Raw genomic sequence first — 72,089 nt, 5'->3', positions numbered from 1 at the left:
TGCATGCTTTGGTGATAGGTGTCCATGCAGGGCTGTGAGTGATGTCCATGCATTGGTGGTGCATGCATGACTTAGCATTGGGATGGGTGAGATGTGATGGTGGGGTCTGTGGGAGGTGGTGGAGTGATAGGAGTGAGGGTGAGGGTGGGTGGGGGTATGTGATGGCATGCATGTAGTGGGTTGATAGTAGTATAGAGTTGACTTACCGGAGTCCATTCCTCCTGCTACTCCAGCCAGGCCCTCAGGATGCATGATTGCCAAGACCTGCTCCTTGTAGGAGGCTGGCCTGGTTTGTAGTGGGTACCTTGGGTGCTTACAACTTATACCAGGTCAAGTTATTCCTTATTAGTGAAGTAGTAGTGTTCTAGCAGCTTAGGCTTACAGAGGTAGCTATAGCAGAGCAGCTTAGGCTGAACTAGGAGACATGCAAAGCTCATGCAATACCCCTTATAGTTACACAGTACATATACACAAGTAAAGACACTACTCAGTGTTACCAAAATTAAATTATTTATTTGGTTGACACAGTACCAAAAATTTCTTAGATGCAATACTCCTTCTGATAAACCATTTTTATTAGTTTATAGAGAACGGCACAAAATCACTCAACAGGTCACTAGTACAATCGGCACAGTTAAAATAACGTACCATGTAGAACCAATGTGTGACAAACTGATGCACACACTAGAACCACCAGCCCACTCGTTGAACTGCACACCCCTCTCTATGATAAAACTAGGCTCCTTGCCCCATCCCAGCTCCCCCACACCTTTGTATATTTGGCTGGGTGACCCCGTGCGTCATAGACCAATTTCTCCTGCTGAGCACACCAGTCCACCCCACGACGCCACTTTGCAATCGCAGGGGCGGTCTCTGCCTTCCAGTTCGCTGCAATGTCTCTCTTGGCCACCAAGCAGGCCGCCCCCATGAATGTCTGATGTGCTCTGCTGGATCCCAGCCCTAGGAGAAATAGCAGTGGAGCAACCTCAACTTCCACCTGTATAACTCCTGAGATCTCTCTGAGCACCGCCCTCCAGTAAATGGTTATATGAGGACATGTCCACACCATGTTAAAGAAGTCTGCACTGGGGCTTGCACAACAAGGACAATCCGCCCGGGGCCATAGGCCCGCTCTATGTAACTTGTCAGGCGTGAGGTAGGCCGCATGAAGAAAGGATGTCTGCACCACTCGGAGCCGGGAGGTCATGGTTAGAGACCGCGGGGCCATCAACGCCTCCCTCCAGTCTCCATCGCCTATCAGACCCACCCACCGCTCCCATTGCTCTCGGAGCTTATCAAGCATTTGGGTTGTGTTAGTAACTAATGAGCGGTAGATGTGTGACACCCCTCTTTTACCCAGAGTGTCCATCATAATTTTGGCCTCTACGGGGCTGAACTCTGGGAGTTCCGTCCCCACCCGAATATGCATCTGTAATGTGTGCCTGAGCTGCAGATATTTTTGAAATTGGGACTTATTAAGCTCAAATTGCTCCAGGAGCTCCTGAAATGATCTCATGTGGGAGCCAGTCCAAATATCACCCAGCTGGGAGCTACCTATGAGGGCTCATTTGTGGAACCCCCAAAGTGCTGAGACCTCACCCAGCCACACTCCCTGCCACAGCGGTGTCTGCTGGGTGAGATGGTGCCACCACCCTGTCATCCGCTTCACGGCCCTCCACCCCGCCAACACCACCGAGTCACTTCCGGAACGTTATGCGGCAGGGGGTCAACGTACAGCATACCCAGCAAACCAGAAAAGCCCATCGTCAAGAGTTCTAACGGATACGCAGGATCCGACCAGCCCCCTCCCAACCAGTCGTGGATGACCAATAAATGCATTGCTAAGTAGGAAAGGTAGGGTTGGACATCCCCAATCCCCCTTCGTAAACATCTTCCTGACAGGTACGGAGTGCTAGCCGGGGGCGCAAACCATTTCCTAGGAATATGGTGCGGAAAGTTTTGAAGCATATAGAGGAGCCGAGGATGCACCATCATTTTATATAGCGCAATTCGACCCAGAATATTGAGGGGTAGTGATCGCCAACGCTGGAGGTCCTCCTTGACTCTCCGAGTTAAGGGTGCCACATTGAGGGAACAAGCCAACTCAGGCAAGAGCGCTACATGTATCCCAAGGTACAGGAAACTATTACGGCGGAGGGCGATATAATGCTGCCAATCATAGCTATCCCTGGCCGGGTTCAGTGGACCAGGAGAGACTTACCGGATTTACTACCATACCTGATGCCTCTGCGAACAGGCCTAGGAGCTGCAACACCCGAGGCCCGCTCCTAGCTGGATTTGCCAAGAACACCAGTACGTCATCTGCGTATAGCGCAATGCGGTCTTCTTGCTCAATGGGCCAGGCCCACCCATCAATCAAAGGATCCTCCCTTATCAGCCTTGCCAGCAACTCCATCGCCAGCGCAAACAAAAGCGGGGAGAGAGGGCAGCCCTGACGAGTCCCCCTCCGGATGGGGAATGGATCTGACACCACCCCATTCACCTGCACTCGGGCCGTGGGGTTAGAGTAGAGGAGCTTCACCAACACTCAAAATCGCGGACCAAACCCGGCCCTCTCCAGCACCCATCCAGAGATAGGACCAATCCACTGTATCGAACGCCTTCTCAAAATCCACGAGAAGGAGTGCCAGCGGAGGGGTCAAGAGGGCCCGGTTAGCCAGAGCCACATGCAGCCGTCTGAGACAATGCCTAGTACTGCTATTCGGCATAAAACCACACTGGTCCAAGTGTATTAGTGAGGTCAATACTTTTCTCAGTCTGGCAGGCAGAACTGTGGAAAAAATCTTAATCTCTGTGTTAAGGAGTGAGATAGGACGATACTCCAAGCAGCTCCGTGATGGAGGCTTCGTCTTGGGAAGTACTACAATAGTTGCCTGGTCGAGTCCCGGCGGGAACCCCCCGGTCTTTTCTGCCTCCTCAAACATGGCTAGTAAGTGAGGGGCAAGCACATCCTGAATCTTGCTGTAGAGCTCAGCCGGGAACCCGTCAGGGCCTGGAGTCTTACCTGCAGCTAACTCAGATATAGGGGCTCCGATTTCCTCAACACCTATAGGCTCGTCCAAATCCTGCCTGTCGGCCACTGAAATCTTTGGAAAGGATACCTCATATAAAAGGTGATCGTCCCTCTCCGCCTGGGGTCTAGGGTGCTCCTCATACAATTTTGCATAATAGGCGGCAAAGCTCTGCACAATCTCGCAAGTTGATTGAGAAACCGCTCCCGACTCGCCAATGACTTCCGGAACGATACTCCCTGCCATCGGGCCAGTCGCTAGCCAGTGTAGAAGCTTGCTGTTTTTGTCTCCTCACCCATAAACCCGGGCCACAGAAGCCCTCCACACGTGCTTCGCCGTCTCAAGGGTAATGTGCCTAATCTCTTGCTGAGTCAGGATGAGCTGCCTCGTGATTGCTTCACTTTCGGCCTCAGCAAGTCGGCCCTCCAGACGCACCGCCTGGGCCTCCAACACTGACACCGTCTGACTACACGACCGCTCCTGCACGCAAAGAAGGTGTTTTGCGTGCCCCTGAAGGGTGGCCTTGCAGGCAGCCCAAAGCGTACCCGGGGACAACACCGAGCCGAGGTTAATAGAGAAATATTCTGACAGGCAGTTTCCTATAGCCTGGGCATAATCGCTATCCTGAAGAAACCAGGCGTTGAGCCGCCACATCGGGCGCATACCCACATCAACGTCATCCAGCTGAAGCAAGAGCGGCGCATGGTCCAAGACCCTGTGTGGGAGCAATTCCACCCCGTGACCTGAGGTAAGTTGAGGGCTGGAACAAGAAAGAGGTCTATCCTGGCGTGAGGGTGGTGTGCTGCCGACGTGTGGGTGTACTGCCGCAAACGGGGATGCCATATCCGCCAGACATCACAGAGACCGAGACCCTCCACCCAATTAAGCAGCCCTGACATTCTGGCAGCCCGAGTTGAAGACAAGGGTCCCATGATGTCCAACTCTGGGTTCAGTACAGAGTTGAAGTCTCCTCCCAAAATAGTCAGCCCCGGGGGAAGCCTCGCCACCACGTCCCTAAGGGTCATAAGAAAACACTGGAGTGCTCCCAGGAGGGGATAAACACTAAGGATATTGATGGGGCGCCCTCCCACCAGCCCGGAGATCACCACATTCCGGCCCTGCAGATCCGCATGAGAGGTAGCCACCACCATGGATAAAGACCGGTGCAGTAAAATGGCCACCCCCCTTGAGCCTCAGGAAAATCCCGCATGATAGACCCTGTCGTACCCACCTTTCAGCAGCATGGGCCATCGAGTGCCAAGTAGATGGGTCTCCTGCAACAGGACCACAGACGGAGCGAAGCGATGGAGGGTGCTAAACACCGCTGACCGTTTGATTTTTTCCAGGAGACCGTTTACGTTCCAGGATAATACCCATTTAGCAGACTCGGACATAAGAAAGAGATCAAGGACCCACCAGACATTTCTATTGTGACCTGTTAAGCCAACCCTGAAAAGTAAAACACTGAGTCAACCGTAGCAAAAAACAGCTAAACAACCCCTGAACTCCCCCCTGCCCCGCTCCCCATACTTCCACCCCAGAAGCATCTATCACCCCAAACAGAAGGTACAGAGGTGGTCATTCCGACTCTGGCGGGCGGCGGCCGGCATTCTGACCTTCCCGCTGGGCCTGCGGGCGCTAACTATGTTAGCGCCCGCCGGCCCAGAGGGAAGGAGGGCTTCAACACAGAAGCCGGCGCCGGCGGTGTTGCGGCCGTGCGACGGGTGCTGTTGCACCCGTCGCGCTTTTCACTGTCTGCTAGGCAGACAGTGAAAAGCCGGCCGGGGCCCTGTTAGGGGGCCCCTGCACTGCCCATGCCAGTGGCATGGGCAGCGCAGGGGCCCCCAGGGGCCCCAAGACACCCGTTCCTGCCAGCCTCTTCCTGGCGGTGACAACCGCCAGAAACAGGCTGGCGGGATGGGGGTCAGAATCCCCTGCTTGCAGCACTGCCATGGCGGATTAGCCCAGACGGGGCAAAATCAGTGGGAAACCGCCGGCCCCGGTTTTCTGACCGCAGTCAGAATGGGCTAGGAAGCACCGCCAGCCTGTTGGCGGTGCTTCCGTCATTCGTGGCCCTGGCGGTCTTAGACCGCCAGGGTCAGAATGACCCCCAGAGTGTCTACGGTAGGTGTGAGTGGTGGACCCCTCCATTTGAGTCGGAGTTCTGCAATGTGGCCGGCCACTGTCCCTCGCCTCACCTCCGGGGGGGGGAGCGCTCGCTCATACTCCCAAGTACACACAGTACATAGAGTCAGAATCAGGGGAGCAAGGGAGATTGGCTCAGGTGCTCCCCCTCTACATCTCGAATCGGCCTCTTCTCCTCAGGGCCATCCGGAGCAGTCTCTCCTCCAGAGGGAGTCAAGTCCGGCCGAACATCCTCTGCCGAGTCCCCACGAGGACGCACTCCCGGGAAGCCAGCCTGGCCCGTCACCGACGGTCCACTCCCCGGTCCGGGGGTCTCCTCTGAGTCACTCGGCGCTCTTCCGTGAGCCACTCCCACGCAGCCTCCGGTGAGTCAAAGAAAAAGGATTTCCCGTCCATCATGACCTTCAGCAGCGCAGGAAAGAGGAGCATGTATGTCAAGTGCATTGCCTGCTACTTCTGCTTGACTCCCTCGTATGAGCGGCGCCTGGCCTGCACCTTACGGGTATAATCTAGGAATATCAGGATCCTATGATTGTCCCAGCAGAGGTCCGGCTGGGCCCTAACCTCTCGAAGGACTACATCCCGGTCCTTGAAGTTGAGGAATCTTGCTTTGTCGGCCGCCGGGGCCCATCCGGCGGCATCCATGGCGTCAGAGCCCTATGAGCACACTCTATGGCAAACCACGGGGAGAGCCGCTGCTCCAGGACTCACGATCGAATCCAATGTTCCAGGAATTCAATCGTGGAGCTTGCCTCCACACCCTCCGGGAAACCTACAAATCGTAGGTTATTACATCTGGAGCGATTTTTGGCATCTCCTGCTCTGTGGTGTAGTTTGCCGGTATGAGTCTGCAGCTGGGCAACCTTGATCTTAAGGTCTGCAATCTCGTCCTCAGCCTGGGAGACTCGTTCCTCGACCTCTTTGATGCGGCCTACCGCCTTTTGCAAGTCCTGTCGCAAGAGGCCCACGTCCTCTTTCAGGTCTGGATAGCTTGAAGAATTGTGTTCACTCCCCCTGCCACTGTGGTATCTGGCTCTGGCTTTGCCACCGCCCGGGAATATCCTGGTTTAGTAAATTGATCTATACGCTGCTGCGATGCCGGAGGCTGCTTGCCCGCCTTGTCTCTCCCCATATCGGGTGTGCAGTCAGGGCTGCACCGACACCGCTGATTGCACTCCATTGGCTCGGTCACGAGGAAGCCTTGAGCGGGGTCCCCAGCTGTGCACTCTGGGCCCCAGAGGGCAACTCCAGGCAGGCGAGCGGATCACAGCCCTTCCAGCTCGCAGAGAGCCAGCCCTGCCCCTGGTCTTCATCACCTCAGCTGCGGTCTAGGGCCCGCTCACACTCGATCACCAACCTGGACTCACCGGTCGTTCACCGCTCCGTGTTCTAGTTGGAGAGTTGCACGCAGCACGTCCCTCACTGGGGCTCCATCCTGTCCCCCTGGTCCGTGAGGCTCCTCCAAGGTCTCTGTTTCCACACCTAGCCCCCCTGGGGGCTGACGACGACTGCGCATGGCCCCGGCCTCCACTAGGGTAGGAGGGGGGAAGAAGACGGGGGGATGAGAAAGAAAGAATGAGGGCGCCAGGGGCCCAAGGTCGCCCCAGAAGGTCCGCAGAGGTTCCCCACTGGGCCTGTCCAAACCAATCAGTCCACCGCTGCCGGCCCCTCAAAACCAGCCATCTCTTCCATGGGGCCCCTGTCCTTTCGCCGCCTAGACTCTGACTGTCTATCTCAGGGGGGGCCCGGGCTCTCCACTGACACCTGGGTATTTTTTAGTCCCTGGGTTCCGTCACCGGCCGCCAGTCAGAGCTTGGCCGGGCCGGGAGACTAACTTCGGGGGTGGGTGGCAACGTCTTGGGCCCGAGCGTGGAGATGCTCCAACTCTTTTCCCCGCTGCTCCGCCCCTCCCCCACCCCTAGCCGCAGCACGGACCACCGGCCGCAGCCCCAGGAGACCAGGACTCCAAGTCCCTCTTCCGCCGCCGGGTGTGGTACAACCACCAGCCGGGCGGTGCTGCCCCAGCACCAGGTGCACCCAAGCTGGTACTGTGGCTGCCCTCAGCAGCCACCAAGACCCAGAGGCGGCCCGCCGCGGCCCGCCTCGTCCACGTAGGCGTGGGTAGGCCTGCTGCGGTAGTCCCAGGCAGCGGAGCCCATCCGCGGCTCTGCTGCAGTTTCTTCGACATGGGACGGGTCCCTGACCGCCCCCTCACTCTCAACGTCTGGGGGCCGTTGGATATGCAGAGGGGCACAGGGACAGAGAGCCTCTCACCAGCGGATGACGGAGGGGTCCAGAGCACTCTTAGAGTGGGAACGCCATTTGACGTCTGTGACCACGCCCCACAATACTCCTTCTGGAGGTAAGTATTATACACAATATATACACTAGACACCAAAATTATACAAGTAATTAGTCATAGGATAGTGCAAACAATAGGAAATGCTATAGATTGCAATGGGGGAAAATAGGTCTAGGGGCAACGCAAACCATATACTAAGAAAGTGGATGCGAATCACAAATTCACCCTAGACAAGTGTAGTGTGTACAGAATCGCTGGGAGAGTAAGAATACAGTAATGGTAAGTAAATTACCCCACCCCAGAGCCCAGAAAAGCAGGAGTAAAGTACTGCAAGTTTCCTTATTGCAGTAACCAACCAAGTCTGCAAACAACAACTGTTGGATTCCTGGACCTGAAGACCTGCAAAAGAAAGGGACCATGTCCAGAAGTCGAAAGAAGTTCCAGGAAGGGCAGGAGCCCCTGCCAACCCAGAAGAGGGTGCAAAAGAAGACTCCCCGGTTAGACGAAGACTGAAGGAATGCACCCTAGGAGGATGCCAGTGGGTTCCTTCGTGATGCAGAAGATGTCGCACGACCTGAAGATGGAAGCAGACGTGATTTCCTGTTGGCAGTCGGCAACAGGCCTTGGTTACGTCAAAAATGTGTTTTGGGTCACAATGGTGCTGGCTGGACCCAGGAGGGACCTGGGGGCCTCAACTCTGTGTGAGGAGGAAGAGGGGGCTCTCAGCGCTTTAGAGAGCCCTCAGGATGCCAGGCAGAACCCACAGGAGTCCCAGGACACGGGGACAAAGGCGGTGCAAAATGCGGTTGGTGCAGCACTACAAAGAAGGGCCTCTGGAGGCCAACTCAGTGCGCTGGGCGTCACAGGATAGAGTGCTGGGGACCTGGGCCAGGCTGTGCAGGAAGGAATTTTGCAAATAGTGCACAGAGGCCTCAGGAGGTGAAGAATACGCAGTACACAGGGGTACTGTCGCTCTCAGGGAAGGCAAGGTCTTAACTCCTCCAATTTGCATCAGCAGGCCCTCAGAACAGTCTATGTCGATGGAGTCCACCCTCTGTGTTTCAAGGAGCACGCTTGTCACTGTGAGAGGAGTCCAGGAGTACTCTGTCACCCCATAGGAGATTTCTTCGGTCTTTCTGGTGCAGGGTAAAGACAGGGATTCCCCAGAGCGTGCACACCATGGAAACTGTTGCAGTTGCTGGCTGGAGCTGAAGTTGCAGAAGAAAAGTATCCATTGTGGATACTTTGTTGCCATTACAGCGGTTCCTGGAGCAGGCTGCGGTTGATCCGAGGTCAGAGGATGAAGTAGTAGTTGCAGAGGATTCCTGAAGGAAACTTGCAAACAGAATCTGAAGAGAACCCACGGGAGAGACCCTAAATAGCCCTGAGAGGAGGATTGGCTATCTTATCAGGTAAGGACCTATCAGGAGGGGTCTCTGACGTCACCTGCCAGCACTGGCCACTCAGAGCCCTCCAGAGTGCTCCCACACCTTGCAAAGAAAGATGGCTGAAGTCTGGGACACACTGGAGGAGCTCTGGGCACCACCCCTAGGGTGGTGATGGACAGGAGAGTGGTCACTCCCCTTTCCTTTGTCTAGTTTCACGCCAGAGGAGGGGACAAGGGGTCACTGAAATGGTGTAGAATGGCTTATCCAAGGAGGGCACCATCTGTGCCCTTCAAAGCATTTGCAGATGCTGGGGGAGGCTACCCCTCCTCAACCTGTCACACCTATTTCCAAAGGGAGAGGGTGTAACACCCTGCTCTCAGAGGAAATGCTTTGTTCTGCCTTCCTGGGACTGGGCTGCTCAGACACCAGGAAGGCAGGGCTCTGTCTCTGAGGTGGCAGCAGCTGTAGCTGCAGTGCAAGCTTCCGAGAGCTGGTTTGGCAGTACTGGGGGTCCATGGTGGAGCCCACAGGATGCATGGAATTGGCTCCCCAATACCGGATTTGGAATGGGAGGATAGTTCCATGATCTTAGACACCTTACATGGCCATATTCGGAGTTACCATTGTGAAGCTACATATAGGTATTGACGTATATGTAGTGCACACGTGTAATGGCGTCCCCGCACTCACAAAGTCCCGGGAAATGGACCTGAACTATGTGGGGGCACCTTTGCTTTGCTCACACTTAGTAACTTTGCACCTAACCTTCAGCAAGTGAAGGTTAGACATATAGGTGACTTATAAGTTACTTAAGTGCAGTGAAAATGGCTGTGAAATAACATGTGCGTTATTTCACGCAGGCTGCAATGGCAGTCTTGTGAAAAGGTTTGTCTGAGCTCCTTATGGGTGGCAAAAGAAATGCTGCAGCCCATAAGGATCACCTGGAACCCCAATGCCCTGGGAACCTAGGTACCATATACTAGGGACTTATAAGGGGAGTCCAGTGTGCCAATTGAAATTGGTAAATGAAGTCACTAGCCTACAGACATATTTAAAAGCAGAGAGATCATAAGCACTGAGGTTCTGGTTAGCAGAGCCTTAGTGACACTGTCAAGAACTACTGACAACACACACATTAGGCCACAAATTATGAGCACTGGGGTTCTGGCTAGTAGGATCCCAGTAAAACAGGCAAAACACACTGACATATAGGTTTTTATCTATGAGCACTGGGGTCCTGGGTAGCAGGATCCCAGTGACACAGTAAAAACATCCTGACACACACTCACAAAGTGGTCAAAAGTGGGGGTAACCATGCTAGAAAGAAGCTACTTTCTCACACTCCTCCTATGTTGTTAGTTGGGGGGGAGGAGGTGGGGTCCACCGCCAGTCCTCTGGATAGCGAGCTGGTGTCTTGCTGCTATGGAAAGCACCTTCCCCCATAGGTCGCTCCACCTCTTCCTGATGTCACCCCTAGTTCTTGGGTGCTGTCCCACAGCGTTGACCCTGTCCATGATCCTCCGCTATAGCTCCATCTTCCTAGCAATGGATATCTGCTGCACCTGTGCTCCAAATAGCTATGGCTCTCCCCTGATGATTTCCTCCACCATGACCCTTAGCTCCGCCTCTGAGAATATGGGGTGTCTTTGTGGTGCCATGGCTGTTGTATGAGTTGTGTAGGTGATGTGTTGGGGTGTGTGATGTGGGGTGCATGGGTGATATATAGGTATAGGTAGTGTGTGGCTCTGGTTTTGTCTGTGGTCGTGGTGTCTGTCTCGTGCCAATGGTTTGTAGTCATAAGGGGTTGTGGGTGATGTGGGTGTGTGTTTTATAGTGGTGTGGGTGTGTGGGTGAGGTGTGTGTAGTTTGAATTGCCCAATGTAGTGCTGTTTTGTTTGAGTGTGTGTATTTTGAGAGCAGCGGTATTTACCACCAATGGTTTACCGCCATTGAATTTCCGCGGTGGTGATTCGTGGGTCATAATGTGGTGGGCGTTATTCTGTTGGCGTAGCGGTGTGGGTTTTGCTACCACCAGTTTATCACTGACCTTTGGTGGGGCGGACTTGTGTGTGTGGCTGAATAGTGACGGATTGGTGTATGTGTGTCATGATATGGTGAACGGATATCCGCAGCGGCAGTGGTATATTGGCGGCAGTCAGCATGGCGGTAAGTGGCATTTACAGTAAATGTCATGAGGGCCATAGTGTTTTGTGTTAGTGAGTCATGTGTGTTGCACCCAATGCTAGAAGTGATGAGCTGTCGAATGATCAGAATTCAAAGTAGGCCGGATGGTGACACTGTGTCACATTTAAGTGGTTCCCCATGCACGTGCAGAGAGTTATTTCTTGTGAGGCTTGTGGCACTCAATGGGCAGCATTGTGTAAACAAGGTAATGACAAGCCACATGTAGGCCCATATGTGACTCAGATGTGCACCGTTGTGGAAATAATCTGGGACACACCCTCATTCTCACAACACAGTGATGCACCATTTTGTAGACAAATTGGTGCATCCCTGTATTGTAATGTACATGTAGGACAGGGTGGGCAATTGTCCCCCAGCATGGTGCCACATATATTGTACTCCACTTACGAGACACTTATATGGAATGTAATAGGTGTGCATGCAGGTCAAGTCCAATCGTGTGCATGAGTATGAGTGTGTGAGGAACGGAATTGTCTGATCAGGTATTGATGGGTGTCTACACCTGGACACATGAATGTAGATGTAGACCTATGGATACTAGCTTCCTAGTTGTCATCACCTAACATATGGTCCACTCCCTGACTCCATGTATGAGTGGGCATGCCTTGGTGGATGACATGGACAGTTGAGATGATGATCTGCAGGGCCATCCCCCCTGAGGCACAGGGGGTGGGAACTACAAATTTGTAGGTAGATGTGATGCTCACAGTGTAGGTGACAGTCATTTTGATCAGGCTTGTATGTGTACCTATCAACACTGACCCCTCATGGTTACCAACTGCATCCCATACTCCCAAAAACAGATGCAAGTTAACGGTGATGTATGTTTGAAAATTTGACACAGATGATGAGGAATAGTGGCCCTGATCTATGTGAAGTTGACGCTGCCTTTGCATTGTTATACACGGTACAAAATCAATGCACATCCAATTTTGTTTGTTTCCTAATCTTGTTGTAGGTGGCTATACTGTCAAGGAAATGGTGCTAAGGCAGCATTGTTGTTTCATTCATCAGGGCCATTGTATTATTTGGAATGTGAGTAGGAATGCATGTACAAATAAATGTAATTAGTTAGCTAATTATCTGCACAAACTCCACACAATGCTGATACTAATGGTTGCCTGTCTCATTTTAACAGCTGTCAACATGAACAACGAGGAAATGTGTGCCTTTTAGAAGAGGGCAGTGCGCTATTGGCACATACTGGCAGTGGAATCTGGGTTCAGGAGGATAGCATGCCGCTATCGCTCGGAGCAATCCACCGGTGAGTGGCGGCCATTCAGCCAAGGGGGACCCACATTGCTCACACAGGGTGGACCAAGCGCCACAGCTGTGCAGGGGGCCATAGCTGCCATCATCACAATTGCACTAGCTTCTGCATCCTCAACATCTGTCCCACAGCCAACCACACCTGCTGCCATGGACATGAGTGCCATCAGAGACGCACTGAGGAATGTGACACAGGTCCGTAAAAAGTTGGACTCAATTGAGAAGGAGGTGGCCAAGAACACTAAGACACTAAAATACATTAAGAGGAAACTCAAGAGGGCCAACCTCTGAATGGCATGATGTCTCTCTTCCAAAGTTCGTTCCCCTCCCTCCTCATTTTTCTATGTTTTTATTTGGTATTTGGGGGTTAGTTGTAGGTCAGATTAGGTTAATGGGCTAGTTAGGATAGGTAGGTTTTGGGGGGTGGGTTTTCTACTTTTTACATTTTACATTTTACTATGTGGTTGAGTGGGTGGGGGTGATGTTGGAGCCTTTATGTGTTTATAAAAATAAAAATAAAATAAAAATAAAATATGCCCAAAAATATATATATGTTTAGTAATAGGTAGTAAATGTGTAGTTTAGTTTATGTTGTCTTGTGATATAAGGGGGGTTGGGGTGTGACTCTTTAGAGTGTGGCGTTAAATGTTATAGGCAAGTGTAGCACAGAGTAGTTAGGGTCTGTTGTGGGTTATGTCAGTTAGGATAGGTTAGGTGAGGTTAGGTTAAGATAGGTTTTCTTAATTCTTTTTAGTTCATGTGTCATATGCTTGGGTCTCATGGTCTTCCCATGGGTGTACAGTGAAAATTGTGTGCTGTCCAAGGGATTCTGTCCTGTCTCCAGACCCCTCTCTTGACATGTACATCACCTTCTTATAACTGAGCTGTCACATTGGCAGCTACAACACATCTACTTGTCTGTGCATTTGCCATCCAGTATACCCACCACTCAAGGTGACTATGTTGTCCATGTATAGGAAAGGTAGGTGTGGTAAATCAGCTGTCGTTGTATGGGTTTTGTGTCGGAATGTTGGGCACTGTGGGACATTTGACAACAGCATACATTTCATTCCTATCCTGCTAAACTGGCCAGTGGCAAATTACAGATGAGGTTGAGTCCCTCTGTTTCACGCCCATATGTTCTATTGGTACTCCCAGCTGACGATATTGCCCGAGAACTGGTTCACAGCCATTCCTGCAGTACGTAGTGGGTGTAACATGTGTTCAACATGTTTTACATACTCAGTGAATTGCTTGTAGGGGATGAGACCATCATTGACGTTCATCATGTAGGTACCATGTGCATAGATATGTGCCCGCATATTCATGCACTCTTGTACTGACACTCTGTGACTTGAGACATGTTACACACATCAAAATTCCTAGGCATAGTAGATATGTCACAACACACAAAAACATGCTGGTTGTGTAGGTGGTGTTACTAACAAGTGTTATAGTGCAATATTTAAAACGTCCAGGTCTGTGACTCCATTCGTGGAATCCATCCAATTGTGACACAAGTCCAGGGTTGAGGGACGTGTCATGGGACATGTTTGGGTCAAGTGTCTTTCAGTGCAGGGGAACATAAATTGCCAATTTCAGTCCATAGCAGAAAGGTCAACAGTGTGTTGAAGAAGAGTGCACATCTGCAACAGTGCTAACACTGGCATGATGTCAAGCACAGGACACAGGAAAACACTGCCCATGTGGCATCGGCTGGTGCTACCGGGAACTCCTACGGGTAAAGATGATCTGTTCTTTATCTTCATCCTTTAATGTGTGTGGTGCCTCCTCTACCCTTGATGGTGATAGTGGGGAGGTAGAGGGGGCCACACATACACTTCAGTGGTTGGAGATGGGGACTCCCAATTCCCAGCAGCTCCTATCTGTGGCACTACATATGGCATCACTGCAGCAAGAAGGAGCTGCTTATTTTTAAGTATAGCTGCAACATCCCTGTGGTAGGTAGCCATGTCTGCCCTGAGGGAGACCATTTCCCGGTGCATGGAGTCCATCTTGTCCTCAAGCACGCTGATGCCAGTTTGTAAGGGCAGTTGTTGTGGCCTCTCCCTCACGGCAGCAGCTATGTCCCTCAGACACTCCTGGACTCCACGCATTGGGGAGTGTGTGCATCGGTTGGCTACAGTATGTTCTGTTGCCGTAACCATGCTCGTCCGCATCCCCTCAAGGCTGGCTGCCATAGTTTGAATCCCCACCCTCACCTCCTTGGCCAGCTCCCACTGGACTCCTACCACTGTCCTCTCAAAGCTGGTGCCTCGATCCTCGGAGTCCTCTGCTGTGTCGGGGCTGGCAGGTAGTACTATTGGGGTGCTCAGTGGGGCCTGTGGGATGTCTGCTACATCAATATTCCTCCTTGCGACTGGAGGTGGTGTCTGGAGGTTTACAAGGACTTCTTGGAGGATCTTTTGGCTGATAGTTGCCAGATGGTCATCCAGGTGATCAGGGTGCTCCAGGACAGGCAGATCCGCATGAGAGCTATCATCCTCTGCAATGAGATGGTGTAAAATTAGTCTAACTGTGTTGTGGCAGTTGACATGTCACGTCACTGACTTGATATTTGAGGCTCATTGTCATATTAGGGCTATATTTATGTAAAAGTGGTGCAGCGCGGTGCTGTGCAAAAATTGGCAGCGCCGTGCTACATCACTTTGGTAACACAAGGATGCGCTGTATGTAAGTGAATACAGGGCACCCCTGTGTTGTTCCCCACACTGGTGCAAAGTTCAGCTGCCAGTGCCAACACAGGCATCGTTGTACCGTTGTGCAAGGATGTATGCGTTGAGGGGTGTGATTGTTTATGTGCGTGAAGGTGTCCATTCCTGCACATCAACAATTACTAATGGCGCTTTGGCACTTCTGGGTGAACTGTAGAATGCAGCACCCACAGGAGAGCCAAAGCGTCATTTACAAATGATTGTTTATGTGCAGGAACAAACACCTTCACGCACATAAACAATCATTTCTGGCATTTTGCTCTTCCTATGCATGCTGCAGAATGCAGCACACTTTGGAAAAGCAAAAAACAAGGAGGTATGAATGTATTCCTCCTCGTTGCACCCTGCTAACGCCACCCCGGGGGATGGCATAAAAGTTTGGGCCCTGCTTCAAGTTGACAAAATTACATTTATCTGAGGCAGCACCAAAATGCAATGGGTGTTGCTGTGGCATGCCCACAGCAGCACCCATTGAACCACCTTTTACGCACAGTGATGGTCAAGAAGGGACTGTATTTACAAGGTAACGTTAAGCCACAAAAAGTGGCTTAAAGCCACCTTGTCAATACGGCCCAGTGCTTAGCACCACAGGAGCGTCACTGAAAGTGATGCTCCTATGGCGCTAGGAGCCTATGATGCACCCCTTAGTTCCAAAGAATTGTTCCTGAATATCATAGCTGCAGTCTACAGCCCTATGCCCCACCTGCATGTCACATGAATGGAAGCCCAACTGGCACAATTGGCTGCGTCATATCTTCTAAGTGTGTTGTCTATTCTTTTTGTGGATTGACTCCATCTTTTCATGTTCTACCCTCCCTTTGCATCCATTTGCATGGTGAAGCCTTGCAATGGGTGTTGCTGTGCTCATGCCACAGCACCGCACATGGCAATTTTCAACTTTCACAGTCTTACATGTTTCACATACACCCATGCTGTGCTGAGCCCTTGCACCACCCCAGGGATGGCATTGCCAGGGCACTATGCCCTTGTTGCCATTGATGGCTCCTCATGTTGTTGCTTGTGTTTGCGTGCTACATTGCATGGCACTCATGGACCTGGAAGAGTTCCGTTTCATCTCCTGTCTTGAGGGACGTGTCATGGGACATGTTTGGGTCAAGTGTCTTTCAGTGCAGGGGAACATAAATTGCCAATTTCAGTCCATAGCAGAAAGGTCAACAGTGTGTTGAAGAAGAGTGCACATCTGCAACAGTGCTAACACTGGCATGATGTCAAGCACAGGACACAGGAAAACACTGCCCATGTGGCATCGGCTGGTGCTACCGGGAACTCCTACGGGTAAAGATGATCTGTTCTTTATCTTCATCCTTTAATGTGTGTGGTGCCTCCTCTACCCTTGATGGTGATAGTGGGGAGGTAGAGGGGGCCACACATACACTTCAGTGGTTGGAGATGGGGACTCCCAATTCCCAGCAGCTCCTATCTGTGGTACTACATATGGCATCACTGCAGCAAGAAGGAGCTGCTTATTTTTAAGTATAGCTGCAACATCCCTGTGGTAGGTAGCCATGTCTGCCCTGAGGGAGACCATTTCCCGGTGCATGGAGTCCATCTTGTCCTCAAGCACGCTGATGCCAGTTTGTAAGGGCAGTTGTTGTGGCCTCTCCCTCACGGCAGCAGCTATGTCCCTCAGACACTCCTGGACTCCACGCATTGGGGAGTGTGTGCATCGGTTGGCTACAGTATGTTCTGTTGCCGTAACCATGCTCGTCCGCATCCCCTCAAGGCTGGCTGCCATAGTTTGAATCCCCACCCTCACCTCCTTGGCCAGCTCCCACTGGACTCCTACCACTGTCCTCTCAAAGCTGGTGCCTCGATCCTCGGAGTCCTCTGCTGTGTCGGGGCTGGCAGGTAGTACTATTGGGGTGCTCAGTGGGGCCTGTGGGATGTCTGCTACATCAATACTCCTCCTTGCGACTGGAGGTGGTGTCTGGAGGTTTACAAGGACTTCTTGGAGGGTCTTTTGGCTGATAGTTGCCAGATGGTCATCCAGGTGATCAGGGTGCTCCAGGACAGGCAGATCCGCATGAGAGCTATCATCCTCTGCAATGAGATGGTGTAAAATTAGTCTAACTGTGTTGTGGCAATTGACATGTCACGTCACTGACTTGATATTTGAGGCTCATTGTCATATTAGGGCTATATTTATGTAAAAGTGGTGCAGCGCGGTGCTGTGCAAAAATTGGCAGCGCCGTGCTACATCACTTTGGTAACACAAGGATGCGCTGTATGTAAGTGAATACAGGGCACCCCTGTGTTGTTCCCCACACTGGTGCAAAGTTCAGCTGCCAGTGCCAACACAGGCATCGTTGTACCGTTGTGCAAGGATGTATGCGTTGAGGGGTGTGATTGTTTATGTGCGTGAAGGTGTCCATTCCTGCACATCAACAATTACTAATGGCGCTTTGGCACTTCTGGGTGAACTGTAGAATGCAGCACCCACAGGAGAGCCAAAGCGTCATTTACAAATGATTGTTTATGTGCAGGAACAAACACCTTCACGCACATAAACAATCATTTCTGGCATTTTGCTCTTCCTATGCATGCTGCAGAATGCAGCACACTTTGGAAAAGCAAAAAACAAGGAGGTATGAATGTATTCCTCCTCGTTGCACCCTGCTAACGCCACCCCGGGGGATGGCATAAAAGTTTGGGCCCTGCTTCAAGTTGACAAAATTACATTTATCTGAGGCAGCACCAAAATGCAATGGGTGTTGCTGTGGCATGCCCACAGCAGCACCCATTGAACCACCTTTTACGCACAGTGATGGTCAAGAAGGGACTGTATTTACAAGGTAACGTTAAGCCACAAAAAGTGGCTTAAAGCCACCTTGTCAATACGGCCCAGTGCTTAGCACCACAGGAGCGTCACTGAAAGTGATGCTCCTATGGCGCTAGGAGCCTATGATGCACCCCTTAGTTCCAAAGAATTGTTCCTGAATATCATAGCTGCAGTCTACAGCCCTATGCCCCACCTGCATGTCACATGAATGGAAGCCCAACTGGCACAATTGGCTGCGTCATATCTTCTAAGTGTGTTGTCTATTCTTTTTGTGGATTGACTCCATCTTTTCATGTTCTACCCTCCCTTTGCATCCATTTGCATGGTGAAGCCTTGCAATGGGTGTTGCTGTGCTCATGCCACAGCACCGCACATGGCAATTTTCAACTTTCACAGTCTTACATGTTTCACATACACCCATGCTGTGCTGAGCCCTTGCACCACCCCAGGGATGGCATTGCCAGGGCACTATGCCCTTGTTGCCATTGATGGCTCCTCATGTTGTTGCTTGTGTTTGCGTGCTACATTGCATGGCACTCATGGACCTGGAAGAGTTCAGTTTCATCTCCTGTCTGTGTAGCTGTGTTTGCCTTACTAAACACCTATGGCCTCCCCGTCAATGCAGCCCTCCTTGCACTATGATACATGAGTGCAGCATGGTGACAGTTCAGCTCATTTGACACAAGCGCAGGATTGAACCCAGGGATGGGCAGTATTGGTATGAAATGTATGCTGTGTACATCATTTTGTATGTGACAGTGTCTAGTGGTAAATGAGCCTATGGACATAGCCATTTAACAAGAGTTGTACTTAGGTCAGGGCCTGAAGCAAGTTCTAATTTCATGTGCATCATTCCAAGGAGCACCTGTCTGCTATTGTGTATGTGCCCCCCCCCCCAACAGCACAGGTGGTAGTGGCAACTGTTGTCAATGTGGAATGCCCCATGGGCCAATGACCTGGACATGGCAGGTTTCCAGCAGCTTACAGACTGGCCACGGCATCTGTCCTGTGACACCAGACCAGTGTTACGTTCAATACTACCCTCCAGGTCTGTTTCCGCATTTCCACCAGCCTTTGCATGGTGGTGTAACCCCATGAAATGCCTGTTGGTGATGTGGTGTGGTGTGGCCCTGGGTGCCCCTGCACAGCCCAGACACTTGGCATGGGCAGTGCAGGGGGTCCCATACCCTGGCCCTTTGCCCTTTCCAGTGCCTGATTTGCAGGGCTTAGTGCAGCGTGTCCTGTTACACCCAATGCAGCCCAAAACTGGCACAGACTATTTAATCCATCAACAATGTTTACTAAGTGCCCCACAGTGCTACTGTGAGCAGACAGATTTCCAGTCGCCATCCCAACATGTGTCTCATACTGCCAAGTGCAAAGAGTACACTGCACTGGCAGTCTTACCATCACTGGGCTTGCCCATGCACCAACCTCCGCCCGTTGATGTGGAATTATCCGCCATTATGTTCACAGTAATACCGCATGTGTTGTATGTGTGTGTTTATTTCCCCATTCCCATGTGTCTGGCATGTTTGTGTCAGAGTAGGTATGGGCTCAGCCTGTGACTTTTACGACCTACTGTTTGCTATCTGTGGTACATATTCTCTGTAGTGGCACATTTCAGTTCAGCATCAAAATGTGCGGTTTAACACCACTTCAGTTTAATTGGTCTGGGTAGTGGCATGTTACCAATGATACAGGTCCAGCCTGCTATTCCCCCAGCGCCTGTTCAGTTCCTTGTTCCATGCACTGAGGGGACAGCCTGACTGCATGATATAGGGATGGGTGCCTCATGTGAATGTGTTGTCTATGTGCAGTGTGGTGGTGCTACCCGCACATGCCTGGGTACTGTTGGGACAGTTACAATGACTTGTGTGCTGTGAGATGCAGCACACATGCGTTTGGGCAGTGAGGCAAGGCAACTGCAAGGTGTTACTGCAAGGGACACCACTATGAAGTAATCCCAGGAATGGTGTTGTCTGACTACCTGGTCTCTGAGGTCTTGGTCGTGTTGGTGGTGTTGATGTGACTACATGCAAGGGATATTGTGATGTCACAACCAGTGGCACAGTGATTATACATGCCATCCAGCCCACATGCTGCATAGGTATATCTAGGTATTTAGGACTGGTGTTCTAAATATGTCCAGGTTGTGTATGTGTCATGGTGCATGGCACTACCAAGGCGTAGGTATGTGTGTAGCTTACGTTGGCATGGTGCAACTTGCTTAATGTGCATTTTGTCCCTCTGCGCTCCTCTGACATGAATTGTGTGAGACGTATGTGCCTCCCACTTCTTGCACTTGACATTTTAGCATATATTTCCACCATGCAATTTACACTGCATTTGTGTTGTTTCCTGGTAGCCTGCGCTGTGCTATCCTTGTATTCCTGCGACCATTTCCTCCGGGATGACTTCTGCAACCATCTCCTCCATATCGTCCAAGTCCTCTTGTGGTGCTGGACTACCACCTCCAGTTTGCAGTGCTGCCTTCCTGTTCAGTGCCATTTTTTCCTTTGTCCTTCGCTTGCAGTCATGGCAGCGTTTCTTGTACTCAGATACAGTTCTCCTGACCTCTGCCACACTGTTGATCTTATCCACAATCTGCTGCCAGATTGCCTCTCTCCTTCCATTTGGCAATTTAGAGGTGATGAAGAGTTAATGTTGATGCTCCGTCACCTCTCTCACCAGCATTCCATGCTCCTCTGTGCTGAAACGACATTTCCTCTTTTTCCTCTCCGTCCCCTGGGTCTTGTCTGTGCCCTCCTGGCTGGTTCCTTGTTGAATGGGGTCTCCCTGGAGTCTCTGTTGGCTTCCTGGCTCCATTTTGGGTCTCCTTTGCAGTGTTCTCTCCGTTAGTGTCTGTTTTTGATGCTATTGCGGGCAAAAATGGTGCATTTCCATTTTGTGACGTGTTTACATGTCGTAAACCGGACTAGAGTCATTTTTCCTCAGTTAATGTCATTTTGCCTTATGGCAAGGCGCAATGGTTAACGTCAGAAAAAATGACTCTAACCAATTTTTAGCACACCCAGCGTCATAGTATAAATATGACACCCGGGTGGGCGTTAAAAAATTAACCAAGTCAGTGCTAACCTTTTTGATGCAAACTGCGTTAGCGCAGTTTTGCATCAAAAAGTATAAATCTGCCCCTTAGAGTGTATGCAGAGGCATAGAGCTTTCCATGACTGCTCAAGGTCAACGCCTGCACTGTGTACTGGAGGGGAACACCAAATGTGCTATCATTGTGGACAAAGGACTGCTGTCCCTGTCGTTAGTGTACCACATAAAATGGTGATGGCAGAGAACCATGTTTAGTGAATACTTAGTATGACCAGACCTTTTTGTCTGTGCCAATGAAAGTGTGGTCTACTGACCTCTTGTGTAAAATTCTGCTGCTATGTGTACCCAGAAGCTAGCACTTTCATACTGTGTGTATGTCAAGTGCATGTGTGTGTATAGTGTGTGTAGTACAACTGTGACTCTATTTGTAAATGAGTCTGAGTACTGAAGCCACTGGGATCCATTTTGGATTCTTCTGGTTTAGCATGGCACAAGCTAGAGGATGAGGGAAGCTTACCACGGCAGAGGAAGCATATTTCAAGCATTGCTCTGGCTGAAGGGTGCTTCACCCAGCATTAAGGTGAAGCGGCTGGAGAGAGGACTACCATTAGAAATCCCACAACCCCGTGGCTGCTGACTAGTTGTACATGAGGATTGACATTTGATTGCAGATAGGGGTGGAACTACAATTCCTATTGTTGATGGTGGTTTTCCATTCCCAAGTTCTTCTTGACCAAGGAAGGGATCCCCCTACAGCATACTGAAAGACCTGCTGTTTTTTTGGGCTTGTGCTATCTGACAGGCAGTCACCATAGGTGAAGGGGCAGCATCTGAGGTCTTTATGATCTGCTGGATGAGCTGTGAGTATGCCTGTTGCCTAGAGGCCTTCCTGCCTCCTGAGATATGGAACGAATGTGTCTGGACATACAGGAAGAGAGACACTCAAGGAGAAGCTGAGCATGTGTGTGACACCCTGGACAAAAAATACATTATCAGAGAGTGCAGCAAGAAGCAATATGTCTCACATGTGTTACTTGGTCTTCCTGCATGGTTACTACCAGAGAACTGCTCCAAAGACTGTACCAACACAAGCGTGGCCGTCAGGCACTGCAGCCCATGAACTATTGCTTCTGCCGCCAGAAGATCAAGAAGGAACTTAATTCCTGCAGTTTTATCGTCCAGAGAGGCTGCAACTGCACTTCACCACTGTGAACCTCATCTGCCTGGGAGGCTACAACTGCACCTTAACACTTTCAGCTTGACCAGTCTAGGAGGCCATAACTGCAGCTTGCTACTTGGAACCCAATCGGCCTGTAAAGCTGCAACTGCATATTGCCTCTGTGAGCCTGATCATCCTGGGGTGCTGCAACAGCTGAAGGATCTGGACAGTTACAATGATAATAAATACACCTGTGCCTAATTGATGCCTCTGGCACCAGATATGAGGGGGCTGTAGTTCCTAGAGTGATGAGAGGATACCGGAGCAACCACAATTTGAATTGTGTCATATGTAGTTCTGTGTGTATGATTAAAGTACTTGCTTTTCCTAAAAGACAATCACTAGATTAGACTCTAATCTGTTGTGTCTGTTGGTTGTCTTTGAGCTCTGAGCTCTTGCCCCTCACATTATCTCCATGAGTGTCCTGTGACTGTTCGCCTTTGCCATCCCGGCAGCCAAGTGCGGAAAGTGTACTTGCCCTGCTTTGCACAGTCATAGTGGATTGGGTCTCTGGACACCTTTGACAAATGGTCTGAACCGCTATGGCTGGGATCCAGCAACCCTGTGCCTTTCCTGTCGCCCCGTGAACATTTCTGACAACCAAACAGCATAATTAAATAATTCATTGTTGTGCTTGGACTTTGAAAGTTTACAATATGAAAATACTTGAATAGCGCATATTAGCAAGAATGTTAAACAAACTGTTTTTTCAATGTGTAGTAAAAACATAGTTCATCAAAACTTTTCCAGCGTATAATTAATAAACGCAAAATAGAACATGTGATATTATGCAAAAAGCAGGGGTGATATGTCCACGTTTGGGGTCAATAAGTCAGAGGTCATGCATGCCTGACACAATAGGAAATAACAATGTGCAAGACATTCCCTCTATCTTATGCCTCTAGGTAAGCATACATGAAATCACGGGTTGCTTCCAGTTTTCACATAACACATTCCATTAAGTGATTACAGCCAGCCAGGGGCTTACAGTTCCATGCAGACCACTCTGATAGTGTCTCATGGCATCAGTGACACTGACAGTGTTAGTGCATTTGACCTTTATAAGTAAACTTACAAGGGGACACTAATAAGTTGATGAACCTTTTGACTCGCAATTAAGACGTTCCCTCCAGAACATACAGATCAAAGATCAATAATCAATCAGTAACATCAATAATCAATGGAGTCAGTAATTGTCACTCACCATGACCTTTCAGTCATGAATAACCACACCTTTTAGTAAAAGTTAGAATGTTTATGTCCCTATGCTAACAATGCTAAGGTCAAGTACGTTAATCTCAAAATCAAGTGACAAACATACAAAAACAACACTGGCTGTCCAAAGCGACGAAAGAAGCACAATCTAATCAAAGCTTGAACTAATACACATTCTAGTGTTACGGTACAAATTAATAACAATAGCAATTGCGCAAATGATATCACATACATTTAGATTCAGCAAAGAAAAACATCAACTGTTATTCCTTATTAGCAAAGAGAGAATCCTTAACTAACACCAGATTAGCATTGGCATGTTGGGCTTCATACAAAACAATTGAGTAAACACAAAATTGGAAACATCTAACTATGGCTCCATCAAAACAGTGCGGTTGGTACCTAGAAAGAAAAAAACAAAGAGGCATAACAAACACATGGGTACAATGTTACCTCTCCTCAATTGGCTCAGCAAGCTAAGATAGTCTTCGTCAGCAGGACATCGGTTCGGTCAGCAAGGCATCAGGATTCAGCATCAAAGTTCAGAAAAAGACAAAGAAGAATAGAGAGAATGGCGTGGCAAATGGCAAAAAGCGCAATGCTCGAATGCTGGTTTCTTCTCAGTGCAGTCCTGTTAAGTTAGATTCCCTAAAACTACTTCCCAAGTCACCATTGGTCAAGGGAGCACATGTTCACACTTTGTCCAATAAAACTAAAACTTCAAATCTATGAATACTACTACTACTCCATTCACATGTCGCTGATTAGCTTATCCTGCAATATTCTCATCATCCGGCTCGTCAGGTAACAATATTGTTGCAGCTTATACTCCAGTCAGTGTCTTCATTGCTCTCCTCCTGAGAAAGTTTGTCTCACACACATTACACTCATAATATTACATTTAGCAAGAATAGCATCTTCTAGCAGTCAGTTCTCATGAAAAAGACTTTTAGTTCTGAGCACATTTACGCAATACAATGGTAAATCACAGTTTAACTCTCTAGGACAGCCATTTAATAAACAATAAGAAATACAGCTTGACATGAGGCCGGGCAACTAGGCCAAGACCTCCGCTAAGTTAAGGCCTACAATTAATAAAGCTGATACATGATGCATAACTTAATAAAATATATTACTACATTAATCTAACATATACTCAACATTTCATTTAATAAACTATTCACACTTCGTGAACATTGGCGGCCATTCATCGTGATCACATTTTCAAATGTGTGCATTATTTTCTATATTATTACATTTGCTACAAATCCATTTCTCATAATACATGAATTCTCATTAATACATTTTATTAAAACACCTGCTCTAGCAACAGTAGTAGTGGACAAGACATCTACATTACCCTTAAGTCCTCGTTGTCCCTGCCATTACTGTATCAAGCATCCCCGGCCCCCAGACAGGAGATCGTCATGCTAGTCCTTTTATTATGTTTACCCCTTCTGTGAGTCACACAAAGTGCCTCAACAGGAAAGCAGGCACCGCCAGTGATAACCCAGCAATGTTTGCCCAAAGGGCCCCTCCAAGCGAAGGAGCAATAGAATCTGACCACTGTGAGCCTGCTTCTGGGACCACTCAACGCAGCGAGAGGTCCCATAATCTCAGGTACCACCTGCGCCCCAACCCGGCAACCTCTTCCAGACTGAGACTTGTATGATTTGTAGCTTGCATAATTTGAATGCATGTTTGCCTGGTGTTTGCAGTTTTTGATTTCTGTCTCTCTTTCTAACTTTTTTTTCTTTTACTTTTATGTTTGTTTTTGGGAATGTTACGTCGTTGTCTGGTTGGACCCACATGTTTTAGACCCGGAGGGGTCTGCTGGGTTTTTCCCCTGCCCCAAAACCCCCATTTGGTTTCTGCCATGACTAAAAAGTGTAGATTCTCGACCCGGCGGGAAAGGGCAGTTTTTTCCTGGCTACAATACCGCCTTGTCAGTGTCAGTTATTATCGCGCTGCTGCTCGCACTCATGCCAGCTGACTAGGCCCCGACACCGACACAGCAGAGCAGTGCCCCTCTCACCTTCAACCTCCTGTTTTCTAAACTGTCTTACCAGAGTCAGGTTGGACCCACATATAATTTTTAGTCAGAGAACATATGTGCAAAATCTGCTGTTAACACGTCCCAATCTCTTTGGTGACGAGTTAAATGAAATTGCGCAAAAATCACCTGAAGTAAAAAAAAGATCTTGAAACCATTTAAATTATTTACTTGGAAGAAGTAGTTTCTTCAGAAAAAACGGCAGCAGACTCAACAAAATAACAAATGTCCCTTTCTTAGCTGGGGCTGTGGTCTTGTGGCATGTTTCAGAATAAGTCCCAACCACAAACCCTCCTCAATCAAGACCAGAGTTAAAAATGACTATGTTGAGCTGAGAGCAAGAATCAAGTATTTCTCTCCTCAATTGCGTCATTATATCACAGACCACAGAGTGTTGTTTATAATTGAAGAGGAATACCGGGTACCTTTAAAAAAATCTCCTCCAAAGAATTGTTTCAGATCTACTCTCCTATTTAATAAATGAAGTATGAAGACAGGCAATAAGCAAGGGAATTCAATAATTGCTAATGACAAAGGTGGTAATTCCACTTCCAGCTCATAAGAAGGAAAACTGTTTTTGTTTAATCCTAGTTCTGAGACCAAAAGTGGACGGTTCTTATCCTGTAGTATTGTATTTCAAGAATGTAAACAATCTCATTCTGGTACAGACCTTCAGAATGATATCCCTTCAAACACTTATTCTTATGATCCACAGAGATGATTTCTTGACAGCTCTGGATCTACAGGACTTCTGCTTCTATGCACTAACTCATACAGAAAACTAACCGTTCTTCAAGTTTGTTGTGGAGGACATGCACTATCACTTGCAAGCCTTGTCATTCATTCTCTCAACATCACAGATCATTCACAAAGGTATGAGCACCAGTAGGTGCTGTTCTTCAATAAAGAGGAGTTCCTATAGCAGTTGGGGTTCAATCTAAGGCCCATAATTATACTCTGTTTGTGCTGAATTAGCTTCATTTTTTTTACCCAAATCCGGTGCAAACTAAACACCATAGTTATATTTTGACGCTAGACCCGTCTAGCATCAAAATATCCGAGTTTGTGTCAATTTATGGATGCGTGAAACCGCCTTGTGTCAATGAAATGCAAGGTAGGTGTTCCCGTAAAAAAAATGAATCAAATACCCGTGTGCCATATTTATCCATCCGGACAAAAATGATGCACGGCTGGGAAGCGGACCTGAAAAATGACGCAAAGCTTTTTTGCGTCAAGTTTTAATGCCTGGATCAGGGCAGGTGTTAAAATGGGGCAAACACACCACTACTTAAGGAAAGCACACAAGCAACATCATTGCTCAAGAAGGACAACATGGAGGTGCTACTGTTGCAGCATGCCAGACGACACAGGGCACAAGACCAACAGCAGCCTCTACCACCACACCAACGTCGACCTCAAGGGCAACGCAGAAGGCAGGAGAGGCTCTTCAGGAACAGGACAACTCTCCAGGGCCTCAGGGAACAGGATATCATCCAGAGGTACAGACTCAACTGGCAAGCCATCCAGCAGCTGCTGCGCCAAATTGAGCCACAGATAACAGGCAGCCTTCAGACACCACACAATATTCCACCAGAGATCAAGCTGCTAGCTGTCCTGCACATGTTGGCAAGTGGCTCATTCCAAACTACAGGTGCCCTGGTTGCTGGGGTATCACAGGACTCATTCTCCGCCTTCTTTCCCAAGGTCATTGATGCCATCATCTCCCTCACACCCACCACATCACCTTCTCCAGCACACAGCAGAAGCAGCAGGAGACTATACAGGGGCTTTACCAAATACATGGCTTCCAGCATGTGCTTGGTGCTATTGACTGCACCTATGTCCGGATTTTACCACCTGCTGCAACCGAGAATCTATACCGCAACAGAAAGCACACCCACTCCATAAATGTGCAGGCCATTGTTGATCACCAGAGATTATTCACCAACATCTTGGCAAAGTATCCTGGGAGTGAACATGATTCCTTCATCTTTCACCACAGCACCATCAATCAGCACTTCCAGGATGGACGATATGACAATGGCCTTCTTGTCAGTAAGTCCATAAACCTAGTAATATGCACATGGCACAGCAACCTTGTAGTACGCACAATACATATACCACTACATTGACACTTGGCCAGGAAGACACTGAGGTGTGACACAGGTAGTTATGTTGGATACCCTGACACAATGGGATACACACCTATGGACAAATGACGGCTGCCAATAACAATAGATGCTACTCTAGAGCTACAAGGTACCAATTTCAAACCACACATTGACATTGACATGCCCTGCACTGGAAGTACAACTTGGAAGATGAACCATTTACTTTTACATAAGTCCACATAGTCAATCCCACACCCTCCCAAGCAATAAGTACTGTGGAAGGGGTGTGCAATGTGTGTTGCTGCAGGTCAAACACCATGAGACACATAGCATGATGATGTTGACTCACATGTAGGTGACATGGAAATACTGAGGCAGTACCAACATCACATATCATTCCTGGGGTGACATTGCCAGCTAGCAATAATAAAGTGGACTGTGCTATGAACACATATTGATGTGACACAAATTCAAACTGCATACTGCTGCACATACTGAAAGAGCCAATTCTCCATCTAAATAACAGATGTACAGGGAGATGGCCCTTCCTGCACAGATACACCCACCTCCACAAGCCAGTTTGCCAGCTTACCTGGAGCAAGTTCAGTAGTGTAGGTGCATGGTTGCACATAACCCACTGGCAGAGGGAACCACAAAGGTCTACATAGAACCAAGTTACACATGGGACAATTGTGCATTGTCAATACTGAAAACCTCCGTGCTGCCAAGGGAGATGTGTTGGGCATTGCAACCAAGCCCAATCAAAGGGCCTCACCTCTGGTTTTCATCTGCAATTACATATGCCCAGGTGGATGGGATATCCAGGCCATGTAGTGCAACCATGTTACCATCACATTGGAATCAAAAGTATCATGTCCCCTCCAGTGAACGCACACTAAAACATGTAGCTCACTATACCACGCATGGGAGATACACACTGAACTTCAATTTGGAAACTAAACCATACATATCAGGTCAATGAGACAAACACAAGTTGTCAAGTCAAACAGCCCAATGCAGAAAGAACCTCACAGAAGCCCAGGATCCCACACAATGCACAAACACATATGAGTCACAGACGACACAAGATATCAACTGCCATGCTACATGACATTCCTGGTGCAAGCAGCAACAAAATACTTACTCCTATTTTGTTTTTCAGCTGATCAGGGTTACGGGATCCAGCCATGGATCATGACCCCATTCCCCAACCCAAGCACAGCAGCAGAGGGTGCTATAATGAGGCACATCGGAGGACACGCATGATTGTTGAACAGACCTTTGGCACCCTGAAGTCCAGATTCAGGTGCCTGGACATCACCGGAGGCAGCCTCCTATACTCCCCAGAAAAGGTCTTCAAGATCATATCGACTTGTGCCATCCTGCACAACATTTGTGTTAGGAGGAACATCCCCCTAAATGAACCTGAACAAAAACTGCCTGAGGAGGAGGAGAAGCCGGATGGTGCCAGGGAAAATGAGGGGGAACATCCAAACACAGCTGCAGGAATGTGTCGCAGACAGCAGATAGTTCAAAACTTTTTTCAACAATAGTCAGTATAAACACATTGTTACGATATGGAATTAAACACCTCACTTTATCACTGAATCCTGCTCTCTGTACTTATTTATGCATCACATGTTCTTTCTGAGTATTACCTCAGGGAGCATGTCACAAAGACAAATCTGACTACTTCTGATGCCACATCACATTTGATGCGTATGATTGTATAGCAAACATGTTAAAAATGGGGTTTTTGGTTGGCAGTCAAGTTGCCCTCTGTCCAAGCAAGAACCCTCATTCTAGTCAGGGTAAGTCACACACAATACAAAATCAGCCTGTGCCCACCCTCTGGTAGCTTGGCACGAGCAGTCAGGCTTAACTTAGAAGGCAATGTGTAAAGAATTTGTGCAATAAATCCTACAATACCATAATATAACACCACAAAAATACACCACACAGTGTTTAGAAAAAGATATAATATTTATCTGGGTATTTGCAGGTCAAAACGATTAAAGATGCAATATGAATTTGTAAAGATATCACTGAAAAGTGATATAAAGTGTTGTAAGTCTTTAAAAAAAGCAAATAAAGTCTCTTTCAAGCACAAAGTACCTGGTTTCTGGTAGAAAATCTCCGCAGAGGGCCGCAGAAGAGGAGATGCGGGGAAAATGGTGTGTGCGTCGGTTACACCCCTTCACACACGGACTTGCGTCGTTATTTTTCACGCGGGGAGACATGCGTCGTTCTACGGGAGGAAAAATGGTGTGTGCGTCGGTTGTGTCCCGTCACACACGGACTTGCGTCGTTATTTTTCACTCGGGGAAGACGTGCGTCGTTTTCCGGCACGCGGACCGTCTCCTTCTATGGGTCGCGGGGATTACCAGATGTCCCGGGTCTGTGCGTGGATTCTCCTGTTTGTTTTCTGGCTGCGCGTCGTTCCGCGGGGCTGTGCGTCGAAATTTTGCTCTCACGGCAGGCGTCGCGTCAATTTCTCCTTGGAAGTCGGGCGGCGTTGTCCTTGCGAGGCCGTGCGTCGAAGTTCCGGTCGTCCCGAAGGCGTTGCGTCGATCAGCGTCGGTGTGCGGCGTTTTTCTCGCCGCGGAACAAGCTGTGCGTCGAAAATTTCTGCGCATGAAGCGTCCAAGTGAAAAAGAGAAGTCTTTTTGGTCCTGAGACTTCAGGGAACAGGTGGCAAGCTCTATCCAAGCCCTTGGAGAGCACTTTTACAGCCAGACAAGAGTTCAGCAAGGCAGCAGGCCAACAGCAAGGCAGCAGTCCTTCTTAGAAAAGCAGACAGGTGAGTCCTTTAAGCAGCCAGGCAGTTCAGCAAGGCAGCAGGCCAACAGCAAGGCAGCAGTCCTTTGTAGAAAAGCAGACAGGTGAGTCCTTTGAGCAGCCAGGCAGTTCTTCTTGGCAGGATGTAGTTTCTGGTTCAGGTTTCTTCTCCAGCAAGTGTCTGATGAGGTAGGGCAGAGGCCCTGTTTTATACTAAGTTGTGCATTTGAAGTGGGGGTGACTTCAAAGAGTGTCTAAGAAATGCACCAAGCCCCCTTTCAGTTCAATCCTGTCTGCCAGAGTCCCAGTAGGGGGTGTGGCAGTCCTTTGTGTGAGGGCAGGCCCTCCACCCGCCCAGCCCAGGAAGACCTATTCAAAATGCAGATGTATGCAAGTGAGGCTGAGTACCCTGTGTTTGGGGTGTGTCTGAATGAATGCACAAGGAGCTGTCAACTAAACCTAGCCAGACGTGGATTGAAGGGCACAGAAAGATTTAAGTGCAAAGAAATGCTCACTTTCTAAAAGTGGCATTTCTAGAATAGTAATATTAAATCCGACTTCACCAGTCAGCAGGATTTTATATTACCATTCTGGCCATACTAAATATGACCTTCCTGCTCCTTTCAGATCAGCAGCTGCCACTTCAACAATGTATGAGGGTAGCCCCAATGTTAGCCTATGAAGGGAGCAGGCCTCACAGTAGTGTAAAAACTAATTTAGGAGTTTTACACTACCAGGACATATAACTACACAGGTACATGTCCTGCCTTTTACCCACACAGCACCCTGCCCTAGGGGTTACCTAGGGCACACATTAGGGGTGACTTATATGTAGAAAAAGGGGAGTTCTAGCCTTGGCAAGTACTTTTAAATGCCAAGTCGAAATGGCAGTGAAACTGCACACACAGGCCTTGCAATGGCAGGCCTGAGACAAGGTTAAGGGGTTACTGAAGTGGGTGGCACAACCAGTGCTGCAGGCCCACTAGTAGCATTTAATCTACAGGCCCTAGGCACATATAGTGCACTCTACTAGGGACTTATAAGTAAATTAAATAGCCAAACATGGATAAACCAATCAATAGTACAATTTACAGAGAGAGCATATGCACTTTAGCACTGGTTAGCAGTGGTAAAGTGCCCAGAGGTCAAAAGCCAACAACAGGTCAGAAAAAATAGGAGGAAGGAGGCAAAAGGTTTGGGGATGACCCTGTCAAAAAGCCAGGTACAACATGACCCCCTACCAGCCTAAAGCCAGGGGAGAACAATCATTATCCTGATGTACTTCCCTGTTTGAGGCGAAAGAACAAGGACCCAGGCCCACAACAGCAGGGGCATGCTCCAGTTCTTCGCCTTCCTGACTCCGATTGGATCCCTCTGTCCATACTCTCAGGGCCCACTAAGCCAACCCATGGGGAACCTTTCTCCTTACCTACGGATCCCATCTGTGGAGCACCTAACCTTACTTTGCTCACAGATTCATCCCAGGAGCCGGGTAGTATCGCCAGGACCAACACAGTGGTGTTGCCCACTCTACCCCCGGGGTGTGACACTTGTCCCCACCCCAGGGATAACTCTGTCCACCCGGACAGCAAGCCACAGTGGTTACTGACAGCTGCCAGGGATGAGAGCCAGGCCCCAGGCCTCTCAAAGCTCTCCCACCACTGTGGCTGTGGAGAGTGGGGGGCGGAAGCCCCAGGTGCTGGGCACCCTTTAACCACTCTCCCTTCCACCAGGTCAGGGATGACAGCCTGAGCCTGGTCCTCCCCTCTGGGGCTCTGTACCCTCCCTCCTGGAGCGGTACCCCTAGAGTCCAACATGGTCAGGGTGCTTATAGAAGTCGCCCTGTACCATTCCTCCACCAGTGCAGGGCTGTTAACCTGCAACTGGCCCTCCAACCTGGGGTCTGTACCTTCAGGTTGGACTAGGGCCCGGGGTGAGGCTTCCCTCCCCCTGCCCTCCCTTCTGGGGTCCAGCACCCTCCAACTAGGAGTGGCCTCCTCAGAAGACAACATGGTAGGGGCACTGTTATCAGTAGCCCCTCCCTCCAGGTCCGGGGGGACACCCTGAACCTGGCCTTCCAGCCCAGGGTCTGTACCCTCAGACTGGATCACTGCCTGGCAAACCAGGACTTTCTGGGGGGCACACCTACCCCTCACCAGGTCAGAGTTTAACCTCTGCACCTGCCCATCCAACCCAGAGTCACCACCCTGAGGTTGAACAATTGCCTGGCACGCCAGGACTTCCTGGGGGGCACACCTACCCCCCACCGGGTCAGAGTTTAACCTCTGAACCGGGTTCTCCAACCCAGGGTCACCACCCTGAGGTTGGGCAATTGCCTGGCACACCAGGACTTTCTGGGAGGCACACCTACCCCCCACCAGGTCAGAGTTTAACCCCTGATCCTGGCTATCCAACCCAGACTCACCACCCTGAGGTTGGACAACTGCCTGGCACGCTAGGACTTTCTGGGAGGCACACCTACCCCCCAGCAGGTCAGAGTTTAACCTCTGGACCCGGTTATCCAACCCAGAGTCACCACCCTGAGGTTGAACCATTGCCTGGCATGCCAGGACTTCCTGGGGGGCACCCTCACCCCCCACAAGGGACACACTGTCCCCAAGGGCCACACAAGAGTCTGGCTGGCATAGGTCTCCTGACCTCTGCCCATCCGGCAGAGTCTGGGTCTCCCCCAAACCAGAAACGGTTCCACCTGGGTCATTCCTGAGAGCTCTGCTCTCAGAGCTGACCCCTGACTCTCCAGGTCCTCCACTGGGGTCCGCAACCCCCTCTCACCCCTATGTCTGGACTTCTGCACCCCCTCACTAGGAGTGGTACTGCCAGACACCAGAACTGTTGGGATGCTGGCTACAGTCACCCCCCCAAGTTCTTCTGACACTGCGGGGTTTCCCTCAACAGGTGGCCCTACGGTACAGGCTAGGCTTTCCTCCTGGTGTTCCCTCATGGAACCCTCTAGGACCTGAGGCCTACCTGGGACACTACAATCCTCTCCCACCTCACTTGGTTGGGAAACACCTAGACCACTCCCTTCAGGAGCACCCCCAAATGCCTCTTCAGACTCTCTGGTACTCACCCAGAAGTCTGCCTCCATTGTAAGCTCCCTTGGGTCAGAGAACTCACAATCCACCTGGTGTTGGCGTAGCTCTGGAAAATAAGGACCAGACATATGCTCTCCAGCAATTACATCACTCTGCCCTTCACATGTATTAACCACAGTACCCTTCACCCAACCATCCAGTAACTCAGCCTTGTAAAAGCACTCTACATCCCCCTCTTGAGACTGGTGAGACAGTATCTGACTGTCCCTGACACTCAACCCATACTCTTCTGGGATGTCTCTACACTCTATATCCAGGACGTCCACCGGGGGGAACCCTTTTCTCTGTCACTCTCTGCTAGAGCCAGTAAAGTGTCCCTCCCCCCAGTAGGAATATGACTCCCTGTGCCAGTTACCCAATCCTTCTCAGGGACCCTGTGCATAACGGGAACTACCTCATACCCTTGAACCACCTGGGGTGTGTCAACTCCCTTCTTCAAGTAGGGCACCACATCTCTTGGCTTGTGCCCTTCTTCAGCAGTACTGGATGCAAGATTTTTGCATTTTTACTGCCACCATCTGAACTGGACCTTCCGGCGTCCAGTTTCAGCTCTTCACAGCTCAGCTCTTGAGCCGCAATCCTTTCTTCTTCCAGGGCTGAGTCTTGCTGCCTCACCCCTTTCAAGAAACTCATCTAGCTCTTCCATCCACCGCTCTCGAGCTAGGAGCCATTCAACTCTCACTGGTTCTCTTCCCTCATCTGAGTAGTCTTCCTCCTCATTTGAGCAGTCCTCCTCCTCATCTGAGGGGTACTTAGTCATTTGGTATTTTGCTGCCTCTCTCTCTGCCCATCTTTCTTCCCCCCAGACTATGTAGGCATGTAGCATTTCCATCTTAGTAGATCTCCTTGATACAGGAAGGCCCCATTTTCTGCAAAGCCTCCTTAGGTCAGCCTTAGTGAGGTGGTCAGTAGGTACAAAGAATGAGTAACTACACAATCCCATTCTGATAAGGTCTTGCCAGCAAAAACCAAAATCCAAAGTCCCAAATATCAATAGTATATCCAGGAGGACATCAGAGAACCAAAAGCAAAAAGATGAAAAGTCAAGTTGACCTTCAACTGTGGGTAGGTAGTGAAATACTTACCTACTGTATGTCACTGCACAAACACAAGTCCTATCCTCACCGCTGATCACCAATGTTAGAAATGGGGTATTTGGTTGGCAGTCAGGCTGCCCTCTGTCCAAGCAAGAACCCTCACTCTAGTCAGGGTATTTCACACACAATACAAAATCAGCCTGTACCCACCCTCTGGTAGCTTGGCACGAGCAGTCAGGCTTAACTTAGAAGGCAATGTGTAAAGCATTTGTGCAATAAATCATACAATACCATAATATAACACCACAAAAATACACCACACAGTGTTTAGAAAAATATATAATATTTATCTGGGTATTTGCAGGTCAAAACGATTAAAGATGCAATATGAATTTGTAAAGATATCACTGAAAAGTGATATAAAGTGTTGTAAGTCTTTAAAAAAAGGAAACAAAGTCTCTTTCAAGCACAAAGTACCTGGTTTCTGGTGGAAAATCTCCGCAGAGGGCCGCAGAAGAGGAGATGCATGGAAAAATGGTGTGTGCGTCGGTTACACCCCTTCACAAACGGACTTGTGTCGTTATTTTTCACACGGGGAGACGTGCGTCGTTCTACGGGAGGAAAAATGGTGTGTGCGTCGGTTGCGCCCCTTCACACACGGACTTGCGTCATTATTTTTCACTCGGGGAAGACGTGCATCGTTTTCTGGCACGCGGACCGTCTCCTTCTATGGGTCGCGGAGATTACCAGATATCCCGGGTCTGTGCGTGGATTCTCCTGCTTGTTTTCCTGCTGCGCGTCGTTCCATGGGGCTGTGCGTCGAAATTTCGCTCTCACGGCAGGCATCGCGTCGATTTCTCCTTGGAAGTCGGGCGGCGTTGTCCTTGCGAGGCCGTGCGTCGAAGTTCCGGTCGTCCCGAAGGCGTCGCGTCTATCAGCGTCGGTGTGCGGCGTTTTTCTCGCCGCGGAACAAGCTGTGCGTCGAAAATTTCGGCGCACGAAGCGTCCAAGTGAAAAAGAGAAGTCTTTTTGGTCCTGAGACTTCAGGGAACAGGAGGCAAGCTCTATCCAAGCCCTTGGAGAGCACTTTTACAGCCAGGCAAGAGTTCAGCAAGGCAGCAGGCCAACAGCAAGGCAGCAGTCCTTCTTAGAAAAGCAGACAGGTGACTTCTTAAGCAGCCAGGCAGTTCAGCAAGGCAGCAGGCCAACAGCAAGGCAGCAGTCCTTTGTAGAAAAGCAGACAGGTGAGTCCTTTGAGCAGCCAGGCAGTTCTTCTTGGCAGGATGTAGTTTCTGGTTCAGGTTTCTTCTCCAGCAAGTGTCTGATGAGGTAGGGCAGAGGCCCTGGTTTACACTAAGTTGTGCCTTTGAAGTGGGGGTGACTTCAAAGAGTGTCTAAGAAATGCACCAAGCCCCCTTTCAGTTCAATCCTGTCTGCCAGAGTCCCAGTAGGGGGTGTGGCAGTCCTTTGTGTGAGGGCAGGCCCTCCACCCTCCCAGCCCAGGAAGACCTATTCAAAATGCAGATGTATGCAAGTGAGGCTGAGTACCCTGTGTTTGGGGTGTGTCTGAGTGAATGCACAAGGAGCTGTCAACTAAACCTAGCCAGACGTGGATTGAAGGGCACAGAAAGATTTAAGTGCAAAGAAGTGCTCACTTTCTAAAAGTGGCATTTCCAGAATAGTAATATTAAATCCGACTTCACCAGTCAGCAGGATTTTATATTACCATTCTGGCCATACTAAATATGACCTTCCTGCTCCTTTCAGATCAGCAGCTGCCACTTCAACAATGCATGAGGGCAGCCCCAATGTTAGCCTATGAAGGGAGCAGGCCTCACAGTAGTGTAAAAACGAATTTAGGAGTTTTACACTACCAGGACATACAGTATAACTACACAGGTACATGTCCTGCCTTTTACCCACACAGCACCCTGCCCTAGGGGTTACCTAGGGCACACATTAGGGGTGACTTATATGTAGAAAAAGGGGAGTTCTAGGCTTGGCAAGTACTTTTAAATGCCAAGTCGAAATGGCAGTGAAACTGCACACACAGGCCTTGCAATGGCAGGCCTGAGACAAGGTTAAGGGGCTACTGAAGTGGGTGGCACAACCAGTGCTGCAGGCCCACTAGTAGCATTTAATCTACAGGCCCTGGGCACATATAGTGCACTCTACTAGGGACATATAAGTAAATTAAATAGCCAAACATGGATAAACCAATCAATAGTACAATTTACAGAGAGAGCATATGCACTTTAGCACTGGTTAGCAGTGGTAAAGTGCCCAGAGGTCAAAAGCCAACAACAACAGGTCATTAAAAATAGGAGGAAGGAGGCAAAAAGTTTGGGGATGACCCTGTCAAAAAGCCAGGTACAACATGACCCCCTACCAGCCTAAAGCCAGGGGAGAACAATCACTATCCTGATGTACTTCCCTGTTTGAGGCGACAGAACAAGGACCCAGGCCCACAACAGCAGGGGCATGCTCCAGTTCTTCGCCTTCCTGACTCCGATTGGATCCCTCTGTCCATACTCTCAGGGCCCACTAAGCCAACCCATGGGGAACCTTTCTCCTTACCTGCGGATCCCATCTGTGCAGCACCTAACCTTACTTTGCTCACAGATGCATCCCAGGAGCCGGGTAGTACCGCCAGGACCAACACGGTGGTGTTGCCCACTCTACCCCTGGGGTGTGACACTTGTCCCTTCCCCAGGGATAACTCTGTCCACCCGGACAGCAAGCCACAGTGGTTACTGACAGCTGCCAGGGATGAGAGCCAGGCCCCAGGCCTCTCAAAGCTCTCCCACCACTGTGGCTGTGGAGAGTGGGGGGCGGAAGCCCCAGGTGCTGGGCACCCTTTAACCACTCTCCCTTCCACCAGGTCAGGGATGACAGCCTGAGCCTGGTCCTCCCCTCTGGGGCTCTGTACCCTCCCTCCTGGAGCGGTACCCCCAGAGTCCAACATGGTCAGGGTGCTTATAGAAGTCGCCCTGTACCATTCCTCCACCAGTGCAGGGCTGTTAACCTGCAACTGGCCCTCCAACCTGGGGTCTGTACCTTCAGGTTGGACTAGGGCCCGGGGTGAGGCTTCCCTCCCCATGCCCTCCCTTCTGGGGTCCAGCACCCTCCAACTAGGAGTGGCCTCCTCAGAAGACAACATGGTAGGGGCACTGTTATCAGTAGCCCCTCCCTCCAGGTCCGGGGGGACACCCTGAACCTGGCCTTCCAGCCCAGGGTCTGTACCCTCAGACTGGATCACTGCCTGGCAAACCAGGACTTTCTGGGGGGCACACCTACCCCTCACCAGGTCAGAGTTTAACCTCTGCACCTGCCCATCCAACCCAGAGTCACCACCCTGAGGTTGAACAATTGCCTGGCACGCCAGGACTTCCTGGGGGGCACACCTACCCCCCACCGGGTCAGAGTTTAACCTCTGAACCGGGTTCTCCAACCCAGGGTCACCACCCTGAGGTTGGGCAATTGCCTGGCACACCAGGACTTTCTGGGAGGCACACCTACCCCCCACCAGGTCAGAGTTTAACCCCTGATCCTGGCTATCCAACCCAGACTCACCACCCTGAGGTTGGACAACTGCCTGGCACGCTAGGACTTTCTGGGAGGCACACCTACCCCCCAGCAGGTCAGAGTTTAACCTCTGGACCCGGTTATCCAACCCAGAGTCACCACCCTGAGGTTGAACCATTGCCTGGCATGCCAGGACTTCCTGGGGGGCACCCTCACCCCCCACAAGGGACACACTGTCCCCAAGGGCCACACAAGAGTCTGGCTGGCATAGGTCTCCTGACCTCTGCCCATCCGGCAGAGTCTGGGTCTCCCCCAAACCAGAAACGGTTCCACCTGGGTCATTCCTGAGAGCTCTGCTCTCAGAGCTGACCCCTGACTCTCCAGGTCCTCCACTGGGGTCCGCAACCCCCTCTCACCCCTATGTCTGGACTTCTGCACCCCCTCACTAGGAGTGGTACTGCCAGACACCAGAACTGTTGGGATGCTGGCTACAGTCACCCCCCCAAGTTCTTCTGACACTGCGGGGTTTCCCTCAACAGGTGGCCCTACGGTACAGGCTAGGCTTTCCTCCTGGTGTTCCCTCATGGAACCCTCTAGGACCTGAGGCCTACCTGGGACACTACAATCCTCTCCCACCTCACTTGGTTGGGAAACACCTAGACCACTCCCTTCAGGAGCACCCCCAAATGCCTCTTCAGACTCTCTGGTACTCACCCAGAAGTCTGCCTCCATTGTAAGCTCCCTTGGGTCAGAGAACTCACAATCCACCTGGTGTTGGCGTAGCTCTGGAAAATAAGGACCAGACATATGCTCTCCAGCAATTACATCACTCTGCCCTTCACATGTATTAACCACAGTACCCTTCACCCAACCATCCAGTAACTCAGCCTTGTAAAAGCACTCTACATCCCCCTCTTGAGACTGGTGAGACAGTATCTGACTGTCCCTGACACTCAACCCATACTCTTCTGGGATGTCTCTACACTCTATATCCAGGACGTCCACCGGGGGAACCCTTTTCTCTGTCACTCTCTGCTAGAGCCAGTAAAGTGTCCCTCCCCCCAGTAGGAATATGACTCCCTGTGCCAGTTACCCAATCCTTCTCAGGGACCCTGTGCATAACGGGAACTACCTCATACCCTTGAACCACCTGGGGTGTGTCAACTCCCTTCTTCAAGTAGGGCACCACATCTCTTGGCTTGTGCCCTTCTTCAGCAGTACTGGATGCAAGATTTTTGCATTTTTACTGCCACCATCTGAACTGGACCTTCCGGCGTCCAGTTTCAGCTCTTCACAGCTCAGCTCTTGAGCCGCAATCCTTTCTTCTTCCAGGGCTGAGTCTTGCTGCCTCACCCCTTTCAAGAAACTCATCTAGCTCTTCCATCCACCGCTCTCGAGCTAGGAGCCATTCAACTCTCACTGGTTCTCTTCCCTCATCTGAGTAGTCTTCCTCCTCATTTGAGCAGTCCTCCTCCTCATCTGAGGGGTACTTAGTCATTTGGTATTTTGCTGCCTCTCTCTCTGCCCATCTTTCTTCCCCCCAGACTATGTAGGCATGTAGCATTTCCATCTTAGTAGATCTCCTTGATACAGGAAGGCCCCATTTTCTGCAAAGCCTCCTTAGGTCAGCCTTAGTGAGGTGGTCAGTAGGTACAAAGAATGAGTAACTACACAATCCCATTCTGATAAGGTCTTGCCAGCAAAAACCAAAATCCAAAGTCCCAAATATCAATAGTATATCCAGGAGGACATCAGAGAACCAAAAGCAAAAAGATGAAAAGTCAAGTTGACCTTCAACTGTGGGTAGGTAGTGAAATACTTACCTACTGTATGTCACTGCACAAACACAAGTCCTATCCTCACCGCTGATCACCAATGTTAGAAATGGGGTATTTGGTTGGCAGTCAGGCTGCCCTCTGTCCAAGCAAGAACCCTCACTCTAGTCAGGGTATTTCACACACAATACAAAATCAGCCTGTACCCACCCTCTGGTAGCTTGGCACGAGCAGTCAGGCTTAACTTAGAAGGCAATGTGTAAAGCATTTGTGCAATAAATCATACAATACCATAATATAACACCACAAAAATACACCACACAGTGTTTAGAAAAATATATAATATTTATCTGGGTATTTGCAGGTCAAAACGATTAAAGATGCAATATGAATTTGTAAAGATATCACTGAAAAGTGATATAAAGTGTTGTAAGTCTTTCAAAAAAGCAAATAAAGTCTCTTTCAAGCACAAAGTACCTGGTTTCTGGTGGAAAATCTCCGCAGAGGGCCGCAGAAGAGGAGATGCATGGAAAAATGGTGTGTGCGTCGGTTACACCCCTTCACAAACGGACTTGTGTCGTTATTTTTCACACGGGGAGACGTGCGTCGTTCTACGGGAGGAAAAATGGTGTGTGCGTCGGTTGCGCCCCTTCACACACGGACTTGCGTCATTATTTTTCACTCGGGGAAGACGTGCATCGTTTTCTGGCACGCGGACCGTCTCCTTCTATGGGTCGCGGAGATTACCAGATATCCCGGGTCTGTGCGTGGATTCTCCTGCTTGTTTTCCGGCTGCGCGTCGTTCCATGGGGCTGTGCGTCGAAATTTCGCTCTCACGGCAGGCATCGCGTCGATTTCTCCTTGGAAGTCGGGCGGCGTTGTCCTTGCGAGGCCGTGCGTCGAAGTTCCGGTCGTCCCGAAGGCGTCGCGTCTATCAGCGTCGGTGTGCGGCGTTTTTCTCGCCGCGGAACAAGCTGTGCGTCGAAAATTTCGGCGCACGAAGCGTCCAAGTGAAAAAGAGAAGTCTTTTTGGTCCTGAGACTTCAGGGAACAGGAGGCAAGCTCTATCCAAGCCCTTGGAGAGCACTTTTACAGCCAGGCAAGAGTTCAGCAAGGCAGCAGGCCAACAGCAAGGCAGCAGTCCTTCTTAGAAAAGCAGACAGGTGACTTCTTAAGCAGCCAGGCAGTTCAGCAAGGCAGCAGGCCAACAGCAAGGCAGCAGTCCTTTGTAGAAAAGCAGACAGGTGAGTCCTTTGAGCAGCCAGGCAGTTCTTCTTGGCAGGATGTAGTTTCTGGTTCAGGTTTCTTCTCCAGCAAGTGTCTGATGAGGTAGGGCAGAGGCCCTGGTTTATACTAAGTTGTGCCTTTGAAGTGGGGGTGACTTCAAAGAGTGTCTAACAAATGCACCAAGCCCTCTTTCAGTTCAATCCTGTCTGCCAGAGTCCCAGTAGGGGGTGTGGCAGTCCTTTGTGTGAGGGCAGGCCCTCCACCCTCCCAGCCCAGGAAGACCTATTCAAAATGCAGATGTATGCAAGTGAGGCTGAGTACCCTGTGTTTGGGGTGTGTCTGAGTGAATGCACAAGGAGCTGTCAACTAAACCTAGCCAGACGTGGATTGAAGGGCACAGAAAGATTTAAGTGCAAAGAAGTGCTCACTTTCTAAAAGTGGCATTTCCAGAATAGTAATATTAAATCCGACTTCACCAGTCAGCAGGATTTTATATTACCATTCTGGCCATACTAAATATGACCTTCCTGCTCCTTTCAGATCAGCAGCTGCCACTTCAACAATGCATGAGGGCAGCCCCAATGCTAGCCTATGAAGGGAGCGGGCCTCACAGTAGTGTAAAAACGAATTTAGGAGTTTTACACTACCAGGACATACAGTATAACTACACAGGTACATGTCCTGCCTTTTACCCACACAGCACCCTGCCCTAGGGGTTACCTAGGGCACACATTAGGGGTGACTTATATGTAGAAAAAGGGGAGTTCTAGGCTTGGCAAGTACTTTTAAATGCCAAGTCGAAATGGCAGTGAAACTGCACACACAGGCCTTGCAATGGCAGGCCTGAGACAAGGTTAAGGGGCTACTGAAGTGGGTGGCACAACCAGTGCTGCAGGCCCACTAGTAGCATTTAATCTACAGGCCCTAGGCACATATAGTGCACTCTACTAGGGACATATAAGTAAATTAAATAGCCAAACATGGATAAACCAATCAATAGTACAATTTACAGAGAGAGCATATGCACTTTAGCACTGGTTAGCAGTGGTAAAGTGCCCAGAGGTCAAAAGCCAACAACAACAGGTCATTAAAAATAGGAGGAAGGAGGCAAAAAGTTTGGGGATGACCCTGTCAAAAAGCCAGGTACAACATGACCCCCTACCAGCCTAAAGCCAGGGGAGAACAATCACTATCCTGATGTACTTCCCTGTTTGAGGCGACAGAACAAGGACCCAGGCCCACAACAGCAGGGGCATGCTCCAGTTCTTCGCCTTCCTGACTCCGATTGGATCCCTCTGTCCATACTCTCAGGGCCCACTAAGCCAACCCATGGGGAACCTTTCTCCTTACCTGCGGATCCCATCTGTGCAGCACCTAACCTTACTTTGCTCACAGATGCATCCCAGGAGCCGGGTAGTACCGCCAGGACCAACACGGTGGTGTTGCCCACTCTACCCCTGGGGTGTGACACTTGTCCCTTCCCCAGGGATAACTCTGTCCACCCGGACAGCAAGCCACAGTGGTTACTGACAGCTGCCAGGGATGAGAGCCAGGCCCCAGGCCTCTCAAAGCTCTCCCACCACTGTGGCTGTGGAGAGTGGGGGGCGGTTGCCCCAGGTGCTGGGCACCCTTTAACCACTCTCCCTTCCACCAGGTCAGGGATGACAGCCTGAGCCTTGTCCTCCCCTCTGGGGCTCTGTACCCTCCCTCCTGGAGCGGTACCCCCAGAGTCAAACATGGTCCGGGTGCTTATAGAAGTCGCCCTGTACCATTCCTCCACCAGTGCAGGGCTGTTAACCTGCAACTGGCCCTCCAACCTGGGGTCTGTACCTTCAGGTTGGACTAGGGCCCGGGGTGAGGCTTCCCTCCCCCTGCCCTCCCTTCTGGGGTCCAGCACCCTCCAACTAGGAGTGGCCTCCTCAGAAGACAACATGGTAGGGGCACTATTATCAGTAGCCCCTCCCTCCAGGTCCGGGGGGACACCCTGAACCTGGCCTTCCAGCCCAGGGTCTGTACCCTCAGACTGGATCACTGCCTGGCAAACCAGGACTTTCTGGGGGGCACACCTACCCCCCACCAGGTCAGAGTTTAGCCTCTGCACCTGACCATCCAACTCAGAGTCACCACCCTGAGGTTGAACAATTGCCTGGCACGCCAGGACTTCCTGGGGGGCACACCTACCTCCCACCGGGTCAGAATTTAACCTCTGAACCGGGTTCTCCAACCCAGGGTCACCACCCTGAGGTTGGGCAATTGCCTGGCACACCAGGACTTTATGGGAGGCACACCTACCCCCCACCAGGTCAGAGTTTAACCCCTGATCCTGGCTATCCAACCCAGAGTCACCACCCTGAGATTGGACAACTGCCTGGCACGCCAGGACTTTCTGGGAGGCACACCTACCCCCCACCAGGTCAGAGTTTAACCTCTGAACCCGGTTATCCAACCCAGAGTCACCACCCTGAGGTTGAACCATTATCTGGCATGCCAGGGCTTCCTGGGGGGGAACCCTCACCTCCCACAAGGGACACACTGTCCCCAAGGGCCACACAAGAGTCTGGCTGGCATAGGTCTCCTGACCTCTGCCCATCCGGCAGAGTCTGGGTCTCCCCCAAACCAGAAATGGTTCCACCTGGGTCATTCCTAGGGAGCTCTGCTCTCAGAGCTGACCCCTGACTCTCCAGGTCCTCCACTGGGGTCCGCAACCCCCTCTCAACCCTATGTCTGGACTTCTGCACCCCCTCACTAGGAGTGGTACTGCCAGACACCAGAACTGTTGGGATGCTGGCTACAGTCACCCCCCCCAAGTTCTTCTGACACTGCGGGGCTTCACTCAACAGGTGGCCCTACGGTACAGGCTAGGCTTCCCTCCTGGTGTTCCCTCATGGAACCCTCTAGGACCTGAGACCTACCTGGGACACTACAATCCTCTCCCACCTCACTTGGTTGGGAAACACCTAGACCACTCCCTTCAGGAGCACCCCCAAATGCCTCTTCAGACTCTTTGGTACTCACCCAGAAGTCTGCCTCCATTGTAAGCTCCCTTGGGTCAGAGAACTCACACTCCACCTGGTGTTGGCGTAGCTCTGGAAAATAAGGACCAGACATATGCTCTCCAGCAATTACATCACTCTGCCCTTCACATGTATTAACCACAGTACCCTTCACCCAACCATCCAGTAACTCAGCCTTGGAAAAGCACTCTACATCCCCCTCTTGAGACTTGTGAGACTGTATCTGACTGTCCCTGACACTCAACCCATTCTCTTCTGGGATGTCTCTACACTCTATATCCAGGACGTCCACCGGGGGGAACCCTTTTCTCTGTCACTCTCTGCTAGAGCCAGTAAAGTGTCCCTCCCCCCAGTAGGAATATGACTCCCTGTGCCAGTTACCCAATCCTTCTCAGGGACCCTGTGCATAACGGGAACTACCTCATACCCTTGAACCACCTGGGGTGTGTCAACTCCCTTCTTCAAGTTGGGCACCACATCTCTGGGCTTGTGCCCTTCTTCAGCAGTACTGGATGCAAGATTTTTGCTGCCACCATCTGAACTGGACCTTACGGCCTCCAGTTTCAGCTCTTCACAGCTCAGCTCTTGAGCTGCAATCCTTTCTTCTTCCAGGGCTAAGAGTCTTGCTGCCTCACCCCTTTCAAGAAACTAATCTAGCTCTTCCAACCACCGCTCTTGAGCTAGGAGCCATTCATCTCTCACTGGTTCTCTTTCCTCATCTGAGTAGTCTTCCTCCTCATTTGAGCAGTCCTCCTCCTCCTCTGAGGGGTACTTAGTCATTTGGTCTTTTCCTGCCTCTCTCTCTGCCCATCTTTCTTCCCCCCAGACTATGTAGGCATGTAGCATTTCCATCTTAGTAGATCTCCTTGATACAGGAAGGCCCCATTTTCTGCAAAGCCTCCTTAGGTCAGCCAGCCTTAATGAGGTGGTCAGTAGGTACAAAGAATGAGTAGGTACACAATCCCATTCTGATAAGGTCTTGCCAGCAAAAAACAAAATCCAAAGTCCAAAATATCAATAGTATATCCAGGAGGACATCAGAGAACCAAAAGCAAAAAGATGAAAAATCAAGTTGACCTTCAACTGTGGGTAGGTAGTGAAATACTTACCTACTGTATGTCACTGCACAAACACAAGTCCTATCCTCACCGCTGATCACCAATGTTAGAAATGGGGTTTTTGGTTGGCAGTCAGGTTGCCCTCTGTCCAAGCAAGAACCCTCACTCTAGTCAGGGTAAGTCACACACAATACAAAATCAGCCTGTGCCCACCCTCTGGTAGCTTGGCACGAGCAGTCAGGCTTAACTTAGAAGGCAATGTGTAAAGCATTTGTGCAATATATCATACAATACCATAATATAACACCACAAAAATACACCACACAGTGTTTAGAAAAATATATAATATTTATCTGGGTATTTGCAGGTCAAAACGATTAAAGATGCATTATGAATTTGTAAAGATATCACTGAAAAGTGATATAAAGTGTTGTAAGTCTTTAAAAAAAGCAAACAAAGTCTCTTTCAAGCACAAAGTACCTGGTTTCTGGTGGAAAATCTCCGCAGAGGGCCGCAGAAGAGGAGATGCGTGGAAAAATGGTGTGTGCGTCGGTTACACCCCTTCACACACGGACTTGCGTCGTTATTTTTCACGCGGGGAGATGTGCGTCGTTCTACGGAAGGAAAAATGGTGTGTGCGTCGGTTGTGCCCCTTCACACACGGACTTGCGTCGTTATTTTTCACTAGGGGAAGACGTGCGTCGTTTTCCGGCACGCGGACCGTCTCCTTCTATGGGTTGCGGGGATTACCAGATGTCCCGGGTCTGTGCGTGGATTCTCCTGCTTGTTTTCCGGCTGCGCGTCATTCTGCGGGGCTGTGCGTCGAAATTTCGCTCTCATGGCAGGCGTTGCGTCGATTTCTCCTTGGAAGTCGGGCGGCGTTGTCCTTGCGAGGCCGTGCGTCGAAGTTCCGGTCGTCCCGAAGGCGTCGCGTCTATCAGCGTCGGTGTGCGGCGTTTTTCTCGCCGCGGAACAAGCTGTGCGTCGAAAATTTCGGCGCACGAAGCGTCCAAGTGAAAAAGAGAAGTCTTTTTGGTCCTGAGACTTCAGGGAACAGGAGGCAAGCTCTATCCAAGCCCTTGGAGAGCACTTTTACAGCCAGGCAAGAGTTCAGCAAGGCAGCAGGCCAACAGCAAGGCAGCAGTCCTTCTTAGAAAAGCAGACAGGTGACTTCTTAAGCAGCCAGGCAGTTCAGCAAGGCAGCAGGCCAACAGCAAGGCAGCAGTCCTTTGTAGAAAAGCAGACAGGTGAGTCCTTTGAGCAGCCAGGCAGTTCTTCTTGGCAGGATGTAGTTTCTGGTTCAGGTTTCTTCTCCAGCAAGTGTCTGATGAGGTAGGGCAGAGGCCCTGGTTTATACTAAGTTGTGCCTTTGAAGTGGGGGTGACTTCAAAGAGTGTCTAACAAATGCACCAAGCCCCCTTTCAGTTCAATCCTGTCTGCCAGAGTCCCAGTAGGGGGTGTGGCAGTCCTTTGTGTGAGGGCAGGCCCTCCACCCTCCCAGCCCAGGAAGACCTATTCAAAATGCAGATGTATGCAAGTGAGGCTGAGTACCCTGTGTTTGGGGTGTGTCTGAGTGAATGCACAAGGAGCTGTCAACTAAACCTAGCCAGACGTGGATTGAAGGGCACAGAAAGATTTAAGTGCAAAGAAGTGCTCACTTTCTAAAAGTGGCATTTCCAGAATAGTAATATTAAATCCGACTTCACCAGTCAGCAGGATTTTATATTACCATTCTGGCCATACTAAATATGACCTTCCTGCTCCTTTCAGATCAGCAGCTGCCACTTCAACAATGCATGAGGGCAGCCCCAATGTTAGCCTATGAAGGGAGCAGGCCTCACAGTAGTGTAAAAACGAATTTAGGAGTTTTACACTACCAGGACATACAGTATAACTACACAGGTACATGTCCTGCCTTTTACCCACACAGCACCCTGCCCTAGGGGTTACCTAGGGCACACATTAGGGGTGACTTATATGTAGAAAAAGGGGAGTTCTAGGCTTGGCAAGTACTTTTAAATGCCAAGTCGAAATGGCAGTGAAACTGCACACACAGGCCTTGCAATGGCAGGCCTGAGACAAGGTTAAGGGGCTACTGAAGTGGGTGGCACAACCAGTGCTGCAGGCCCACTAGTAGCATTTAATCTACAGGCCCTAGGCACATATAGTGCACTCTACTAGGGACATATAAGTAAATTAAATAGCCAAACATGGATAAACCAATCAATAGTACAATTTACAGAGAGAGCATATGCACTTTAGCACTGGTTAGCAGTGGTAAAGTGCCCAGAGGTCAAAAGCCAACAACAACAGGTCATTAAAAATAGGAGGAAGGAGGCAAAAAGTTTGGGGATGACCCTGTCAAAAAGCCAGGTACAACATGACCCCCTACCAGCCTAAAGCCAGGGGAGAACAATCACTATCCTGATGTACTTCCCTGTTTGAGGCGACAGAACAAGGACCCAGGCCCACAACAGCAGGGGCATGCTCCAGTTCTTCGCCTTCCTGACTCCGATTGGATCCCTCTGTCCATACTCTCAGGGCCCACTAAGCCAACCCATGGGGAACCTTTCTCCTTACCTGCGGATCCCATCTGTGCAGCACCTAACCTTACTTTGCTCACAGATGCATCCCAGGAGCCGGGTCATTCCTAGGGAGCTCTGCTCTCAGAGCTGACCCCTGACTCTCCAGGTCCTCCACTGGGGTCCGCAACCCCCTCTCAACCCTATGTCTGGACTTCTGCACCCCCTCACTAGGAGTGGTACTGCCAGACACCAGAACTGTTGGGATGCTGGCTACAGTCACCCCCCCCAAGTTCTTCTGACACTGCGGGGCTTCACTCAACAGGTGGCCCTACGGTACAGGCTAGGCTTCCCTCCTGGTGTTCCCTCATGGAACCCTCTAGGACCTGAGACCTACCTGGGACACTACAATCCTCTCCCACCTCACTTGGTTGGGAAACACCTAGACCACTCCCTTCAGGAGCACCCCCAAATGCCTCTTCAGACTCTTTGGTACTCACCCAGAAGTCTGCCTCCATTGTAAGCTCCCTTGGGTCAGAGAACTCACACTCCACCTGGTGTTGGCGTAGCTCTGGAAAATAAGGACCAGACATATGCTCTCCAGCAATTACATCACTCTGCCCTTCACATGTATTAACCACAGTACCCTTCACCCAACCATCCAGTAACTCAGCCTTGGAAAAGCACTCTACATCCCCCTCTTGAGACTTGTGAGACTGTATCTGACTGTCCCTGACACTCAACCCATTCTCTTCTGGGATGTCTCTACACTCTATATCCAGGACGTCCACCGGGGGGAACCCTTTTCTCTGTCACTCTCTGCTAGAGCCAGTAAAGTGTCCCTCCCCCCAGTAGGAATATGACTCCCTGTGCCAGTTACCCAATCCTTCTCAGGGACCCTGTGCATAACGGGAACTACCTCATACCCTTGAACCACCTGGGGTGTGTCAACTCCCTTCTTCAAGTTGGGCACCACATCTCTGGGCTTGTGCCCTTCTTCAGCAGTACTGGATGCAAGATTTTTGCTGCCACCATCTGAACTGGACCTTACGGCCTCCAGTTTCAGCTCTTCACAGCTCAGCTCTTGAGCTGCAATCCTTTCTTCTTCCAGGCCTAAGAGTCTTGCTGCCTCACCCCTTTCAAGAAACTAATCTAGCTCTTCCAACCACCGCTCTTGAGCTAGGAGCCATTCATCTCTCACTGGTTCTCTTTCCTCATCTGAGTAGTCTTCCTCCTCATTTGAGCAGTCCTCCTCCTCCTCTGAGGGGTACTTAGTCATTTGGTCTTTTCCTGCCTCTCTCTCTGCCCATCTTTCTTCCCCCCAGACTATGTAGGCATGTAGCATTTCCATCTTAGTAGATCTCCTTGATACAGGAAGGCCCCATTTTCTGCAAAGCCTCCTTAGGTCAGCCTTAATGAGGTGGTCAGTAGGTACAAAGAATGAGTAGGTACACAATCCCATTCTGATAAGGTCTTGCCAGCAAAAAACAAAATCCAAAGTCCAAAATATCAATAGTATATCCAGGAGGACATCAGAGAACCAAAAGCAAAAAGATGAAAAATCAAGTTGACCTTCAACTGTGGGTAGGTAGTGAAATACTTAGCTACTGCGTGTCACTGCACAAACACAAGTCCTATCCTCACCGCTGATCACCAATGTTAGAAATGGGGTTTTTGGTTGGCAGTCAGGTTGCCCTCTGTCCAAGCAAGAACCCTCACTCTAGTCAGGGTAAGTCACACACAATACAAAATCAGCCTGTGCCCACCCTCTGGTAGCTTGGCACGAGCAGTCAGGCTTAACTTAGAAGGCAATGTGTAAAGCATTTGTGCAATATATCATACAATACCATAATATAACACCACAAAAATACACCACACAGTGTTTAGAAAAATATATAATATTTATCTGGGTATTTGCAGGTCAAAACGATTAAAGATGCATTATGAATTTGTAAAGATATCACTGAAAAGTGATATAAAGTGTTGTAAGTCTTTAAAAAAAGCAAACAAAGTCTCTTTCAAGCACAAAGTACCTGGTTTCTGGTGGAAAATCTCCGCAGAGGGCCGCAGAAGAGGAGATGCGTGGAAAAATGGTGTGTGCGTCGGTTACACCCCTTCACACACGGACTTGCGTCGTTATTTTTCACGCGGGGAGATGTGCGTCGTTCTACGGAAGGAAAAATGGTGTGTGCGTCGGTTGTGCCCCTTCACACACGGACTTGCGTCGTTATTTTTCACTAGGGGAAGACGTGCGTCGTTTTCCGGCACGCGGACCGTCTCCTTCTATGGGTTGCGGGGATTACCAGATGTCCCGGGTCTGTGCGTGGATTCTCCTGCTTGTTTTCCGGCTGCGCGTCATTCTGCGGGGCTGTGCGTCGAAATTTCGCTCTCATGGCAGGCGTTGCGTCGATTTCTCCTTGGAAGTCGGGCGGCGTTGTCCTTGCGAGGCCGTGTGTCGAAGTTCCGGTCGTCCCGAAGGCGTCGATCAGCGTCGGTGTGCAGCGTTTTTCTCGCCGCAGAACAAGCTGTGCGTCGAAAATTTCGGCGCACGAAGCATCCAAGTGAAAAAGAGAAGTCTTTTGGTCGTGAGACTTCAGGGAACAGGAGGCAAGCTCTATCCAAGCCCTTGGAGAGCACTTTTACAGCCAGACAAGAGTTCAGCAAGGCAGCAGGCCAACAGCAAGGCAGCAGTCCTTTGTAGAAAAGCAGACAGGTGAGTCCTTTGAGCAGCCAGGCAGTTCTTCTTGGCAGGATGTAGTTTCTGGTTCAGGTTTCTTCTCCAGCAAGTGTCTGATGAGGTAGGGCAGAGGCCCTGTTTTATATTAAGTTGTGCCTTTGAAGTGGGGGTGACTTCAAAGAGTGTCTAAGAAATGCACCAAGCCCCCTTTCAGTTTATTCCTGTCTGCCAGAGTCCCAGTAGGGGGTGTGGCAGTCCTTTGCGTGAGGGCAGGCCCTCCACCCTCCCAGCCCAGGAAGACCCATACAAAATGCAGATGTATGCAAGTGAGGCTGAGTACCCTGTGTTTGGGTTGTGTCTGAGTGAATGCACAAGGAGCTGTCAACTAAACCTAACCAGACGTTGATTGAAGGGCACAGAAAGATTTAAGTGCAAAGAAATGCTCACTTTCTAAAAGTGGCATTTCTAGAATAGTAATATTAAATCCGACTTCACCAGTCAGCAGGATTTTATATTACCATTCTGGCCATACTAAATATGACCTTCCTGCTCCTTACAGATCAGCAGCTGCCACTTCAACAATGTATGAGGGCAGCCCGAATGTTAGCCTATGAAGGGAGCAGGCCTCACAGCAGTGTAAAAACAAATTTAGGAGTTTTACACTACCAGAACATATAACTACACAGGTACATGTCCTGCCTTTTACCCACACAGCACCCTGCCCTAGGGGTTACCTAGGGCACACATTAGGGGTGACTTATATGTAGAAAAAGGGGAGTTCTAGGCTTGGCAAGTACTTTTAAATGCCAAGTCGAAATGGCAGTGAAACTGCACACACAGGCCGTGCAATGGCAGGCCTGAGACAAGGTTAAGGGGCTACTGAAGTGGGTGGCACAACCAGTGCTGCAGGCCCACTAGTAGCATTTAATCTACAGGCCCTAGGCACATATAGTGCACTCTACTAGGGACTTATAAGTAAATTAAATAGCCTAACATGGATAAACCAATCAATTAATACAATTTACAGAGAGAGCATATGCACTTTAGCACTGGTTAGCAGTGGTAAAGTGCCCAGAGGTCAAAAGCCAACAACAACAGGTCATAAATAATAGGAGGAAGGAGGCAAAAAGTTTGGGGATGACCCTGTCAAAAAGCCAGGTACAACAAAACATCACACACAGTTTGTAAAAATACTATCTTTTCTATTTCACGTGTGAAGGGCAAAATCATAGTTCCACAGCTATGACAGACATCCATGTTGCCAACATTGTCTACCGTAGCACATGACACACATCTATGACATCTTCAATCATGAGGTAAATAAGTGCATCATACTTAAGGCAGTATGTGAAATAGAATTGGTAACAGGAATTTATAAACAGACCCTTGACCTTAGTAAGTGTGGCATTTGCTATACCTGCAAGGAGCTTGTGTGATAAGAGGTGCATCAATCCTGAAAATGGACAGCACGAGTGTCCCAGCTATGACAAGCAATGGTCACAAGACATGCCCCGCGCAGTCCATCCCTGGTAATAAGTCCTGCCACAGCCATGTATTAAGTCTCTGCCTTCCCTTCTCTAGGGGGCACTGTTAATGGATTGTCTGTACCATGGGAATCACCATCAACACCCACCCAGACTTCCATTCTGATGCCTGTTTGCTTCCCTTTTCTATGTGGCATGCCATAGTACAACTACATTAGCCTGCATGTACTTCAGGTCCCATAATGAACTGACTGGTAGTTGGTAAGGCCTGTAATCTTCTGTCCATAGCTTTCCATGGGAAAAGTCCGGTTGTCCCCTTATACTGGATTCTCTCCTCCAGGATTTGTGAGAGAGACTGAAGCTGCACACATCTGTGAGCTCTCTGGTGCAGCCCAGCCATTTGACTCTGCCCTGGCCTTTTTGTTGCCTGGAACTGCTTAGAAGCTGCCATTCCCTGAAGCTCTTTGTCATGCATTGGAGTACAATTAATTTGTGTACCAGAGCCCTTGTTGGATTGTGTTACAGTCCTGATTATCCCTGAAACTGCTTCCACAGTGTTGTTCCTGCTTGTTCCAGTCAGACTCTGCTCCCGGTTTTTCAGCCTTGTTCATTTTGGTTCCTGACAGAGCCTGCTTCCTGTTAGCCAGACCTGTTCCAGTCTTTGCGTCAACCAGAGACTGTTCCTTGTGCCTGTATTTGCCTCCTAGTTGGTTCCCTTGCCCTGCATTTCCACTTGGGGTATTGTGTCTGGTAAGTGTACTATCAGTCCTCAACTGTAAAGAATTGTTCAATTTTGTATTTGTACTGGCACATGGTTTCCAGGAGGCTAATCCAGCCCCCATCCTTTGTCTAGTTTTGCCTGTATTCATTTAGTGCCAAACAGTGACAGTGTTATATGGCTGTATTCCTGAAGCTGTTACTATGCCTCCAGTCCAACAAACAAGGGCTAGTCTTGTGTATGTAAGGACAATCCATGTTTGTGCCCTGAGGGTCCAGACACAGATTCACTTCTGCCTCCACCTTTCCATGGGGCTTGCGTGGTGACTAGCTGTGAGATTAATCTACACAGAGGCACTGATGTTCCCTGTTGCTGTGGGAAGTTCAGAGCCCTACCCTGTGTACAAACGTAGTGATGAGCCGTGCATGTTTGTCCATTACTGATCTGTTACATATTTGTCCACACTAAGGTTGTTCTGTCTTCACTCTTCTGTATTATCTGCTGTACCATAGCTGTCCTATCCCATTATATGCCTTTAGCTGATCTTCGGCTTTAGGACAAATCTGCTTTGAAAGATACTCTGTGAACTCAAGGGTTGCCCCAACAGACTCCTGACTAGAGCTTCACGAAACCGAAACACCATGGAGCCAAGTACTGACACAGGGCACACATGCCCACACACTTGAATTGGACAATGTTGTGCAATGCACCTCTGAAAATATGTGAACACATGCAGCCTGGGCTCCTGGTCCACCACAGCCACAGGAGGAACATAGGTAATTTCCATTAGTAAAAGTGACCTGTACATAACAATTTTATGATTGGAATTGAGGCTCTGTGTCGCAAAGACTGTACTTACCAAACATGTTCAAGTGCCTGACTTATGGGTAGTTTACACACAAGTCACCATGAAGTGGTAGGCAACAATTAATGACATGTGAGGAGTAACATATCCGACATAGCCCTCGTCAGCCATCCTCGATCTTCCCTGTGCATTGTTTGTTGAGGGAAATTTATTGTCCCCAGAGTAAAACAACTACACACAGCAAATGAGTCAACACATCTTACAGACACATGTCATGACTGTTGTACCTCACTGATTGCCATCTGATGTTGATACCCATCTGTAACACATTCATACATGAACATCACGCCAAATGTATTGCATGCCGTTCCAAAAGAAGCACACAAATAGTTGTAACACTCAATTCACACACAAAACACACAGGCCATGATTTATTTTTTTGCAGCGCCGCCATTTAAATTTCCTAACTTTGCACTGCTTTTGTGTCAGTAAAAAAAGGGGAACCCTGCACAAAGATAGTAGAAATGTGGGTCGCAGTTGCATGGTCTACCACATGTGGCCAAACACTGAAACACACACTGCAGGTCATACCATCCTATCTTCTTCTAGATATAGGCTGCATGCATGTTAAATAATGAAAAATCACACAAACGTCAGAGTTTTGATGCAAATGCATCGAAAAAACACACAAATGCACACTAAACATCAATGGATCCCTCGCGTTAATTCCACCAGTGCACCCCACGCATGCGGATATCCATAAAAATAGTAGTTTCCCAGTAATGTGTGGGATTTTTAAGCAAATGTAGCTTATGCGCCAAAAATAATCACGCAAACTACGTATGCGCCAAACAAATTACATGCAAGACGGAAAACGGGGTGCAAAGGGGGCAGGAAGTGATGTAATAAGAAATCCTGTTTACAGACATGGTGCAGTGGGTGTACTTTCACTTTACAGTCTATGATTTTTCTTGACTGTGGCTGTGTGTTGGTCTTGTTCTCTTGTGGCTTGTGTATATTGTCTCTTGTGTGGTCTATCTTTTGTCTTTTGGTGTATCCTTATTGTATTTTGTACCTGTGTAAGTGTGTTTGTGTCTTTTATTGTTGTCTGAATTGTATTTGTACTGTCGGGTGTCTGTGGGTTAGATTAGTTGGGGTAGCTGGGGTCTGTCATTGTGGTTTGTAAGTTTCCTTTTTTCTACTTTCTTGTCCTTTATTTTTATTGTATTGTCAAAATACTGTACTGTACCATGTTGGGAAGGGCGAGGCTGGGGTACATAGGTGAAGAGGAGCTTGGGGCATTTGGGTGGCTGGTGTGCCACTTCCTTCCAATGATGCTGTAGGCCGTTTAATACAGGGGTATCACACCGAGGTAAGACTTCTGTGTTGGGCGAAGGTGCTCTTTCACCTTAAAAGAGTATTCATCACCTCCCGGAACGAGCACCAGCTGAAGCATCGCTGGGTTGACCTGGTGGCCTGACAACAGGACCTGCTGGAACACCTGGGTGTGGTGATCGGTGGCCCTGTTGGTGAGTATCACATTGACAAGTGTGTATAGTAGAATGCTCCTTAGTGACAGTAGCAGAGGTTGTGATGTGCTGCATGCAATGTTTGTGGTCATGTGGAATGCAAGTTGAACAAACTGTTAGTGTACCAGTAATGAGATGTATTACACATGTTAATACATGGTAACAATGAGGTCCAGAGTTTCGTTGAGCCATGTCCGACCGTTATTCAAGGCCATATGTACCAAGCTATTTAGAACTTTCACTAACGGTTAAGTTTACTGAATTTTTGTGTTTACGTCAGGACAAATATTCATTCAAATGTACAAACCATATTTTGCCATTCTGCTATCAGATTGCACAATCACAAAACAGGATTTTCTAGAGGCATTTAGGATTAGGCGTTCCAATCCTATCATTGAGTCGCAGGCGGCTATTTGTTTTATTCTTGGGCACAAATGCCGGCACTAAGCTATTGCAGTTACCATCCGTTTCAACTTGGTACTAACCCATTTTCAAAAGGGGAGGGGCCCCCATGGGATCCGTTCCTCTTTGTGAATGCATGGTCAAAAACGTTTTCTGAGCATGAAGTTGTGCCACGGACCACTGACTGCTTCCAAAAATTTCTTTCTGTAATGAAATAGGTTGTTAAGATAAACACTTTCTGTTCACCACTGCTGAAATAGTGCTGCATGTCAACAAATATTTACATCCCAATATGAAAGCAGTCCCTGACATGGTGGTCTGCTGAGTTCAGCAGGCCAGCATCCCCGTGAGTGCTGCCATTCCCAAGGGGTTTGCAAAATGAGACCTACCTCATCATTATTTGAGAGGTAGGTTATTTGCTACCCCATTTTTGAATTGCAAACAGTGTCATTTCTAGTGTTCTACCTCTGATCATCCAATTTGCTAGTTGCTAAGTCTCGCAATGTGTGAATCACAATACCTGATATAGGTACATATGGCCCTGAGTGACACATTTCAGGTGCAATGACTACACTTGTGCCCATGCATTCTGTCAATGATGATCAGCTAAGACACTGTCAGTATACCATATTTCATAGTTTTGGGACAGCAAAGTGGGCAATCCATGTTTAGCGCTACATTGTCATCATTACACACACACGCGATCCCTGCCATCATGTTGTCATGGGGGCATATACAGCTTAGGGGACACTGCCAGCGGGGCATTTGTTACCTACATTCAACAGTGCCACATCTGTTATGGACCACTGAAAGCACAATAATTTTTGACTGAAAATTGACCCACAAGTCCATTACACAGTTACTCATTGTCCCTTGATGCACAAGCCACAATACCTGAGTCACTTGTATTGCAGTGCACCAGGGAAGTGCCATTGCAATTGTCACCCAATTACAAATAATGAAATGGAGTACCATCTGAAATTGATTTGCCACAAAAGTGTGTAGTCAGGCTTAGCACCACATGATTGTCAGGGCCAGTGCATGTGTGAATATGTATGTCTATCACTCACTGAAGTGTCAGTGTCAATGCAAGTTTGCAGTGGTATAGTTGTTGGAGTGTCTACATGCCTGATCTGCAGCTCACTCATATAAAATGTCACACACTGTGATATTTTATTCCCACGATTGTACAGTGATCAGACACTGAGCAAATCAGACACTTTCCATGTCTTACAGGGGGAATGCCCCCCTACACCATCTGGGAAGTGGCTCGATTCGAGGACCCAGACGTAAGTGTGAAAATGTATGTCCTGTGTTGTGATTGCAGCTGTTGTGTGATTGACTCTTGTGTGTTGGACTCATTGCAAGATATGATGAGCTGGCACGTGATCTGATATATGACTTGATTGGAGGTTGACATAGTGTTCCATGCGAGGGTTAGACATTCACTGGCAGAGAGTCATATCTTGGGAGTCCTGTGCTGCACAATAGGCAGCAGCAGGTGAACAAGGTATATTGGTAGCCACATGTAGGCCCACATTTGATTTGGAGGTGGTCCAGTGTCAGAATATTTACAGCAAGTCATACCCTAATTTCCACAAGACAGTGATGCATCAGTTTTCCACACAAAATTGCACATCCCTATATTGTAATGTACATGTAGGACTGTATGGGTGACTGTCCCCCAGCATCTAGCCCCAAATGTTGTACTCCATTTATGTGGCACTTAAGTGGTATGTTATAGGCATGCATGCAGATCAAGGTCAGATGTGTGCTTGCATCAATGTGGGTGATTCAGGAAATGGGTCAGTGAGGTCTGATGTTAATGGTTGTCCACAAATGAAAACACGAATGTTGATGTGATTGACCAATAGATACCTCCTTACATGTGTTCCACTCACTAAATCCATGTACAGCTGGACAAGGCTTCGTGGTTGTGCTCCATGGTTGTGATGATGTATTGCATGCCCATCCCCCCCGAGGCACAGGGGTAGGAGGAGAAAATATATGTAGGTAGGTGTGATGGTCACAGTGTAGATGACAGACATCTAATTCAAGCATGCATGTGTCCCAAACAACACTGACCCCTTATGATTAGCAACTGCATACCATCCTGCCAATTACATACACAAATCACAGGTCTTGTGTGCCTTGATGTCGATCCAGCTGATAGGTATTAGTCGGCCTGGCACATGTTGAGTACTTGCCGCATTTGCATTGTGACACATTGCACTACATAAATGCATGGGTCACTTAATTTGGTACACACCTTGTTGTGCTTTGCTGTGCTGTTAAATACTTGATGGGTAGGCCGCGTTGCCATGTAATTCCTCAGGGACAATCTATCATCTGTACTGTGATTTGGACTGCATGTGCAATTTGAGGGAGAATGTTAGATTATCATCTGTACATGCATCACACAATGATGACACAAATGTTTGCCTGTTTCTTTTTTACAGCTGCCAACATGAATGCCGCAGAGATTAGAGAGTTTCGGAGGTGGGCAGTGTGCACAGGCATATCCTGGATGTGGAGTTTGGGTTTTGAATGATGTCAGGACGCTATCGTTGGGAGAGAGCCACTGGAGCATGACGGGCTTTTAGGCAATGGGGGCCCGGCATTGGCCGCAACAGTTGCTGCCTCCACCCCGACTGCAGGCAGTGGAACAGAGGGCACCAGTATATCAGCCCCACCTGCTGCATCCTCAACCTCAGGAGCCAAAGCCACAACACCTGCTGCACTGTCTCTTCCAGCAACCCCGACCACGGCACCTGCAATTGCTAAAACATCAGAGACACAGACCACCACAGCAGCTGCTTTGGACATGGCACCAATCAGGCAGCTACAGAGGGACATGCTGAAGGTCCTAAAAAAATGGACAGTCTCCAGCGTGATGTTGATCGGAATAGCCGGAGGCTCAAATCAATTCAGAAAATGCTGAGGAGGGCAAACCTCTAAGTCCTGCATTGCCTCACCCCATAATTCCATCCCCTCCCTCCTCTTTCCTTATCCCGTTTATTAGTGGGTTTAGGGGGTTTAGTGATAGGTTAGAGTAGTCTATTAGTTTAGATAGGTTAAGTAGGTTTGGCCATGGGGGGTATATTATTACATGTTAGTTTGTGGGTGGGTGGGTGGGTAGTTAGGGGGTTGATGTTGGGGCTTTTGTGTATTCTATCATAAAAAATAAAAATAAAATACAAATTAAAAAATATTTTTAAAATACAAAAAATATATATTTGTTTAGTATTAGTATCTGTTTAGGTTAGTATATGTTGTCCTACATGTGTCCCCTCATATAGGAGGGGTGGGGGGTTAATGTTTACAGTGCTTAGTTACATGTGGTAAGTAAGTTTAGCATAGGGTAGTTAGGGCCAGTTGTGGGTAATGTATAGTTAGGATAATTTAGGTTAGTATAGGTGTGTGACAGTTTTAAGTTTTATTTTAGACATAGTTATTAAAGTTTTAGGTACTCCTTTACGGTATGTGTCATATGCTTGAGGATCTGGGCTTTTGCATGAGTGTACAGTGCCAAATTTGTGTTGGCCTGTGTATACCATCCTGCATCCACATCCCACGCTTGACATGTTAATTCCCACTTCCAAATGAGCTGTCACATTGGCAGCAACAACAAAGCTACTTCTCCATGCATCTGCCATCCGTTGAACCCACCACTCAAGGTGACTATGGTTCCCATGTATTGGACAGGAAGGTGTGATTTTTAAGCTGTCATCGTTTGGGTCCTGTGTTGGAATCCTGGGCACTGTGGGACATCTGCCTGCAGCCTGATGTTCATGTGAACCCTGAGAAACTGAGTGGTGTCAATTACAAAATTCATGACTATGGGTTTAAATTGTACTCTCAGGTGATGTATTTGGCCAAACACTCTTACACAACCGTTCCTGCTGTATGTTGTGGTTGTGGCATTTATGTTTTCAGTCAAAAGTCACATACACAATGATTGTCTTGTAGGGGATGTGGCCGGCATTGAGTTTAATCTTGTAGATACCTTGGGCCTGACATATACAATTTTTACACAGTATTTGACTCATTTTTTAAAGCAACAGCAGCACAAATTTACAAATTGCAATGATATTTTGTGAGTTAGTGCTGCTTTTACTTCAGAAATGAGCCACAAGCAGCACAGATGATTTTAAAATTCAGACCCTTGTGCATAGATATCTGCTCACATTATTTCTAATCTCTTGTATTGGCATTTTGTGACCATTGACATGTTACATGCATCACAAATCTCCAGCAAAGAAGATGTGTCACATTACACAAAGACAAAGTGGTTGTGTAGGTGCTGTTTATTTTAAAGAGCTGTAGTGCAATATTTACATAGACCAGGTTTGTGAGTCCATTAGTGTGACACATTATATTGTAACGCAACACAAGTGCAATGTTGAGGGACATGTCATTGGACATGCTGAGATGGAGTGTCATTCAGTGCAGAGGACGATGAATTGCCAGTTGGGCAGTGAGAGATAATTGCAGTCCATAGAGGTAAGGCTAACTGTGTCGGAGAAGAGTGCATGCCACTAACTGTAGCAAGACTGGCATGTTGTCAGGGTCAGGACAAAGGAAAAACAGTGCCCATGTGGCATGGGCTGGTGCTACCGGGTACTCCTATGGGTGAACGTGATCTGTTCCACGTCTTCATCCTCGGATGTGTGTGTCGTCTCCTCTGCCCTTGATGGTGGTGGTGGTGGGTTTGAGGGGGCAACACACACTTCAGTGTTTGGAGAAGTGGACCCTGAATTCCCGGTAGCTGCCAACTGTGGAACTATTAAGGGCATAACTGCAGGTTATTGAGTATGGCAGCAACAACCCTGTGGTAGGCAGCCATGTCTGCCCTGAGGGAGTCCTTATTGTTGCCATGCATGCAGCGAAAAGTCTGGGAGGCCAGGTGTTGTGGCAACTCCCTCACTGCAGTGGTGAGGTCCCTCACACACTGTTGAGTCTTTGCAGTAGTGATTGTTTGACAAGGCTGGCTGCCATAGTTTCCATACCCACCCGCACCTCCTTGGCCAGCTCTCGCTGTACTCCCACAACTGACCTCTCAAAGGTGGTCCCAATATCATCAGAATCCTCAGCTGTGTTGGAGCTGGCAGGTCGTACTATTGGGGTGGTTCCTCTGGGATGGCTGCTACATGTGTGCTCCTCCTTGCGACTGGAGGTGGTGTCTGTAGGGTTCCCAGGACATCTTGGAGGGTTTCCTGGCTGATGGTTGTCAGCTCGTCATCCATGTCATCATGGTAGTCCAGGACCGACAGATCCACAGATGAGCTATCATCCTCTGCAATGTGTCTCTTTGTTGTGGCAGTTGTAATGTGACGTCACTGACTTCCTATTGGTGGAACCTTGTAATCTGGGTTCCCGTTCATTGTTCCTGTCATTAATATTTGCATTCTCTCAGGCGTATGCCCCACCTGCATGTCACATGTAGTGTAGACAGTTTGGGGAATTGTCTGTGTCACATCCCTTAGGTGTAGGTTCTGTCCAAATTGTGACTTGCCACCTTCTTATTCCTAATCAACCCTCCCACTGCTACCATTAGCATGGTGAGGCCAATGCTTGTTGTTCTGATGCCACATGCACCACATATAACAATGTGACCCTGACCCAGGCTATCATTTCTCACATACACCTATACAGTGCCGAGACCTAGCACCATACCATGTATTGCATTGGCATGACACAATACAGGTGTCAGCATTGATAGTTTCTCATGTTGATGTTTGCGTATGTGTGCTACATTGCATTGCACTGATGGACCTGACAGAGTTCCATTTCCTCTTATGACTGTGCGGGTGTGTTTCACTAGCTACACACATATGTCCTCCCCCTCAATGCTGTTGTGTTAGTACTATGACACTTGAGATTTTGCATGGTGGCATTGCAGCTATTGTGACACAGGCACAGGGTAGACCCTGAAATGGGCAGCATGGATATGAGATTACTACTGTGTACTTCATAATGTAAGTGGCAGTGCCTGATGTTTGTTGAGTCTATGGACATGAGCAGTTGACAGGGGTTGCACTTGGATAGGAATTGAAGGGGATTGATCACGTAGTCATACTGAAGCCTCATTTTGAGTGTGTTTGTGTTATGGGCACCTAACTGCTATTTCCTAATTGACCAGCACACACAGCACAGGAAGTAGTGGCAAGTGATGTCAATGGTAAATGCCACTTGAGGCAATGACCTGAGACTGGGCATTGTCCTCTAGTTTACATTCTGACAATATCAGCTGTCCTGTGACAGCAGCCCAGTTTTACGTTCTACCCTACCCTCCTGGTCTGCTTTCGCATTTCCACCAGCCTTGACATGGCGGTGTACCCCCATGCAAAGGTTGTTGGTGCTGTGCCCCTGGATGCCCCTGCACAGCCCATGCACCCGTGCTGAGCCCCTTTGCCCTTGCCACTGCCTGATTTCCAGGGCTGACATGCATTGTGTAATAGGCATGTACCTCCACCTTCTTGCACTTGACATTTTGGCATTTTGGTCCCCCCATGCAACTTACCCTGCATATGTCTTGTTTCCTGGAAGTCTGCGCGGTCCTGTCCTATGATTCCTGTGATGATCTCCTCTGGGAAGAAGGCTGCAACTATCGCCTCTATCTCTTCCAGGGCCTCCTGCCGTGCTGGACTCCCACCTCTGATCTGCAGTGTTGCCTTCCTGTTCCTTGCCATTTTGTCCTTTGTCCTGCGCTTGCAGTCATGCCAGCGTTTCTTACACTCAGTGACAGTTCTCCTGACCTCTGCAACACTGTTAATCTTGTCCACAATTTGTTGCCAAATTGCCTCTCTTCTCCCAATTGGCAATTTAGAGGTGATGAAGAGTTGATGCTGGTGCTCCGTCACATCTCTGACCAGTATTTCATTCTCCTCTTTGCTGAAATTACACTTCCTCTTCTTCTTGTCTCTCCCCTGGGTCTTGTCTGTGTCCTCCTGGCTGGTTCCTGGTAGATTGAGATCTCCCTGCAGTCTCTCCTGGCTTCTGGGATCCATTTTGGGGCTCCTTAACACTGTTTGATGCTTTTACGTAGCTTTTTGATGCTATTGCGGTGAGAAATGGCAAATATCCGGTTTGCAACGTTTTCCGTGTCACAAACTGTGTTAGAGTAATTTTTCCTGCGTTACCATCATTTTGATTTATGGCACAGCGCAATGGTTAGCTTAAAAAAAAATGACACTAACCTGTTCTTAGCGCCACCGTGCATCAAAGTATAAATTTGTTTACCGCAGTTTTGTGTCAAAAGTATAAATCTGGTGCTAAATATCCAGTCGTCACACCTAATTCCATCTCAAAATGACTATTAATTGGGCTGATACTCAACACCCTAGTAGGTCATATCTGCTTGCCATCTCAGGCCATTGGTGATTTAAGACTTGAAGCACTGGGCTCCAATCTCCAATGTAGAAAATACACCTTTTCTGCATGGTCTCCGGGATCCTATATTTTTGCTGATTTCAGTCTGTGCAGTTTACCCATGCTAAACAGTAATAAAGTGACTGTGACTCACCTTCATGATTGAATTGGTATATTCCTAATTTATATATTTAACTTACCTGTATGTTCCTAGTATATGGTACAAAGTGTACCTAGGACCTGGAAGTTAAATGCCACTAATGGATTGCAGCACGTATTATACCATCCACTACAGTGACACTGCAAACATGGCTTCAGGCCTATCCTTGTAACCTGACTGTAGCAGTGTTAAAATGTGAGGCAACCTATCAAACTTAAGCCTTTTGACAGGTAAAAACCTCCCATTTTATATATTAATAAGTCACTCCTATCCCCTATGTATGCCTTGTAGCTCACAAGGCAGGGTGCATGGTATTTAAAAGTAAGACATGGACAAATGTAATGTTAACATGTATTTACAGTAACTAGTACCCAAAAGTTATTTTTCACTGTGGTAGGTCTAGCCATCTATGTATAAAATCAACGTAGAGAATAGACTCAAGATACTTTATCATGGTAAAGGAACTATCAATAAAAATGATTATTATTAGTTATTGAAAATCCAAATCAATTGTGAAGTTGGATTTTTAATAAATATTAAGAAAGAGTAGTTTTTAGAAAGGTACCCTTTTCCTGCTTGAAATTTCAGAAGGTTAATTAGCATTTGCACTCCAACTTCTACTAGCCAGGGATTAGCATTTGAATGCGTGTGAAAAACGTGTAAAATGCCTCTTAGGAGCTACGCAGTAGGTCATTGTGACTAATGGGGCAGGGATGATTCCTTTGGGCTCTGCAGAAGGATGAGGGGTGTGAGCATCATTTTAGACAATACAGTGTCAAATATTTCTGATGTTTCATGTCCCATTTGTCTGGTCAGCTGGGTTTCACTTGGAAGTTCACAAAATGCCAAGACAATTCTTGTGTATCTACCGTCTGGTTGTTGGGAAATCCTGCTTTTGTCTTACCAGATATCTATCTCTGGGTTTATTGGGGGTACAATAGCTGCTTCCACCTGGCTTTTTGTGTTTACCCTAGGACGGTCTCCACACACATCCTGATCCGCCAGAGCCCATGTTAGGTGTGGCCAAAGACTATTACAATCTAAAAAATGCTCAAAGTGCATAGGGTTGGATCCAGGAATTTTAACTCCTTTAGTTAGGGCATGCCCGGGAGTCGTTCCCACCCTATAGCTTATGCCAGGCATAAATGTGGCACCTCCAGGTACCCACATCAGAACACTGCTGGACCTGGGAGAGAACAGAAGAGGACTGGACTTGCTGCCTGTGACATGAGAAGAGCCCAGAAGGACAACACCTGCTCCACATTGTACCCAGGACAAAGAAGTGAACTCCGAGGGTCATAAGACTGAGCTCCTGTTCAAGCTACAGGGATACAGCAAGCTACAAGAGGCCTTTTCTGCAACTGTGACTAGTGGTAATGGACCTTTTCTGAACCCTGCTTTTGGCCTCTGCCAGACACTCTATGAGTCTCTCACTACCACCTCTGAGGTGCAGAGGTTCTTTAGAAGTGAATTACTGTGGTGGATTAGGACTTAAATCACAAGTTAAACTCTTTAACTAGGAGGAATGTGGTTGGTGTATCTGACTAGTGCGCCATCACAGCCAGTGTCAAATTACATCTAGGTCTTACTTTATTACGACCTTTGACTATCATTAGCAGTTTGTGCTTCTTGGTGGTATTCCTACTTAATGCTTTAAAAATTCATATCTCTAGTTCCTCCTATTGTATTTTTATCATTACGGTGTCATTTTGTTTATTAGATTTTACTCTCTTGTTTCTAATAGGGTTGGGTTTTTATTGTTTTGCATCTCAGGCTGAAGGTCTGGAAATTGAGAAGTTGAGTTTGGAAAGGCTGGGATGTTCAAAACTGGTGGCTTTGGACATACGGTTATCAAGAAGCCATCTACTCTTTCTTCATGTAAAAAAAACTTTTGGAGTCATTTAAGAAGTAGCGTACAGCCAGAGTCCAGGATCCTCTTTTGGAAGACCTATTCCAGATCCTAGAATTCATTAGGGATGGTTCCCTTAAAGATTTATCTCCATCTACCCTTGCCACCCAGGAGGATATGATAAGGGTGTTTAGGGATCTGCTGAAGGTTTAGCATAGGTGGCACCTTTGACTCTGAAATTATTAAAGAGTTTTAGGTTAAGAAAACCACTCTTTAAGGTACCAGTTCTAACATGAGATGTATAAAGTGTTCTAAGGTGATTACAAAGGGGTCCTATTGAACCGTTGAAAAGGCAAAACTGATGTGCTTATTTGTGAAAGTGTTTTTGTCATTGAAATTACTTCTGCTAGGAGACTGGGAGAATTAGGGATACTAGTGACCTCATATTCCCTTACCTAAAATGTTTCCAAACAAAGTGGTCTTATAGACAGATCCAAACTTCATCCCAGAAATAAATTCCAAGTTCCATTTGACACAGGAGATAATACTTTCCATTTCTCAATCAGAACAGGATCTAGAAGTTCCTTCCTCCCTAGAAGTCAAGAGAAGTCTCCTAATTTATTTAGACCGGAGCAGATCAGTGTGCCAAGCAAGTGCCCAAGCTTACAAAACAACATAGAGATTCTCCAAGTAATGTTCCAGGGCACTCTACAGGTTTCTGCATCCTGTGCAGAGGCTAGTGTAATTTCCCTACAGGAGATTTGTAGGGCACCCACTTGGACATCTTATTGCAATTTTGTGAAGCAATGCGAGGGTGCGAGTTATAGTTACCTTAGTTATGCTATGTTATGTTATGTTATATGGATTTGTAAAGTATTGCTTATCACCAGTAAGGGTATTCAGGCACTGAGCAGGTACAGGGGGTCTGGAGTCTGACACTTGGGTCAAGCCGACCACAATGATTCTGGGGTTTCCAGTGAGTAGATCATAAGAGCCAGTTGTAGAGCTTCTTCTGGAACTTGAGGAGTGAGGTGGAAGCCCTGATGAGATATGGGAGGATGTACCAAGTCTTGGCTACAATGTATGAGAATGAGCACCCTCCAGTTATGGCTGTGTGGAATATGTGCTAGGGAAAGTGCTGCAGATTGAAGTCTGGTAGGTCGTTGGAAGTGTAGGCGGCTGTTGAGGTATGTGGGACTGGTTTGTGCAATGTGTTAGGAGTTTAAAGTGGCAGCGTTGTTGTACTGGGAGACAGTGGAGCTCTCAGAAATGTGGTGTGATGTGGGTACGTCAATGAAGGTCAAGGATGAGTCTGGCAGCAGAGTTCTGGATGGTCTGGAGTGTGTAGAGGAGGTTGGTAAATATTGCTGCCTACAGTGCGTTGCCATAGTCTAATCTGCAAGTAATGAGAGCTTGAGTGACAGTGTGTCTGGTATTTTATAGGAGCCATTTGAAGATCTTGCATAGCATATGCAGGGTAAAGAAAAAGGAGGATGGTGCTGTGTTGACCTGTGATGACTTGGTGAGTTTGTCATCTAGGATAAATCATATGTTTATTCTGTGGTCTGTGGACATTAGTGTGGGGCCCAGTTCCAATGGTCACCAGGAGGAGTCCCAGAGTGAGCTCTTGATCCCAAATATCAGAACCTCTGTTTTGTCAGTGTTGACCTTCAGGCAGTTTCTTCTCATCCAGCCGGCCACACTGGTCAAGCAGTTGTTAATTTTGTTTTTGGTTGACGAAGTGTCATCTGAGAGGCCAATGATAAGCTGTGTGTTGTGGAGTAAGAGAAGAACAAGGTGGGGCTTCATGTATGACATACTTGTGTAGAGAGGGGTAAGGAGGCAGCCTTTCTCAATGGGTTCTCCCAGTCAAGAAGTAGGCTATCTATTTGGATGCTGGTCTCTGGACTCCGATGTCCTGTAGTCTCGCAACGAGTGTGTGGTGGAAGATGATTTCAAAAGTCATGAAGAGGTCGAGAGGGATGAGAGCTGCTACTTGTCCTTGATCAAGTATGGTCCGGATGTCATCTGTGGCTACGATGAAGGCTGTCTTGGTGCTCTAGTTGCTGCAAAAGCTGGATTATGAGCTGTCCAGAAGTTGGTGGATTTCCAAGGGGCTGGTGAGTTGTTGGTTGATAGCTTTCTTCATTACCTTGATCAAGAAAGGTAGTAGCTGGAAGGATCGGTATTTGCAGAGTACGCTGGGGTCAGCTGTAGGTTTCTTTATGAGATCATTGGCTCCAGTTTGTTTCCAGCTTTCTGGGCGGGTTGCCGTTTCTATTGAGTTGTTGATGATCTAGGTGAATCTTTGGCTGACTATGGTCCTCCTAAGTTGAAAAAGTGGTAGGCACCCTGGTCGGTGGGACCCCTGAATGGAGCATTCTCATGATTGAGATTGTGTCCTGATTGGTGAGTAGGATCCACTTGGTCAGGTGCGTGTCTCTGGTGTAGGTGAGGGTGGATTGGGTGATGAAATCAGTGAGATTTGGTTATGGAGGATTTCTGAGAGGGTACTGCAGTGTTCTTGCGAAGGGATGATGTTGTTGGCTGAGGTAGTGGGGTTGGAGAATTCTTTGATGATTGTGAATAGTTCCTTGCAGTTGGAGCTGGTTTTGATTCTTGCCGCTAAGGCTCTCCTCTCTGTTCCCCGCAGTTGGTGGTGGTATTGTTTGAGTGAGGCCTCCTAGGAGATTGTGTCAGTGGTTTCCAGGCTACTTCTCCATCTCCTTTTTAGTTGTTTGTAGTAGCATTTAAAGTTCCTCATAACCTCAGTGTACCAGCTTGCCTATTTGTTTGTCCTTCTTTGTTTGAAGATCTTGATCGGAGGGAGGGTGATGGCAGAGTCTGCGATCCAGTTGTTGAATTTGCTAACGCTGAGGTCTAGGTTGTTGGTGGTCTATGGTTGATTGGTGGTGAGTTCTGGAGCCACTTTGATACTATCACTTTGTTCCAGCTGTGGCCAGCTGCAGTGGACAGTGCTGGAAGAGGGTGGCTGATGTTCAAGTGCACAATGGAGAGGTTAGTCCAGGTGAGCAGGGTGATGTGGCTGAAGTTGACTTTGTTGCTGGAGGTGAAGATGGGATTGAGGGTGTGGCCTGCTGAGTGTGAGGGCTCTTGGACGGATTGGTTAAGTCCTGTTGTTCAGGCTGTTGAGTAGGTCTGTAGAGTTGTGGTTCAATTGGTCATCTAGGTGGAAATTGAGGTCACTGAGGAGGATGAAGTCCTTAAAGTTGATGGCCAAGGGTGCAATGAGGCCTGTGATGAGATTGCTGAAGCCTGTTTGTGGTCCTGGTGGTTGGTATGCAATGTAACCTTTGATTGTTGTTCTGTCATCGGTTTGGAGTTTGAAAAGCATGTGTTCCATGGGGAGGTTAGTGTTATTTGTGAACGTGGGCCATCTGATGGCGTACTTCTGGATGGTGGCGAGTCCTCCACTCAGTCAGTTGAGCAGGTCAAGCTGTGCAATTTTGTAGCCTGGTGGGATGGCTGTGGTTATATCTGGCAGTGACATAGAGTTGAGCCAGGATTTTTCTTAAAAAGAAGAGGTCCAGTGCAAGTGTGTCAATGAGGTCTCAGACCTCTGTGATGGGTTTGCAAAGTGAGCTGGTGTGGATCAGAATGCATGCAAGATGTTGTTGCAGTGCTGGTGTTTAGCATGGTACAGAATGTAGGCCATAGTGGGAGTTTGACTGCAGGTGCTGTGACAGGTGACATGAAAGTGGGTGCAAGTGAAAGACCTACTATGGTGTATGGAGGAGCGCTTCAGCAGTGGTCATGGTGGCATCCGGCATCGAGATCGCAGAGATCATTGGAGGTGTAGCTGCAGCAGGGTGTCAGACCAGCTGCAGATGGGTGCAGATGGGCTTGCCTTCGGTGCCCTTGCTTTTCGCTCGTGCAGTGCCTGTCATTAAGTAGGTCCTTGGGGAAGGCAGGTGGGTGGGGCGCAGTGGGTGAGGTGTGTGAAGGCAGGAAAAAGAGGTAGGAAAGCACAGGAGGTCAGGTAAGGAACAGGGAGGAGGCATGGGTGTGGGAGGGGTAGACAGCGGCGGAGGCAGCAAAAGGGGGCGAAAGGATGGTAGAAGGGATGAAAAAGTGCAAAGCAGAAAGAAAAGGTGCAAAGAAGGTAAGATCATGAGTAAGAAATTAGAAAAGGGGACAAAGGTGCAAAAGGACAAGGATAAGAAGTGAGGAAAGAGGACAAAAGATGCAAAGATGCAGAAGGGCAGGGGTGAAGAGGTCGAGAACAGGACAGAAGATGCAGAGATGCAAAATGGCACAAGTGGAAACATGCAAAAGGGTAATAAGTGAGAAAAGAGGACAATAGATACAGTGATGAAAAAGTTCACAAGTGGAAAGTGAGAGAAAAAAGAGATAGCGCGAGGAGGTCAGCAGCCAAAGTGCAGAGCTGGGTCTGAAATGGCTTGGACTGGGGATGGTTTTCTTCAGGACTACCTGTCCCAGCTGTCAAATGGGCAAATGAGGCAGCTCGTTTCTATCTCTGCACGTGCCACCAATCTGCTATTGACAAGAGCTCTATAAAGCACACAGTGAGGACACGCAGCACAGGATACTTTTTTTCAGGGACTACCTGTCCCGGCTGTCAAAGGGGCAAAGGAGGTGGCCCTTTATAGGGTCGAGCATTCAAGTGCTCCAGCCTGCTGTAATCCCTCTGTGGGCTTTTAACCACGCCCACTGCACGCCCATCAGTTTCATTGGTTCGTGGGCTTGCCTTTTATAAATCGCTTGATTTTATTTGTGAAAGGCATGTATACGTGATGCCTTTTCCGGTGTTTAGCTCTCCTCGAGCGCACCAGCCAACTACTGAAAACATACGAGGCTCCATGTTTTCAGCACGGTTTCTGCACTACTTTTTCTTTTTATTTCCTACGCAGCACGATATTGCTGCACATTAGCCGATACGTTTGACTGAGAGAAAACTTCTGTTTCATTTTGTGCTCCTTCACGCTCATGGCGTGGCACTTTAAATCAGGTCGCTTATGTAAAAATGTATTACTTTTCACTTTATGTGGCAATAAAAGGCTGGTTAGGACTTTACAACGCTAATAGCTCTAAGTCGAGCAAATGCGGAACCGATTGCATTGCAAATGCTTGTTTATCACTGCTCTTGCCACCAATCTGCCACTGACAAGAGTGCTATAAAGCGCACGGCAAGGACCCGCAGCGTGGGATGCACCCGGACGAAGAGCAGGCCCGTCTGAGCCCAAACAAAACTGGGCTGGGCATATTGTTTGATTCATGGGCAAATGGAAACTGACTCAAGGTCCAAGTGGGAACAGTTTAAACGCTTGAATTCTGCTAACTCCATAATTATCTAACTGACACTGTGAGGTTGATAAATAATGAAAATATAAATGCCGAAGAAAAGTTGGGTGGTAAAAAGCAGGCAGCTAGCAAGACCCTCTTCAGCGCTGTAGTAGAAACCACAGGAGAGATTATCCCATCCATTATTGAATCTTTAAATCTCCCAGACTTAGCTACGACACGTTTGCCTAACATTGAACGTGCCCTAGATGATTCAGACACTCCTTTGGATATAATTGAAATCCCGCCAAATCACAAGTTGAAGTTATCACCAGCAAAAAGAAGTAAAGAACCAGCAGGATCCTCGAGAGCTATCCTAAAGAAGACTGTTAGGGCATCAGGTACCAAATGAGCATAAAATGTGATATTTCAAAGGGGTGGGATAAGGAGCTGGAAGAGTTGATATCTAAAAAATCTGCTAGTAAATACATTTCTTGAAAAACTGGAAAATATTGAAATGAAACTCTTATCAGAAATAAGAGCAGCCGCAGCTCCACTGCATTGGCAGAGAATCGTCACCACACTGGTTCAGAGCCAGCAGCTTACAAATAAAACAATATTTCATTATTGTTTTATTTTTCAGCTGCAGGCTGAGCCAGCCTGTGCAGGGAGGGGAAGAGCTTGCACATGAGAGAGGGGAGGTGGAGTGGAGTGTCCTTAAGTGGGCATGTCAGTTTGGCTGGCCGACTTAGGCCAGCCAAACAGACATGCGTACTTAGGTTCCTCCAACCCAGCTGTATTTGACAGCCGGGTTGGAGAAACAGCACAGACTCCCTGTGCCTGAGCGAGCGCTAAACCAGTGCACTCAGGCTAATCCCCGTGCTTCTCTAATGCTTGGTAATAGCATGAGAGCAGCACAGGGATTGCACAGGGAGTCTATGAAGCTGTCCCGTGGACTGCTGGGACCAGGACCTAGAGGAGCGCTAGGCGTCCAGTTGCACTAGGTAAGTCTTTTATATTTGTTTTATTATTAACCCCCACCACACCCCCTTTGCATGCACCCCAGCACACTCCCCCATGCCCGATCCACCCGGCCCACTACTTTTAAATTGTGTCGGCTTTCACTGAATAAGAGAAGTTTAAGAGAGGCTTACTGCACTTGAGAACACCGTTAATAATTTACCTGAGTTACCACAGTATGGAATAAGAGAACATATGGAATTGAATACCATAATAGAGAATGTCATCCTAACTGGAGGTGAATATATAGTCTTAATGGTCCAGCTCAAGTGCCACCACCGTATAAGATGCATCCTATGAACCCTTCAAGTATTAGCCAGGAAGGGGCTCCAACTAATTTAACAATTTTGTGTCAGAGGCCATGTCAGGAATGCATGGAGAAGCCAATATAGGACCTTTGGCATCTATTCGAGACACCCTACACCTACCGCCGGATGCTACCCCCTATGTTATTATACTGAAGGACGTCCCCACCATGGATTCACACCCTAAAGAGAACTGGATTGACTTGAAATGTAAAGTGGTGCCTTGGATGTCAGATAGCATCGGTAACACTAATGTTTCATACCATAAGATCTTGATGGTTAGAAGAGTAAATTGGGTTGGGCACTCCCGGCAAAAAGGCCATAAGGTCTGTATTATAGTTCATTTTCCGCATCCAGATGTGGTAAAGTCCCTTCTTTTAGACCGCCATCGAAGCTAACAGGCCCATTCTAATCTTGAAGGGAAATTCACATCTGTATCACCGGGCTTTTTCTATTAACTTCCAGCAAGTGCTCTAAAATCACAGAAGCTCTTTCTGTAGCAACCCGATACCCTACAATGGATACCCCGTCATCCATAATACTAGATTGGTCCCTTTTTCCAGTCTTAGCGAACATGATTGACAAAAGGGGGCCACTGGGCTTGAAGTGGATAAAAAGGGATTGGGGGGAATTAATGACCACCAAGAGGGTAGGGATGCGAAGGTAGGCACGTCTAAGACCCTAAACACATTTGTCATCACATCATGGAATGTGGGTGGATTTAAAAATAAAATAGGCAGTGAAGAATGGTTAGGTTGTATACGCTCTGCTCAACTGCTTTGCCTGCAGGAAACCTGGCAGTTGGGAAGTTTTAGCATCAAAGGCTACGTTTCCATAACTACCCCTGCCATCCCATCGAACAGTGGGAGATAACAGGGTGGTTTGGCAGTGCTAATTTCTACCACAGCACCGGTA

Source organism: Pleurodeles waltl, chromosome 1_2, assembly GCF_031143425.1.
Source record: "Pleurodeles waltl isolate 20211129_DDA chromosome 1_2, aPleWal1.hap1.20221129, whole genome shotgun sequence".
NCBI classification, from domain to species: domain Eukaryota; kingdom Metazoa; phylum Chordata; class Amphibia; order Caudata; family Salamandridae; genus Pleurodeles; species Pleurodeles waltl.
Note: the sequence above shows the minus strand (reverse complement) of the source record.